The following is a 72,089-nucleotide window of genomic DNA, read 5'->3' on the forward strand; positions in this document are numbered from 1 at the left end:
ACTAGCACGTCCAAGGTTGCAGACAACATTTTAAATATTGGAAAAAAAATTAAATGAACTTTCTTAATTTCATTTAATTTAGTGAATCATTAATATCCTTGAAAATAGGAGGTAATGATTACCAATTGCACGCATGTCTGTGACGTGATAGTTTGGTAGAAAGTGGTCAAGATGGCTATAAAGGCGTCTAGCTGAGATGGCGTTTACAAGCTATTCCAAGTGGTGTCGAACAGTTACAGAAAACACCATATTTCTTCCATCTGACACGTGATCGAAAGTGACATTTTGGGGGGGGGGGGCATCTGTTAGCCTAGGAATTCTAGATGGAGAAAAGTCAACAAAGAATGTTAATAGCCACGTTGAAAAATTCCAAGTGTTAAGAGGTCTCGACTGGAAAGACTTCGACTTATCAACCTCGTCGACCAAGTCGTTCAACGAAGCATGTTTAACAAGGTTTGGAAGAATCTCAAGAACATATCCACAAGATTAAGATCTCTCTCTCTCTCTCTCTCTCTCTCTCTCTCTCTCTTCAAAACATGTCCAAAATCTCGAAAAGGATATTCGACAAGATGGTTGGATTCGATAAGATCACTAGCTATCCAGGACTTAATATATTTTCTAAGTCTAAGAGTCAGCTAAGTGAATTAATGTTCCGACAAGTGCCAGGGAACTGAATCAGGTGATCTGGAAGGTAGTTGGGAAGTTTGAAACAGTTATCAAATAAAAGTTATCAACATGATACGTAGCTCCTCAACAGTTGTATCCTTGAAGATGCGTGGAAGCAAGTTAGAGCATGAAGACCTAAGTAGTAGGATACATGTCAAATCTTTAGGGTTTAACCGTCGTTGACAATTATATTTGTAATAGTATATAATGCAGACTTCTGCATTGTAGTCGAGGTCCCAAATCCTCACCGATTCTCTATAGAACTAGAGTACCCAAGTCATCGAGCAAAATAGTTTGTGAAATATGTGAGTCTGTGTCCATCCCTTTTTACATTCTACAAATCTTTTACATTAAAGTATTTACATTAAATACTACTTGTTTCATTTACTTTGTGTATTGTCTATTACCTTTACCCAAAGTTTATTGTATGTTTCCCGTTATTTATTATTCAAGCATTATAAACCCAAAATAAATACACTTTTTTCATTAATATTTTTTTGCACAATATGTTTCGAGATTTTTCAAATTAATCTCTTAAGTGAACTAAATATTTGTTAAAAATACCAATAAACACTACCTTAAAGATAAAAAAACAATAGGATGTAAATGAACTTTTGCAGTAAAATGCAAGGTCGGGAAAAGATACAAAGTTAAATTAGTAGCAAAAATATTTACTCAAACTCATGATATAGATTATCGGGAGACTTTATTCTATAAATACTCAAGTTGAGGTAAGATTGTTATTTTAGTAGTGCATATTGATGACATTATTATGACATGAGATGATGTTAAAGAGACCAATGACCTATAGAGAGGATTTCAGGTTGAGTTTGACATCAAGGACCTTAAAAAATTAAAACACCATCTCGAGATAGCATTTGCAATTGATTTTGTACAATGACTGGTGTAACAAAATTAAGTTGTTAGTGTTTCATGAATAAATATTGACCTGATAATGTTTGGCCTCCTTGCCATTTCAAATATTTTTTGTGTAGACGCCATAACTTTCCGTTGTCATAAAGAAGCCCTAAAAAGAAAATGTAGTGTTTATAACTTTAGTACTTATGCATAATGAGATTGAGATATTAAAAGTTAAAATTAAAATGAGCACGTTGGAACATGATTACGTACTTGAATTTAATATAAAACAATTCTAACACAATTAAACAATGTTTGTTGAATTTGAAACTTCCACCAAATTAGTGGACCATTACTAATAAAGCACTGATTAATGGGTAGATGAAAGAAAGAGGGAAAAGGCCACACATAGATTTAACTAAACTACTCAATTTGCATTGTTACTTTTTTATGATGTCATTTTGCATTTTTTTTTTAGTGAAATAGAAAATAAATAGCAGCCTCATGATGACCAAGTGAAAAGTTTTCCCGCTTATAAGTAGTAGATGTCACAAATGAGTAAAGATGGTGTACTTACAAGATTAACATTCCAACGCTTAGGTCAATAAAATAAGAGATGAAACTTACAAGTGTATTACAAATATATGAATAAGTAATACTTCAATGTGGCAGAATCACATTTATTTAAAATGATGGTTAAAACCGTCATATGTGGATACATCAAAGATGTGTGATATCATTGGATATGAATATCAAAGATTGAGATAAATGCAAGACCATGCTTTACTATTAGCGTCCATTTGTTTGTCAGCTGAATGAACGCCTATAATTAAATATGACCTCTGAATTTGGTCGATCTTATTGTGTCGTTAACCAACCCAGAACACAATATTTACAATACAACATTTACGACTAAACTTGCTAAATCAACTGCAAAAAATATAATATTATAATTTGATGGAAAAGTGGCATTTTGTTATGCATTTGTATAATGTTTTGACTTCGCTTCCTACAAATTACACAAGACAAAGTGCTCACTTTTGATATCTTGGCACTAATGAAATATGCTTTTGAAGTACTAGGTTTATACTTTATGGCTTTGTGCTTGCTCACGCATGCGCAGATTCAACCTTTTCTTGTTTTTGTTTTCTTAGGTTCATGTGAGTTAATCATATTTGAAGCATACAACACCAATGTGAAGGAAATATTCTCTTAACCATGAGACATCATAATGCACTAGTGGCAATGTTAATGTACTCCACTATTACCAGAAAAATATTGTGTCGCATGTTACCTCCAAATGTTGTAAAAGTTTTATTGCTGACAGCAACAATGAAAGTATATATAATAGATCGTTCAGTTATTGAGATGTTATGTAAAGTGAGATTATAATATAGATATGATTTAATGTGTATAAAAAACTTGTATTAAGAACCAAAACAACTCATCCATATAATGAAACATAGTAGAAGAGATAACTTAAAATTGATATAATATCAACAGAAATTAAAGTTGCAAACCAAAACACACTTATTTCATGACTTACAATTCAATTCAATTCAACCTGAGTTGAACTTGAGTATAGATTTTCTATTAGTATTATACTACTCATGTTTTTCTACATAGCCTAAAAGCTAATAAGCTAAAACTTAACCAATAACAAAACAAAATTAGATCATCTCCAGCTGCTACACTGGTGCTCCAGCCGCACAATCGTTATACCTGAAAATCTATTAGTATTGCGGCTGCAGAACCATTATATAATGGTTCTGCAGCCGCAGTACTAACAAACTGATTAGCTTTTACTCAGTTCTTCCGATTCAATGTCAATGTAGTGTGGCTTGTGAACTTCACCTTCATCACAATCATCATCATCAACTCCAACAGTAGCCCAACCACATTCAAAAGCAGCATCCAAAAAATAGAGCATGGAAACAAGTGCAAAGCAAGAAAACACCATAGGAATAGGTCCAAAGATCCACATGAAAAGAGGAAAGGAGAAGTAAAAAGCCCTTAAACCAAGTGACCAGAAATAGCTTCCACGGTTAACAGTGTTAGCAACATACTCAGCTTTTAGCTTCTGTTGCCTAAGATTTGATGACAGTTTCTTGAATGGAACATTGATGAGTATGCTTGCATGACTATAGTATCTTATCGATTGAACATTCAACAAGAAAGCTAGCAAGAAACAAACCAATATTGAGAAAAATTTTATCGACAAAACTAGCTCAGTCCTATCACCAAACACCACAGCTACAACACCTCTTTCTTCATTTTTACTACTCATCAACACAGCAATAAGAGAACTCAGCATAATTGCTGTTGAAGCCAAAAGTGTTGATGCCATTATGTTGTTTCTCAATGATTGCACTGCCAAAACTCCATTCTTTGATACATCCTAACAAAACAAAAATCATTTTCATTAGCAAAATTGATTAGATATAGATAAACATGATTGTATGATCATAAAATCAAAGTAAGGCAATTCAGGTTTTAAATAGCGACGATCTAAAAGCATTCACGATTTCGGTTGATACATGTGTTGTTCATCCTGGTATGTACCTCCATCATGGCTTGAACCCATAGGCGGCGATTGATTGAATTGACACCAATGACAGTTTTTGTGGGGTGTTTGACGATTTGGTAGAGAAGCCATAAATGGTATGCGATCATTATAATGAGACCTGTAGGGACTAGTATGACATCAAGGATTTTCCTTTCCATTTTATTGAAAGGATGAATGGGAATTGGAAATATACAGAAAATGGATTCTGAGATTGAATCTGGTTTTTGTTACGTGGAAAGGTTGAAAAGATGGATGATAGCAGAAAGTGTAAGTGCTGCACGGGTGTTGGTTTGTTTGTTTGGTAATTGAAATGAGTAATTACTAACTAACTATGTTTCCACATAACATGGGGGGTTTTATAATGAGTTGTGACATTTTGATAGGCTGGTTTCGTAACAAAATTTTGCACTTCTCCTCTTGTGGCTTATGGGGCCAGCCATGCTTCCTTTACCTCCTCAATTGTCTTTCAATCCTATTTTCTGATCACGGAACGAGAGATCGGTAGTATGGAAGGAGTGAGTTCTTCCGATATTATCGTATGAGTTTTCAGTGCGGGAGAGTGAGGTGAGTCTACAAATTAAGTTAGCACCGATCCTACCTTTTATGACACACGAAAGAGTGTGGTTATAATCGCCACGTTTGATCTAACGTGATTTACAAGGAGCCATTCGATCAGATATGACACCGATGGATGCGTGAATAACTTGAACCAGGTGTTCGGCTTTCTGATGAGGTTCCACATGTTTCTTATCCTTTCGTAATGATACTTCTTTCGTGATAATACTTTGGGTTGAGCTCTTGTAATTGGATCTATTTTACTGGGGTTTTGATGACCCTGAACAGTTGCGCCCATGTTCTTGTCTTCATAGGTGGAATGAGGATTACATTAGAGGATCCGACCTTCAGGTCGTTCTTCTTTGTTGCTTTGAGTTGTATGGGTAGGTCTTCACCTTGGAGGTAAGCATAGGGATTCGTCGAATTGGAATAGGTGACCTCAAGAACATGCTCATTAAATGCTTGGCTTATCAACCAATGCGTTTCGCAAAGTTGACCTTACACGTGGCCCTAGGTTTGGAGGTAGAAGTGACATTTTTACAGTACTCGAGTATCATGGGGAATCGAGGTTTAACCATGACCATTGGTTGTGATAGTGAACTTCCCTTGATTTTTGCATAACTTGAGACCCAAAATCCTACCGATCGATCTTTGTGCAAGGATGTCGCGATGACATCGACACGAGTAATTGATGAAGGTGCATAAGTGAAATATGTTGACAATATTAATTTGGATACATAGTTGGTCTTCAAAAAGCCTTAAAGTTGGGAGTCGGACTCGGAGGGGAAGGGGGGTAGGCCACGGGGAAGGCTCGTCATCGACCTTGGTGAATCTTTCCTCGATGTTTTTAGCTCGTCCTAGACCTTGAACAGCTAAGGAGCTTCACACTTTTATTTCTAAAGTGGATTTTGCGTACTTCTTGAGCAAGGTTGAAGTTGTTCGATAGGAATAGATGACAAAAATGTCATACCAGATGCTCAAAACCTCTACCCTGTTGAATTTCAAATTGAGTAAGGGTGAAGTTTTTACGTCTGAATGACTTTGGAAGGGGTAAGGGATGCTTGAGTATCCCCATCTATTAACTGAGAGAGTGCATGCATTGACTCAAGGGATAAGAGGGAGGGATGTCGCGTTGACATCAATTCAAAAGGAGTTATTTGACACTCAACCCGCCCTTGTCAATCTGTGGGTGTGCTTACGTGTGTGTGTGCTCGTTCTGGGCCAGTCATATTGACCTGACCACCACAAAGGGACCTCACTCCTTCTAGAGCCTCCTCGGCTCACAAGAATTATCATTTTGGTGATCAGAAAGGATCTTAAATGCAAGTGCATCCAACAGCTCCCCTCAATTCACTCCTAACAAATAAAAATTTCGTTATTTCTCCCCTCAGCGCTCCTATGCAAAGATCGTATTTCGATTCAATCAAGCATTATCTCAATTCTTTTTCCTCGAATTTCTAGATCTCTAGATTTTGCGGCTCAAAGTGATGGTTGGATCTAAAGCTACTCAATCTGTCATAGCACACGAAGCCGTCGATGCACGTGAAGCTCCCATTTCTGCTCTAGCAGCAAACAATCAACCATCTTCACCTTCTTTGAAAGGCATCGTAAATATTGGAACGAAGATTCCATTACATTCAAATTTGATCCAAGATCAACAAACAACTAGATTTATTTAAGTTTCTCCGATCAATCTATCTATTCAACCTTCAGTTCTACAACCAGAAGCCTTGCCCGACCTCCAAGTGTTACAAGAAAACCTCGGAGTACAAGGTGCAAATGAACTGCTGAACAATTTGTAGAACACCGTTCAACATCAAAACTTGAACGCACTTGATAGAAGGCTAAAATGCCTTGAAGAAAGCCTCCATAAGCTCCACCTTACAAAAACATTGTCTAAAAGGTTCTATCAAAGAGGATTCATACCACCGTCCCGGAGCCGTCCACGACAAAGAATGAAAAAGCTCCCAGATCTAGAGATCAACATTAGATAAGGAAGTATCAGACTCCTCTCTAGATCCTCGGGAGGGGCCGAGGTAGTCACGCCCATTCCCCGGCTCAAGCCGAAAATCAACCAAGAAAGGTGCAGTTGAAACATCTGTTTTATCTTATCATTTTAGTAAGCATGATCCCGGAATCCATGGTGAAGCCATCCAAGCTGGGAAAATATGATGGGAAGAGAAACCCCGACGAGCATGTGAAGCTCGTCAGTGCCCGACTAAACTACTTCAGCATACGCATCTAAGTGCAAGTTGTTTACATTAACTCTTATCGGACCATCCAAGTTGTGGTTCAACGGCCTACCAAATCGAAGAATTACATCCTGGATGGATTTCTGTGAGCGGTATTCTGCATAATTCATAGTCCAAAAAATACGAACAGCGAATGAGGCCACCCCAAGTGGGGTCGTTCAGGTAAAGAAGGAAAGCTTACTATCTTACATAGATCAGTTGACACAAGTTATTGTCGAAGTTGAGGGAGCTAGAAACAACCATCAGTGTTGGATATCCGAGAATGGACTCTTGAGGGACCATCCTTTCAAGTCGAAAATAGGGAGGAAGAAAGTGAATACCTTTCAATAGTTTCTCACCATGGCGGAGTCGTACATGTTCATAGAGGAGAACCTGAGAACGCATTTTGACAATCTTGTATCATTCAAAAATCCACTCTTGTCGTGCATCCGGGAAGGACTCTCACGTGCGTCTAAAAAACCTGATCGGCATCGAGATGAATCTGACCTGGGCATGCATGGAAGGTACGACAATTACATCTCGTGACTATTTCTCAGGAGAAAATCTATTAGGATTTCTCTTACACTGAGTTTTGGAAGGCAAGAATTTAACATCCTTACCCATTCTGAGAGATGTCTCGCATGGATAAATCAAAGTACTACCCCTTCCATAGGAGTCACGATCATTACACTAATGATTGCATTAATATAAAAGATGCCATCGAGGGACTAATTAAAAAGAGTTGAATAATTGAATACGTCAATTGAGGTAAAAGAGATATGGAGGGGTCACCTAGAGGAAAATTCCCCTCGAAGACTACAGATGTTGGGACCAGCAGCGAAAGAAAAGAAGCTAGAAAGGGAAAACACTCATACATCACCACCATCATTGGAGGCGCGCCCTAAAAGTATCTTCCCTCTAAGTGGACTATGAAGAGGAAGATCACTGAAATGAAGGTTGTTCACAGAAAGGATTTCATCATATCGGCAAAGGTTTATGACTGGCCAATCCCGGGGTTTAGGGACTCTAAGATGATCAACAAAATCTTCTCTTGGTAATCACTGTAACACGCCTTTTATACCCCAAAATATTTAACATAAAATCAGAGAATAAGCATGCATATAATTCAAAAGGGCGTCACATCGAAGTTTTCAAAAACTAAAAGCTTTTAAAAACCGACAGGATTTATCCAGAATACACAACACACCTGGTCATTTCAGACAACACCTAACATTTAATCATAACTCATCAAGGATATGCATTCACAGCGGAAAATACTAAAATACTCATGTATTCTATTAAATGATTCATGTCCCATACCATGATCATAACTCAATAACACTCTCAATATAAAATAAACCATAATCAGAATAATTGGCTTAAAGCCTCTCAAACAACAAGTAGCCAAATAAACAGGTTCACAAGTTGTAACATAATACATAACCAAATAGAAACATGAGTTCAACACGCCTAGTCTACCCAGTGTTACATGACCAGAGCATTGACTCGCTACTTAATCATCAAACAAACTCGGAAGCTCTCCGACTAAATCTTGTACGAACTACTAATCGCCAAAACCTGCATGTCGCCAAACGAGGGCAACATTAAAACAGAAGGGTGAGAATACGAATCATTATGAAGAAAGTATAATAAGATATAATGATTCAATCAACAGTTATAGGAATTCATCACATTTATATAACCATGTAAATAATACTAACCAACATTTATTTCACATGTTACAAGCATACATCAAAACTCAAAGAGTATAATATTAAATTTCAATACTATATTCCCAAATAATACACATAACTATAATTATCACATAATCATATATTTTACCAAGTCATGTGTCCAACCATCACCAAATTCAATTATCACATCTCATGTACACATAACAATCACATAAATGCTTATATTCAAACATCACATAACCTCAATGTGACTCAATGCAAAACATGTGACTCAATGCATGTGGTATCCAATGTGGACCCAAAGTTCCACCGCTTCCGATTCATATAGAATCTAGCCACGCTTCAGATCCGGACAAGATCGAAGCCACCAAATGTAAACATATAGTTTACCGCTTTCCGAATTCACTCTAGAATCCAAGCCGCTTCCGATCCGGACAAGATCAAAGCCACTACGTATGTTTCCAATTAAGGATCAACGTAATCTACGTCTATTTCCATTCAAGGATCACCGTCTAATACCATGTGAACCCACAGTTTCACCGCTTCCACAATAAAGCTGACTATGCCATGAATGAATGTACAATTACCAATCAATTATGCAATTAAGATCATCTCTACCATCTTAACATTCTGCATATCATAATAATTCAACTTGATGAATTATCCACCAATTGTACACAACATTCACAACACATACATATCATTCACATATAAAAGGCCAATTAATCAATTACGATTCACAAAATCCAATTAACACTAGTAAATCATATTATCTCATGTTAATTCATATTGCCAACAAAATATAAGAATATACTTCCAAACTAAGTATCAATTCATTAGTATTTGGCCAAAAATACAATTACGGTTAAATTCTCAAGATATCGTACTTTACCGACAAAACCGAATAATTGATCTAATTCCAAATTTATTCTAATCAATTAAACTTATTGAAATTAATTCAACTATTAAGTAAATCAACCAATTAATAATTACACTACATTAGTTCCAATTTACTATTTCATTTTCTATTACAAAACCAACATTTTAATATAAGAATATTCAAATCCACACAATTTCGGTCGGTTCGTAAAATATCACAATTTCAACAAAATAACATCACCATATTAATCTACTAATTAAACTTAGCTACCACGTAAATTTTCATTAAATTCCGGACAACTAATTTTACTGCTAAATTCGACTATTTCGATCAAACGGGACTGTTTTGCATTTCATTTTATTTTATAACGGTCACTTGTTTCATAGTCTCAATATCCTCCTATTTATATTATTTTCACCTCATAATGTTTATCCCTATTATATATTACCATCATTGTATATATGTATCCTAATTAATAGTAACTAATATGAAATTGAATAACAAGTACAAATGTGAAATAGAAACAAAACAAGTTACAACATAGAAATCATAAAAACGAAAAAACATCATGGATTAAAAGGGAGTTAAAACAAGTGGGACCCATGACCCTTATTGGCACCGGCCGTCTCTCACGTGACACGGGCGTCACAAGCTGCTTCAATTCATTTTCATTCCATTTCCAGATTTTATCAAACACACAGCAATATTAGTAATAGTTAACATTAGATTTTCTTTAATCAAACAACAACAGCAACAAATAACCAAGAACAGCATCTCAAATTCACAATATTCATGACAGATTCTAGATTTCCAGCAACAAAACTTAATCATGTTAATCTACCCATTGACCCAATTATACTAACCCATAATAATAAGGATTCTCCCTCTTACCACTTTGATTCTTCAAACCCTAGCTCTCACTTGTTCCCCTTTTGCTCCTCTTCTCCACCTTCTATTCTCTTCTTTAAAATTCAACAAATGAAATGATAATGTTATGTCTACTCTCCTCAACCCTTACTATCTTATGTTATATTGGGCTTAAAAATAACACCCTCTATTTACTTCTAACTCTAATAAATAGGCCCAATTAAATATAATCTCTTAATATCTCTATTTAGTTCAATAAAATAAATAAACATCAATACACACAAAGTTAATTAATTCAATTAATTATTATATCTCATAACAATTAAATAATTATTTAACACACCAAGTAAAATAAAATAAAATAATAAAATAAATACGGATAAAATCCTCCAATAACTCAATGTCTTATATTTTCGGTCTAATCTTAATTACTAGGAAAATTCCCAAAACGCTAAATATTAACTCATTAATATTTCTAATACTAAAAATATTAAAATTTTCGATTAAATATTGATCCTCTATCCCGAACTAATACCGACTAAATCGTCCCAAAACGCAAGAATTTCAATAAACATTAGAAATGACTAAATTAAGCAAATAATTATTAAAAACACCAAATATTATAATTACTAATATAATTAATAAAAATAAATAAAAATCGGGATGTTACAATCACCGTGACATTCGGGCACTTTTACGTCTCTCGGATCCTAATTGATGGTAGTAACTCCTACAATATCATGTACCCGAATTTATTAAAAAAGATGGGCCTCAATAGAGACATCCTACGACCATATGAGGGCTCTTACCTCTAAGCGTTCAATGGAACAACCACCCTTACTTGAGGATATGTGGAGCTGATGACTCTGTAGGCAAGGAGAAGAACATCTAAATGGTAAATTCATAATTCCTTGTTGTCCTTTGCAGAAGCATATACAATTGCATCTAGGGAAGATATTTTGCAGCCACGTTGAACGTCAACACCTCCCTGGTGCATTTGAAGCTAAATTATCACGATCTACAAGGAGAATAGATCACCATCAACGTTGACCTCAAAGGAAAAAAATAATATATCAAGCCATTGAGAAAGATCAAGGAGAAGGCGTGGTCATGGAGATCAATGTAGCTTCTCTCACTGGGAAACTCAGCAGGATGGGCATCCGTCCTCCAAAAAATGGCAAGACCAGACATGTATATGAAGTCAAGACTCTCCATTTATTTTGTTTTGATGAAGACAAAGTAATAATCAAATGATCATGGCAAAAGTATGAAAAAAGCCTCAAGTGCATTTAATCAAATCAAGTACTCAAAATTCATCATGTGTGAAAGCTAGCATCAAAGAATTCAAGAATAGCATTGATCTTGATTTATTGAGGTATAAGCATGCAATTTATATTGATAACTTAGTGCTCAATATTCTCCTAAATATTTACTTCCATACATGGTCTTTTTGGTTAAAATATCAATCTTTTCCTAAATTTCAAATCAAAGTTGTTTGCGTCAGGAAACAGATTTCCTGTATTTGGAAACAGATTTCCTAAACTGGAAACAGATTCCCTGTTTTTGGAAACAGATTTTCTGAATTGTTTTTTAACATGGAAATCGATTTCCTATATGGGTAAATCGATTTCCAATGTCAGTTTTTGAATTTCTAGACACAACGCTTTAGGGAAACTGATTTCCTATAATGGTAAATCAATTTCCAGCGTACCAGAGTCAAAAAAATAGTATGTTTCAAATCTGAACGTGAACCTTTTTATGTCCATCAAACTTTGCACCTTTTCATTGAATCATACTCATTCCTGGGGGTGTTAAGACACTATATATACTCTATATTTTCATATTTGAATCTCACCTATTTCATTACAATTTACCACCTTTTTGTCATATATTTTCATACAAGTGTTTCATACTTGAACTTTCATTGAAACTTTTTCCGCACATTGTTTCATACCAATTCAGAAAAGTTTCTCAGTCATACATAAACACTTGAGCACTATTATATCATTGTAAATTGTCTTGCTTGAAAGAGAAGATCAATCCTAGTGATTGATATATATTCATCAACATTACTACTCAAATATATTTGGTTATTATTGACTTGCTATCCAAGATTGTTAGAAGCAAGGGTTTTTGATTAGTGAGAGGATTGTTCTCATAATCAAGTTAGTAAATCCAAGAGGATTGTTCTTGGTGGTTGAAATCTTGTTGTCCAGGATTGTTGGAAACGAGTGAGTCATTAAGGGAGGATTATTCTCTTAGTGTATTTAGTGAAAATCCAAGAGGATTTTTCTTGGTGTTTGGTTTGTCTTGTACAAGTCACAAACAATAGTAAAATCTCTTTCATGTTGAAAGGGGACTGCAGTACTCTCGGACTGTGAGGGGAACCAGTATACATCATTGTGTTCTTTACTTTTCCGCATTTATCGCCTTCATCACAAATCTGAACCAGATAAGAAAGAAACACATTTCCAAACTCATGCACCAAAACCAGAAAAATAAGAACAAGTATTCTAAAATTGGATAAATTTTCAAAGTCCTAATTCACCCTCTCTCTTAGGCGCACTCAATATACTTACAATGGAGAACGAGGAGAATAAGTGGCGGGTAACCCGCCTTGTTATGTTTCCCCTTCTTCCCATCCATGATTAACTTTTGTGATTGTATCATCGTCTTCCGTTATGTATTGAAATATCTTTCCAGGATCAATGAAATATGATATTTTATTAAGTCTACATGTAGTACAAAAAAAGCAACAAAAGTAAGGGGATCGAACAAAAGCAAGGGGGCGACAGGCCCACTTCTGCAGAGAAACGATCTTTCCATCTTTAACAACTTTGATCCGATCCGATTTTCTCCCTGGATATAGTTAGAGGGCGATGGAAGTGTTCCATTTGCTGTAGAGCATTCTCAAACGACGATGAAACTACCTTGAGGGTAGTGCTCATACAGTCCACCAACAGCTGAGTCATCAAAGCATTTTGAGGATGCAAAGACTCTAACTCTTTTTAAGTTTATGATAAATTCCTTCGAATAGAAGTCAGAGTCTGATTCTTCTTCACTACGGTCTTCACTAGATGATTCAACTAGTTGGAAAGAGAATCGACAAGATTCAGGGGAAGCTCATCGCAGTAAAAGAGGTAGAAGTTGCATATATTTCATGCAAGTACTTATCCCGCTGAAGCTTCAAGCTTTGGATGCTTTTTTCTAGCCATTGTTTCTTAGCACGATACTAGTTAGACCAAAGAGCTTCTCAACGACTGGTTCCACCTAGAACAAAAGTAGCATAAACATGTAATGCATATCGAGCTAGAGTTGCCAATTCTTCCCCAAAATAGGCGGAGGTAGATTAGCAATGTAAGAACAGTCCTCGTCCGCGGGAGTGGTTTGGTGACCTCCGACAAAACGGGAGCTAGACTCCGTCAATAGCGAACATGCATTCAGACCCGAGATACTCAGCAAAGTCGACAAAATCTCCACAACGTCACTCTCGACCAATTGTATGCTCTGTCTTATCATTCAAACTCATATGTAATACAATCATTTTTTAATTGTGATTAGATAAATGGATTAATTTTAAATAATCTTTTTTTAAATATTCAGTGTCAATAATCTTTTTAAAATGAGAGTAATTTAGATCATTTTACCAATTGATCCACTTTTACAATGAAAAAAAAAAACTAAATCCTCTAAATAAAAAAATTATAAACATTTTAAATAAAACTTGCAATGCTATTCCATTGAAATAATATTTTAAAATTTATAAAAGTACTTTAAAACATAGTCGTTTAATAACAATAAATCTATATTAATTTTAAATTTTCTAAATTAATATTAAAAAAAAAATTAAACACTTTAATAACGATAAAACCCTTTTTTAATAACAAGATTTGTAATGAACAAGTATGTTTGCATGACAAGATATCATAAAAGAAGTATACAAACTCTGCAACTTTTCAAATTAAGGGGTCATACAATTGAAACACCTATATATCAGTCTTATTGAAAACCTGTAATCAGAACGGTTTTTGAAGGCGGAATACCGCACATGATCTTAAATTTTTTCACAGTTAACTTGTAGTTTAATAAAGCCTCAACTTATGGTTTAATAAGGCCTCATAAAATGTTTATAATAGTTACACAATAATCAGATAGAATCTCTATTTATTTTTCTATGATTAAACTATGACTAATCTACACATGATCTTTAAAAAAATTGAGACGTCTCTGCTTGTAACAAGCATAAAACCAATCCTATTGAAAATTTGCAAGAAGCATGACCAGTAGCTAGATAGATACTACTCCTATATTCCTCTCAAGAATATAAACTGTTTCTGCTTGTTTGAAAGATGCAATCACGTTCTTCCTTAGAACAACAAGTTCTTTTTCTATTCCAACTAAACATAACAAAATATCAAATAAGCTATAGAAATTCTTAGTTCTTTGCAGAATAATCTATAAAAGTCTTAATAGCACATAAATAGATATAATCTCTGCATATAATAGCAAATAAAAATACACAAAAGTCTAGATCCAAAATTATAAGTTAATAATTACCGACTATCCTTTGATTGCAATGTTAGTGACTTCTTAAAGCTTTCAACAAGAGCATCATGTATGCCATATGCCTTGTGAAATGGACTTCCATTCGCTTCCGGACTCCGGTTACAATTCAGTGTCATTTGAGTTGTTAATTTCAAATAGCTGGCGCATAGCGCTAGATACTTAAAATAGAAGATTTAACCTCCACTTCTATTTATACCTGACATCTTTATATATTTCTTTAATGATAAAAATGTCTTTGCTATATATATATATATATATATATATATATATATATATATATATATATATATATATATATATATATATATATATATATATATATATATATATATATATATATATGTATAATAAAAAAAATCAAATTCAAAATTTATGATAGTTTTTTTTTTTTTGATAAGCAATGGAATCTATTAACAGCACCAGAAGTGCAATAGTAACAACATTACAAGGAGATTACAAGGAGGGGCGGAGCCAAGGCCCAGCTAGCCCGGGCAGGTGCCCAGGCTCAACCTCTATTTTCTTTGTACTCCCTCCAATTTAATAGTCAATTTTTAGATAAAATCAGAGGCAAAATTGGTAAAAATAGGATATAAAAATTAAAACAGATAAATAATTAATGGTGTAAAGTTTTTGCCTAGGCTGCCTAAAATTTCTGGCTCCGCCACAAGGAATCTGCAGCCTAGACAATCATACAAAATTACATGAGTTCACAACTACAACTAAGCATTACAGTGACATAGATAATAATGGATAATTATACCAGTCATAAAATGAGCATTCTACCCTCATGGTGGTGGATGGCCATAGGGAGTAAAATTTATGATAGTTAAAACGAATTTTCCGTACCATTTTTTCACATTTTTCAAAAAAATTGCGTTTTTACCGGAAATTATGGAAAAATCCAACATATTCTAGAAAATATATTGCACTTTTACCAGAAATACCAGAATTGTCGATGAAGAAATATCGGTAATTATAAAAATAAAAACTAAAAATATACCGGCAATTTTTAAAATTTTCAGTTAGCAACTAAAACTTCCGAAAATTTTGCTTATACTCATAATTTCTGGTAGTGTAGAATAATGTTTTACTTGTGTGGTTCAGAACCGGCCGGATCTTCTACAAATTTCTATATAGATTTTACACAATTCCTGACGCTGTATGTTTTTTGTGTAACAATTTCAAAATTTAAAAGTTTTTCCAACTCTATGATATTGATGCATGAATCACAATTAGATTTTACATGATATTAATTGCAGAATTGGCGGAATATCTAATTATAAGAGTTTAAATCAAAGTGTATTTCAATGGTACATGAATAACAATTTATGCTTTGAAGATATATTTAAGTGGTAACTCTGCTTCAAAGGTGCTACTCGGGTTTTATTAATTTCAAGGCCGGGTTTTAGCATTTCTTGTGCTTATTCATTCCGTTTGCATGGTTTGGGTGAAAGGTGACTATGAATATCTTACTGGATACTAAAAGCTGATTTCGCATTGAGTTGAAAGGTGAAGATATTCGGAGCTGTATCTGTTAGATGGATAAACAGCTTTCTGGCTATTTTACATCAGTGTGGTTTGGTTGATGTGCTAGCAGTTTGATTCTTCTTCTGCTGTCTGGCTTGGGTACTGTGATATTTACTCAGTTTGGTAGGTGCGATTGGAGGAAATTGTGAAGTCGGCAATAATTTGCGCTGGTTACCTGTCATGTCTGCACTTATGAAGAGCAGTAGGCTTTGGTTCTGATGCAACTGGCATTACAATATTGATTAATTCAGAGAGGCGTCATATCGGTTTAGGTGTTGTTGCAGCCAATTTTTGCGAGTTGCGTTCTTGTTCAGATTTTGGTTGGTCTAGTGCAGTGCAGGTGAATGCTTTGGAAACAGGTAAGAAAGGGAATGTCCTGTTTTGTAGGCAGACAAATGCAGTGATCTTCATGAGAGCAGTCAGAGTCATGGTCCTGCGTGTTGTAATGTAAATCTTGGGTACAGCCTAATGCAATGTAAACACTTTGAGGACAGTCCAACCACACTGTTTATTAAAATACACAGTTCAAAGGGGGCGCATGATAATGCGAATTAGAGAATAAAAACGGGAATATGATAAACAAGAGATGCGTACGAAAGCGAAATCGAGGCCTTTGAATGCTTGGGTTGCAGTTCGAAACTCTTCACCCCTCCCCAAGAATTGTTCTCTGTGGAGATTAAACATCAAACATATCGGAATCGGATATTTCCCACAAGCTAAGTACTCCCTAACCAAATGAGCCGCATCCTTTTTGAGACTTAAATGTAACATTTAATATATTTGAAATTTTAGCACAAAATTTTGTATGGAGATCAGCAGGATCCTAGGAATATAAAACTGTTCAAGTTTATAACAAAAGTGAAGCATTTGACTATTTTCTGCAGTAACTCTGATACTCAGCAGTATGAGAAAAATAAAAGTTTCTTTTGAAAAGTGATATATAAGAATAACCAACACTGTTTGAAATTGGTATAAATGCTAAAGTTACATTGCATCACTTCCTAAAGATTCGAGAAAATTAAAGTGAAGAAATAAAAGAAACTAGCTGCACACTCAAAAGTAAAAAATATACTACAATGGCTTTGCAATTCTAAAATCAAACAAAAGTGCAAATTTCCACATTTCACAAGCCTCTTCACTCATGGTTAAAGTTGTGTAACTATACCGTATGCTAGTAAAACCACAATGCATATCTATCTTCTGTAAGAGGGTAAGCACAGAACTAGCATAGATAAAATTAATATTATGATTATAAATAAAGATTTAAATTAAACTTCCCGAATGATGGGCAATTTGGGATTGAATACAGACGTATCACTTGAAGCTGAGAAGGTTGAGAGGCCTTTGATGATGGCCAAGTATTCAGTGCTCCAAAAGTTCAATCTTTGCGAGATGATTATTCATACGATGAGTATCGTCAGCTGATAATCGATCCCCAACCATAAGTTTGTACTGCTCAAATTTTGCTTTTTCGCACTTTAACGCAGCAGTTTTAGAAGCCTGTAAATTTCCTGAACCGAAGTACAATTTCATATCAAGATTTATATGTCAAATCAAACTAATATGCAGAACTGCATCATGGATTCCAGTTAATTGGAAAATAACAAAATGTGCTGCAATCTATATCTAAATGTTACAAAACACAGTCCAATCATGCAGTATTTGTTCTTACCAGACAAATCAAGCAAATTAAACACCACTGGAAAATTTCCAATACTTCTGACCAATGTAATAGAAGCCCATACTTTTTCATGCTCCTCTCTGGAAGCTCTAATTATGCACACATTAGTGATTGGATTCACATACTTAACTGCACAGAGAGACTCAAAAGTGAATATAATCAAATATGAGTAATAGAATTTAAATTATCAGCAGCATGCTACTCACCTTGAAATGATCCGAGTGATGCAGCCAAACCACACTCCCCAAAATTCACCAAAATACTATCTTTTATAGCATTAGAGACATTAAACTGAGTAATTATAATAGAATCACCCGATGCTTGGTCTCTATTAGGGTTCATAAAAACTTCCATCACCATGTACCTGTTTTTGAACACCATCGCTCTTTTTCTAAACCCTAAAACAGAGTTTCAAAATCTCAGAATACAAATCAATAGGGTTTATTGATGATTATTAATTTCACAGCAGATTATAGAATGGACATAGGATAAACACTTTTCTGAATCAGAATCGCACAACCTAGAGAGAGAGGAGGAGAGAGGAGAAGTTTAGGGTGTGGAGGATCTACTGTAAGCTTGTGCACCGATTCAATCTAACGGTGTAAATTTATTTTAGCTGAGATCACCATTGATTAAGATGGAGGCAACTATTGAAGTAAGAAACCCTAGAAATTAAGAGATCAATTTCGGGTTATGGGCTATTGGCACGTTAAGCCCAACTCGAGGCCCATTGTATAGGTCGACACGTGTCCATCTCGGATAGGAAGGCAGAAAAAGAGAGCAACAAGAATTAAAATTAAAAAAAAAAAAAAACGTACCACGTTCTTATCCGGTTTTATTTTTTTTTTAAACAAATTTAAAATTGAATGATTATCTTAAACACACATTGAGAGCGTGAGATTTTGTTGCGGAACACGTGCTCCAAAATAAAAAAAAGAGATCTATAAAGATTTGTTTGGTAAGAAGATGAAGAAAGACGTTACTACTATTTTTTTCCATAAAGTTAAGATTTTTATTATTATTATTATTATTATTATTATTATTATTATTATTATTATATAAAAACAAAAATTATGAAAATGTGAATTTTTTTAATATTTACACGTCCATATAATTTCGTCATTTTATTTATATTTAACATATGTAATACTAATAGTGTAATACATATTTAAAATATCATAATTTTTTCAATTAAGGTATTTTAAAATGGCGATGGAACGAGGCGAGGGCGGTCACGCCAATCGATGCCCCACCACCGGAACATGCAACCGCACGATCGGAATGACATACGTTTGAAGATGAAAAGGAATTGGAAAACAACACTGTGGAAGCAAGGAAATCTACTGTGGAGGAATGGATGAAAGACAAAACCATATAAGCGACGAAGTCCGTACCCAAGAAGACGACACAGAAAAGCTATGGGTGGATGTGCTGAGTGGAAACAGAAACCCTGCTAATGGAATGGTTATGGAATCCGTCGCGCCAAAGCTTGTTAATCGAGAAGTCAAAGTGGAAATTAAAGATACAAATGTTGTCAAACAGTATATGATTAAGACTTGAATTTTATGAAATTGTCAAATATGTTCTATTACGATGAAGGTTATTTCTTACTGAAGTTTCATTCATTCAAAGACAAGGATGAGGCCTTATACCATCTGAAACATGCCTATGTTGTTGAGGGAGTGAAAACCGGATTTTAGTCTGAATAGGGACATGTTGCACACACTTCCAATCTGGATTAATCTGCCGCATATACCATTGCACTTATAGGGAGCTCGAAGCCATAGCAAGATAGGTAGTGTTATAGGGAAACCTCTGGTCACTGATGAATGTATTGGAAATATATTCAGGGTATCCTATGCTAGGATATTGGTAGAAGTGGATATTACAAAAGAGTTGGCTAAGGATATCAACATAAAAGATAGTGAAGGGAATAAAATGATACAAGTGATAGAGTATGAACGGAAACCGATGTTCTGTGAAAAATGTCAAAAGGTTAGGCATCAGTGTGGAAAAGAGGTGAAACAAAAAAGTTTGAAGTAATGGCAACCTAAATCAAAGCCTAGTATGAAGCTGATTAGAGGCGAAAACCAGTGGAGGATAAAGTTCAACCTGAAGCTACTGAAGGAGGAGGAGAATGGACTAGGGTGAACAAAAAGTGGAAGGAAAAGGACAAAGGTATCAAAATGGAGAACCACACACCACAAGTCTATTGTAGTAATGGATTTTAATCACTATGAAATTTGAATGGTCCCTTAGAGATCCATGATACATAAACATGATTATTGCATGGGATGTAAGGGGGCTAAATAAGTCAGGAAAGACTAAGGAGATGAGCTCCCAAACCTTAACCTTGATATAGTGGTGATTATTGAAACTAGAGTCAAGAGTGACAAGGTTGAAGGTGTTAGAAATAAGTTGAATCTGAAGGGAAGATACATTGACAACTATTCTAAGCATGAGAATGGCAAGATTTGGTTGAGATGGGATGACATAAAAGTTGACATCAAGCATGACAAAAAAACACATCTCAGATGATACATTGTAGGGGTGTATGACATACATGGGCAATTCTTACACTGGTTCACTACCATTTATGCTTGATAGGAGATTTTAACAATGTTTTTAAAGCCCAAAATAGAGTGGGAGGCAAGCTGGTTCATGAGACATAATATATGGATATGACAAATTTGATGGAGAAAACAAGGTCATTTGAGATGGATAACTTAGGGACTACTACACTTGGTCCAACAAACAGGTGGAAAGAGTCATTTATTTCAGGATTGACAGCGTCCTTAGCAATGTTGAGTGGTTATAACTTAATCAGGATACAACTCTGCAGATTATGGAACCTAATGTTTATGATCATGCCTTGCTATGTCTTAAAGGACAGCACAAGGAAGCTAAAATTCAACATTCTAAGTTTAAGTTCCTGAACTGCGTGACTGATGTGGAGGGATTTGATGATAAGGTATCCACTAGTTGGCAGGAACCTATATCCAGTAGGCCTGTGTATGTGATGTGGGAGAAACTTAGAAGACTGCAACCAACTGTGAGGAAACTGAGCAGGCCTTTGACAGGTATAAAAATCACTCTTGACAAAGCTAGAGAAAACCTCAAGCACCCATAAAGGAGACTAACTCAAGACAAACTGAATATTCACCTGGTTATGGAGGTTGAGAATTTCCCTTAGGAGGTTATTAAATGAAATGATATGGAAGAGCAAATCCTTAGACAAAAGGCTAAGATTGATTGGTTAAGGCTTGGAGATGGCAATAACTCCTACTTCCATGCTTCCATCAAAGCCAAGTAGAAACAAAGTGAACTTAAAACTATTTGTAAGGAGGATGGAACTATGATTACAAATCTTGCACATGTTGTGAATAAAGTCTTGTCCATGTATGGTACCCTCATGGGGAAAATGATACCAATATGGAGGGAATTAATATTGTTGTCATGAGAGAAGGCCCTCAAATCACTACAGAGCATAACAACTTTTTGGTAGCACCTGTTAATGAAGAGGATATCATGAGAGCTATGCAAAGTATTAGTGATCTTAAGGCACCTGGGATTGATGGTTATGGGGAAAATTTCTTTCATATAAGAAAAGGCAGTGTTATGTCAATTATAAAACTAACCTTATCTTCTCATAAGTAGCCACTTGGCTTCCCTCAAAATTGTCCATGTTGTTACAAAAAATCTTCCTTTCGTTTTGTCGTGTTTTCATTGTCTTTCATTGCCATTTCAAACTTCCCATTTCAGCTTCCCACTGTCATATGAAACTGTTTCTCTCTATATTCAATAATCAAACTGATCGAACTGTATAAGTTTTGAAACCGTTTGTATTTCATATTCAATAATGGAAAAATACTTGCCCACCCATAACTCTTTTAACCGTCCCAATAATCATAAATACACTACATATTGTCACATCTTTATCGACCTAAATCCTTTCACATCGATGTTTATCTTCTTCCCATCCCATCGATTTCACATGGCCAGACCTGTGGAGAAAATTTACGACATCAATGACAAAAAAGAGTTGTGAAAGGTGGTTCTCAGGGTTCATCATAAATGGAAGGTTATGTCTAACAACAAAGAGCACTTCAAGATGATCTTCATAGGCAAATCTGTAATTTACGTCACTTATCTATTAATTTCGTACCATATCCTTTGGTTTTTCTATGTTTTGTTAATTCAACCGTTTTGTTTTGTATGTTTTCAACAGGGGTGGGGATATACATGTTGTTGTCCCGACAACACATATGTCTGTATTCTATGATAAATTGGAATTGGACCATACTTACACGGTGTCCAACTTTAAGGTGCAACTTAATGTTTTGGCCTTAAAACCTTCGACACACAAATTTATGGTCAAGCTTACCGGAGGAACGTCTGTTGGGGATGATAAAAAACATGAAATACTGCCCAAACCACTGACATTTACAAGCTTTTCTGATATCATCACCGGCAGCTTTAAGAAAGATGTGCTGATAGGTGGCAAAACTATTATCATGTATTCTGGTTGTTTTGTTTACACCTCTATATTGGATATGTTGTTTTACTCTTATGCCGATGTTGTGTTTTATCCACTCTTATGTTGATGTTGTGTTTTTTCCAGGCATCATTGGAATGGTTGAGAGTATTGGATATTCACAGACGCAGTCGGGTGGCAAAAAGTAACAGGTTGATATGGTACTGAGGGACCACATGTTTGTATATTTGCTCCAAACGCCACAGTTATTTGAATTATTTGAATGCATATTCACTTCATATTTTAAAACATTATAATGTACTCTCTGTGTAATTATGTCCATATCAAATTTTAGAGAAGACATGTGAAGTGGCATATCGTATTGCTTTGTCGCTGTTGCTTGCTAACCTTCAAGATGTATTTCATGTGTCTCAATTAAGGAGATACATTTCGGATCTTTCTCATGCGATCTAAGTGGATGATGCACAGGTGAGAGATAACTTGACTATTGAGACATCACCCATGTGGATAGAGGATCGAGAGGTGAAATAGTTGTGCGGTAAGGAGATAGCCTTGGTGAAGGTGGTGTGGGGAGGACCAGCTGATAAGAGTATGATTTGGGAATGTGAAGATCACATGAGGGATTCTTATCCAACTCTGTTTCCTTCAGGTAAAAATTGTATTGTTTTGATGAATTGTGATGAATAATTGTGAATTTTGATGTTTTGATGATTCTTATTGAGGGTTAGAGGTATGTGTCATTGGGTTGAGAGGGTAGTAACTTGGATTAAGTGGTATGTTAATTTAATTAATTAAATAGATTTTAATTAGTAATAATACTATTGGGGTTAAATAATTAAAATTAGTTATTTGTATAGTAATTATTAGTTATAATATGAATAAAATAGAATAGTAAAATAGAATAGAGATTTAAAGGGCATGTTCGTATTTGGTAGATAATAAGTTAAGGGCAAAGTTGGTAATGCATAGAAAGGGTCCTTTATAAGGAGAGAATAGGATTAGAGTGGTAGTTTTTGCAATTGTACGAGAAAATGGAAATGATCGTGAGAAAGAGGCAAAGAGACTAGGGCTTGAGGTTGGAGAAGAACACTAGGACCTTTGGGAGCACTTTTGCCAGAGAAAACATAAGGTAAAGGTGGATTATCATGGTTGATTGGAAAATAGATATGAGGTAAGGGTAAGTTAGGCCATTGATTGAATGGACTATGGTTGATATAATTTGAATGTTGTTATGTTGCATGTTTGATGTTGTTTGTGTGTGTAAATTGATGTTGTAATGGTTTATTTTCCCCTAGATTCATGTGCCATGCGATATGATATGTTTTGTGGTTGTTGGGGGTCAAAACTAAGGGTTTGAGGTCTGTTAAGAGATCACACAAAATCGTGTGAAAAATGTGTTTTTCTGGGCTCCATAAGGCTGTTACAGGGGACCGTAATAGCCCTATGAATTTTTGTATTAGAAACGTGAAAAAGTCAAATTATGGACTGGGTGCATTACGGGCCGTAATGGCCGTTACAGGGGGCCGTAACAGCTCTCGAGTTTTTGTACTACGAAATTGTTCTGATCATAACTTTTGATCCATATGTCCGAATGACGTCTCGTTTGAAGTGTTAGAAATATAATACACTGAACTTTAACATGATGGAGATAGGTGAATTGTTTGAGTGTTATTCCTATGTAAATTATGCATGTGAAGTTGATTGCTCATATATTGTTTTTAACTATGACATGCTTTGACGTTTTACCTCATAACTTTCAAACTGTAAGTCCAAATCGAGAAACATTCGAAGCATTGGGAAAATGAAGTGCTAAACTATAATATGATAGAATAATATGTGATATGTGATGCATTATTTGTATGCGTACGTGTTTATGGAATTTAATTAATATATGTTGCTATACTATGATGTTATATTTTACTGATGAATATGATGTTGCTATGAAGTGTTATGAAGTTGATACGACGTTGTTATGATGTAATTTATGTGATACATGACGATGTTTGAGTGATGTGCATGTTTAATGTGTTACATGCTATGTGAAGATAACTTTATGTTAAGTATATGAATGATGATGCAATTTGACTAGCCGTGGTCGCAATTATATAATGAAGTTGTCTTGCATCATGCATTCATAGCATATTAGGACGGTGGTCCGCTATTTTGTGTGTATCGTGTATTTATGATAAGTTAGGACTCTGGTCCGGTGATGATTTGGTGGAACTTCAGTCTGGTGATGACTTATGGAACTTCGGTCCAGTGTTGGCATCAATCCCATTATGTGGACTGAGTGCGTTTTTGTGATGTTATTTGGTTTCAAGTGGGAATCGATCCTACTGGTGGAGATCTTTGGAGGTAGATGAATCGATCATCGGTGAGGTTTTGGTACCACATGCATTGAGTCGATGTCTTGCATTACATCTACGTGATAACTTGATGATAATTTTGTGATGAATTGTGATGTTTTGATATATGTTGTTATGTGTTGACATGATGGTTTATGAAATGAATGGATATATGGTATTTGATAAATAGGGTGTGAGTATGTTGTGTGTGTATATATATATATATGTGTGTGTGTGTGTGTGTGTTTGTGTGTGTGTGTGTTGGAACATGTTGATATGTTGTTTTATATGCTGCTATTTCCTTAATGTCAATCTTAATTGATTATGATGACTCGCCCCTTATGTTTGAATGTTGCCTCTACGTGGGTAGCATGCAGATACTCATGAGTAGCTTGCTGAAGTAAGTGGATGGATATCCGTTGAAGTACTTCCGCTTTGTGTCGTTTATTTTAGTAGGGTCTTGCTCTGATAATGTAACATCGAGACGAGAACCTTTCTATGTTGGTTGTTTTGCTGATTTATTTTGTTGGACTTATGTGTTATGTTGTTGAGAGTAGAATATTATGACTTTATCTTTTATGATTGGTTTGAGTTAAAAAGGATTTTATAAGACCATTGAGATGTTTTAACTATTGTTGGTTTTATGTTTTGAAATGTATTCCGATGCGTTTTTGTTCAGATGTCTTTGGATGCCGTGTATCATCCCAAGTATAAAAATGTAAAATTTAAAATCTTTCGGCAACCCGTGTTACGGAGCAGGAATTATTTGTGTGTTTATGATTATATGATGTGTGACACCCTTGAAGGTGATGTTTGTTGATTTATTACTTAAATATGTATGTTTGGTAGAAGAGTGTTACAGTTTGCAAGTTGTTGCAGCGCTAGGGTTTGCTCGTCATCCATGCAATATAAAGTATTTTGCTTTAGGGGTAACATCGGCATGCAGTGGTGGGCAGAGTCTATGCCATGGTAACTGTGAAGTGCTGTTTGCTTGGGGTGTGAGAACTCTTATGACCTCCCTTCAAGAGGAAAAGAGGTGCCTCGTTGCGTCGAATTCCTTGAAGCGCCCTTTTAACTTGCTTGATAATGGTCTCTGTTCATGGTTTAACGCATTAAACGATGTTTGCTACTGTATTTGGTTATTGTGTTTGTTCGTGGTAATGAGTGTCTGTTGATTCAATGTGTGTTGGTTTGCTATAGTTAGCAATCATTGAATCAATGTGTATTTGTTTGTTGTAGTTAGCAATCGTTGAACCAGTCTGTATTTTTTCCCCGTGGTGGGATCTGGACCCGTCAAGGCATGATTGCACCTTTGTTACGTGCTCCGAGTTACAGAGGTATCACTCGTATTGAGGTGGATGTCTCCAGGCTCCATCGCTTAACGCCTTTGAATTGGCTAGATTTGCGGGGAAGGTTACACATCTACATTGAGAATAAGGCTCCTTGAACGTGAAATTCATCTTAAAAGACTGACTCACGCCTTCCTGAAGGGAACACACAGTAGACTTTGTGGTTGCAACATTTAATAATTAGGATATCAACTATAAAAATCGTGTAACAACTTTACTAATTATCTAACTAATAAAAGAAGATGTAAGGATACAATGTCCTCTTTTCTATCGCATTTCCTTCAGTTAGTTTGGGCGTTAGTGTAGTCGGCCCCGTCTTTGTCTGCCTAACAAGGCGATGATCCACTATGGAGTGTGGGTCTTTGTAACTATCTAGCACTATGGGACAATCACTTTTGTTGAAAACGTAGTTTGCCTTACGTGGTACCTTCTGTCAAATAGGGTCACATTCTCCCCATTATCTTTATCTGATAACCTCCTTATGGATCAGCGACGCCAGGTGAGCGATTGAATATAAATGCTTACTGGAGGTGCCCTTGATGAAACATTGCTTCCCTGTTATCGAGGTTTGAGGAGCCATTTACCTATGTGTACTCAATGAATTAATGTTGTCATATATGTCCGGCCATGGAGATATGGTAGCTTGGTTACCCCGACCTGGGGGGGTTGGTGCTTAGAGGATGTTTCCTATGAGTTATCTCGTATGGGCTACTACATAGGAGGAAACTACTATGATCGTCGGGCGTCTCATAAGTGTAGTTTGTTCAATGTGTTTGTTCTTCTAACGTACTTGCGTTCAGACACCTCCATCTCTTAATGTCGTGCTTAACAACCATATGGAAGAGGAGTCTTACCAGTAGAACGCCACTAAAAACAACTGCGTGCCTGATCTAAGTGATGATGAGAAGGTGTAGCAGAATCAGAATGCTCAACACTTCGTGCCATGACGATGTGTAATACCATCCATAGTGATTACTGTTTCAACTATTAATAGTTTTGTGCTAGAAGTTCGTTTCACTTTGCTGCGACTACGTAACTTTAGTCGCAATACGAGTTTCATCACGATCTATCTGATCTGGCCTGAGATGGTATTTGGTTATTAATCGAAGATTCTCCGCTATCTAGAGGAGGTGCTATAGTAACAAATCTACATCAACAACAACAACTATGAACTCGTCGTATCTTCGAAGTTTCCACGGTAATTATCACACTAACGACAAATAATAGAGGTAATACGAGATCAGGCGGTTAATCAGGAATCTTCAATATGATTTTGAAGACAAGTACTCCCATTCTCTGGTAATTCTGGCATATATATGGATTTGGAACCAAGATTGTTCGCTAATCTTACTTCGTGGAGTTTTCGCGGGAGTTAGAAGTTTGCAACTTGATGAATCGAAGTTAAGATAATGATCAATTAAATTGAGTATGAAAAACTTTTGTATTCAATTGTGATTGTTCTTTATTTGGTTATTTGTGAACTGGTAAATTAAAGAGCGAATGTGAAATCGTGGAAAACACGGGAATCAAAAGTCAATTCCCACATATAACACTATGTTCCGTCATGGAACCAGAATTAGGTGTTGATCTCCAGTACGGCGTCATGGGATGGACCTGTAAAGGTAGCACTCCAACGCCAAAGTCAGTTCGAGATTCAAGATGAGTATAATGAAAAATGGAGATAAGAAAATGTATCTTGTTTTCCATGTGAACTAACTTTTATATCTTAGATAAAATAGGGTGAATTTGAGATGAATGATCTTAATTATTTGAACCTTTGGTCGACTCAAAATAAATGCTATCATATTTTAAAATTATTTAAAATAATTTGAAATTTTAAAAATATGTATTATAAATTATTAACAATTCAAAGTATAAAATATGAACCGCAAAATATTTATAAAAAAAATAAATCCTACAATATTTTTTAAATCTTCAAAACTCTTTAATTACTAATTACTTTTTAAAAATATTTATTTAATCTTCAAAACTCTTTAATTACTAATTACTAATTCTACTAATTAATTATAAATTTTTTATTTTCCTAAGTCATTCAATTGATATATTTTTTTTTTGATAAGCTTGTTCAATTGATATTATATATAAGAACAAATGTAACATCTATATTAAAGGTTGTCTAAATGATAATTTATGATAGATTAACATGATAAAAAGTTATATCAACGGTACCAAAATTAATATCTAAATTATTTCTAATATTAGAGAATAAAAAAAAATTAATTCTTTAATAATTCTTTCATAGTATTATTAAATACTTTACTTAACTATTTCACTACAACTACCTTCAACCACTACCATTAATACAAATCTATTTTAGTTTTTCTTTACAATCATTATTAATTTTTTATTTTTCAATAATATTTTTCATAAATTATTTCATCCAAAACGATAATATTTTTTTTTAAGACAATTAATTATTTCCGTAAAAAGTGTATTTTGTTTAACTTCAAACTAGTAACAAACCCGTGCGTTCGCACGGGTTCTGGTACGGGACGCGCATTTGATTCACATATATATATTTTAATAGAAAAAAATTAAATTAAAAGTAATTAACATTTTGTGGAAAAAAATAAGAACAATTAACATTAAATTGTGTCTAAAAAAATAAGGAACAAAATTGAAATCACCAAAATTAAATTGTGTCTAAATAGCCTTTTGTAACTTCACGTTCCGTTAATAATCAATATTTTGATCAGTAACTTCATGCTCCCATTAATATTTAATATTTTGCTCAGTAACTTCGTTCCCGTTAATTTCAAAATATTTTGATCAGTGACTTCATATTTCCGTTAATATTCAATATTTTGATCAATAACTTCGTCTTCATATTAATATTAAATATTTTAGTCAGTAACTTCAAGTTCACGTTAATATTCAATATTGTGATCAGTAACTTCATGTTCCCGTTAATATTTAATATTGTGATCAGTAACTTCATGTTCCCGTTAATATTCAATATTTGAATCAGTAACTTCCGGTTCCCGTTAATATTTAATATTCTGATCAGTAACTTCATGTTCCCGTTAATATTCACTATTCTGATCAGTAACTTCATGTTCCCGTTAATATTCAATATTTTAATCAGTAACTTCAAGTTTCCGTTAATATTCAATATTGTGATCAGTAACTTCATGTCCCTGTTAATAAAAAATATTTTAATCAGTAACTTAGGTTCCCGTTAATATTCAATATTGTGATCGGTAACTTCATGTTCCCGTTAATATTCAATATTATGATAAGTAACTTCATGTTCCCGTTAATATTCAATATATATATTGTGATAAGTAACTTCATGTTCTTGTTAATAAAAAAATATTTTAATCAGTAACTTCAGGTTTCCGTTAATATTCAATATTGTTCAGTTAGACGAATTTGGATACATAATTTATTTTAAATAAAAATGTTAAAAAAATAGAAAAAAGTTAGATAATTAATTGATTATTTCGTATATAAAAATATTTAGATCAATAATAGATTTTCTCCCATATACCATTTATCGTATATAAAAATATTTAGATCAATAATAGATTTTCTTCCCCGTATACAAGCCTCATTTTTGTTTAGGTATCATTTACAAAAATATTTGAATCAATAGTAAATTTCGTATATAAAAATATTTAGGTCAATAGTAAATTATTTTCCCGTATACCATTATAGAATAAAAACATTTGGATCATAAATACCATTTTTCGTAAATAATAGATTTTTTTCCATATACAAATATTATTTTTGTTTATGTGTCATTTACAAAAATATTTGTATCAATATCACATTTTCCTATATAAAAATATTTAGAAAATAATAGATTTTTTGGCCTATTCCATATTTTGGATAAAAAATATTTGAATCATAAATAACATTTTTCGTAAATAAAAATATTTAGATCAATAATAGATTTTTTTCTCATATACAAACTTCATTTTTGTTTAGGTATCATTTACAAAAATATTTGGATCAATAGTAAATTTCGTATATAAAAATATTTAGATCAATAGTAGATTTTTTTTTTCTGTATATCATTTTTAAATAAAAAATATTTAGATCATAAATACCAATTTTCGTAAGTAATATAATTTTTCTGTATACAAATATTATTTTTATTTAGGTATCATTTACAAAAATATTTGGATCAATATTAAATTTTCGTATATAAAAATATTTAGATCAATAATAGATTTTTTAAATAAATTTTTCCTGTATATCATTTTTGACTAAAAAATATTTCGATCATGAATATCATTTTTCGTATATGAAAAATATATATCAATAATAAAATATTTTTTGTGGAAGAAAGAAGTGAGAAAGTGATGAAAGATAAAAAAAATAGAGAATGGAGAGAGATTTGATAAGTTTAATAAAATATAAGAGTTGTATTATTTTAATAATAAAATTAAGAACTTTTTGGTGCAAAGACCAAAAAACCACAATTTTAATATGGTGGCAAAAAGCTAAATAAGGGTGTTTTTGACTTTTCCAGAACCATTAATTTTCTTATATTATAGATTAGGGGTGATCGCGGTGCGGTTTGGGCGGTTTTGACGAAAAAAATCATCCGAACCGCAAGAGAAAAAATCGTGCGGTTTGGTTTGGTTTGGTTGGCTTTTAAAAAAAATCCGAACCAAACCAAACCAACCTAATGCGATTTGGTTCGGTGCGGTTGGTTCGGTTTTTTAGAAATATTTTATTGAACCATTCATATACATATAGATGATAACATAACTTTGTATTTAGACATTCATACACTATCAAATAACAACAAAACCCGTCATATTTTGACAATAACTTTCTATTTAATATGTAAAAATTAAATTAGACAAAAGTGGAATAATAAACATAAAATAATAGTATAAAATAATATAAAAATTATTAGAATGAAACAAAAAAAAAGAAGATACGAGAGATTAGTGAATGTGAAAAAGAAAAAACAAAAGAGTTGAGAGATTAGAGAAGAAGATGTGCCATAAAAACGAAACTGAAATAGGGAACATTTGCATAAAAATGAGAAGGTGAAAAAGAAAAAATATAAGAGAGTAAAGATTATAGAAAAAGAGGGAAGATGTATGTGGCAAAGAAGAAGCGATAATGCTATTAGAGATTTGAGAAGATCGGGACTAAAATCATGTGTAAGGATGAGAAAATTGTTCGTAATCATAAGGTTAAGGTATTATAGATTTAAGTTTGGGTTGGATGCGAGTTAAGTAAAAGTTAGGTTGTAACATAATGCGGTTTGATTCGGTTTGGTTCGGTTTATAAAATACAAACCGCAAACCAAATCGAACCATGCGGTTTTGTTAAAAGATGACCCAAACTAATCCGAACCAAATGCGATTTTTTGCGATTTCGATTTGGTTTGGTTTGGTTTGCGGTTTTCTATTGGGTTGGTTTGGTTTTGATCACCCCTATTATAGATAGATGAAACTTACGATGAGATGAGAGAATCATTTAATTATTAATATTAATATTCAATACAAAAAGAAATAAGAAAGCGACAGGTTGAGATAGAACTTTGGAGTTGGATCCGATAGTTAATCCAAACTTAATGGAAACACTGACACCTTACACAACCCGACCCGAAATCACCTCATTCCGCATTTGGATCAAGTTTACCCGAAATTTAACACGCATTTAGTTTTGTCCTATATTAGTACATGCCCCACCCACAAGTCCACAGTGTCCGTAAGTGGATTACTTTCTATAAATACCCGGTCCCATTCTTCTTCCTTCCTTGCTAATTTCCATTTTGTTAGTTCCATTTAGGCGCAGAGAGAGAGAAGAGAGAGAGTGTTGAGATTTTTTCTTATTAATTTCTGTTTATTTGTTAGGTGTTTTTTCTCTCTCATTTTTGTAGGTATATTGTGGAAGAAGACTTTTAGCTTGACTTTGTTCAAAACCATGTGAGTTCATTTTCTTCTTTTGATTAGTTTGTTATGTATAATTCTATTTTTATATTCATAATTTTCCTGAATAAATTTTTTTAATGTATTTTTTTAAATTTTTTATCAAAAATAATTAATTATGAAATAATTTGTGTTAATTATGTTGTTTTGTTGTTAATCATAATCATGCACTGGTTTAGATCTAGTGGATATATGTTTTTGTTTCTTCATGATATAAAGTAGGGTTTGTTTTATTAGCATGAGAGAGAAAGGATGGTGATAAAAATATGCAGATATTTTATATGTCCTTTGTGATTAGATATTGTTGAGAATCCATTTGGATTTCTCTCATTTGATTAAATATTGTTTATTCTATGTTAGGTTTTTTCTTTTTCATATTGTTTTTATATCAATGGATTGAGATCTAAATTTATGGAATAATTAGGTATAGATAAGTATGTGATTAGTTTATTGTTAGAAGGAAATTAAAGTGGAATTAGTGTATGAGTTAAGTAATTAGACAGAATCAGATGAGTTTCTGTTGAGTTTGACTGAATTCTGTGTTGTTGTGGTGAGCCCTGCAGACGATTCAGGGAAGGCGGTGAAGTTGGAGAGAGTTAGATTGAAATCTTAGAAGTTTCGAATCGGATCGAAGAAATGGAGGTATATGGAAATTCTATGGTTGCAGCTCCTTCAAATGTTATTTATCTGTCAAGTATTTTGGGCCATGATGGTCCGAGTTCTGTTCACAAATGCGACTGGAAATGCCAGAACGAACGCGTTTGCGGAAACATGTTTCGCTGCAGGCTCACAGGGCTGACACACATCTGTGATAAAAACTGTAACCAGAGAATTCTGTATGATAACCATAGCTCCCTTTGTATAGCAAGTCGTCAGATTTTTCCCCTGACTCCAACCGAGGAACAAGCTGTGAGAGGCGTTCGAAGGAAGCTTGACGCGGCAGAGAGTTCGCCTGTTGAGAACATTGGTTGTAAGCGTAGGCGGGATGCACAGTTCCATCCTTCTCCTTTTGAGAGATCTTTCTCTGCTGTTAGTCCTATCTGCAGCCAAGTTGGAGACGGCATGGATACAAACTAGAGATATCGAGATTGATATAACTGAAGGAGATCTTTATCGTTTTTTTGTCCTTTTTTTTTTACTTTATTACTGATGAGTATCCATAACTGAACTTGAGAACAATTATGAATCGCCGATTGGTGGACATGATGTGTCCCCATTCGCCGTAGGACGTCTTTTATGTTTCTACTTTCTAGTAATAATGTAATGCAGTATTTAAAGTAGCTTGACTGTTGAATGGAGGTTTGAGCAGGCTGTGTAAACAGTTATGAGACTTGAATTGAAATTCGTTTCTTGCTAACTTACCGAGAATCTGACTGTTATAGCTTATCACAGGATGTATTTCTGCATTCTATGATGCTTTAATTTAATAGGAACCTGTTTGATGTAATTATTAGCTATTAGCAATGTTTCTCATTTTCATGTATCTGTAATCACGAAGCATCCATATTCTAGTATTAGAGTGGTGCACTTGGGTACAGAAAAAAGTATCAATCTTGTTCCTGCTGATAGCGCAGGTTCTATGAGGTTCTTCATATTCAAGATTTTGGAATCTTATGAAGGCTGGTTTACTAACTTTTTCTCTGTTACAGGCTCAAGGGAGATGATACGAATTTTCATTCAAACTTGTTTTGATTGAATTTCTGTTATTATTTGTGGTTAGAAATTGATGTGTGAGTTGAATGTAAATTGTGCAGGTTTTGAAGCATATGTGCTAGGAAGGTGCCTTTGAAATATTTGTGTTGCATTACTGAATGATTTCTTATGATATTAATTTTCTCTATGTTATAATGACATAAAATACTGATAAATATTTCATTTTCTTGATGTAGGTACATGAATTGGAAGTTTAGTTTGTGTCTCTTTCTCTGTCTTTCTCGAAGTTTGAAGAATGGAGTTCTGAAGAGCTAAAAGGCTATTTCGACGCTACAAGATGTCAAAAGAATTGAGGAAGGAGCAGTTATGACACTATATGGAAGGCTGATAATGTAGGTAGCACTAATCTTTAATATTCATTCTCATTGAAATTTCAGACCACATATTGTTTGATTTCTCCATTACATATTGATCTATTTCTTGTAGAATGTGAGGTGAAATTGAGCAAATACAGAGTTGCTATCACCAAGAAGTCTATTATCACTGTCACCAAAAACATCTGTATAATGTGTTCAAGGATTGAAAGCAGGGCCGCCTTTGAGAGGGTGCTAGATGGACTACAACACATGGTCTCAAATTTATCACAGTTAAATTGTGGTTAAATACAAACTCATAACAGGTTTGTTAGAGTTAAACCATGACTAAACAGGGCCCCTACTTATTTTGTCACGGTTAAACCATGATTAACTTATACAAAACCTCCAAAAATTTAAGACGGAGCCTATTTTTGAATTGAAGGATTGAATGTAACTTATCTGAATTGCCTCGTTCATGGCATCAACTGAATTTCATACTTCTGTTACATTCTTGTAAACTTGTGAAGCTAGAAGATTGTAAATATCATCTTTTTTCCAATGTTGATGTCTCTACTTCATTCCTTGTTTCTTGTAAGTATCCCATCAATGAAATTCAGAACTGTTAATTTTCATGTAATGCAGCTATTCTAATGTTGGATATTCTGTTTTGTTTTCCCTTTTAATGCCAATTTCCTTTGCCAAACAATGATATAAAATTAGGTAAGTTTAATTAAAATGTGCCAAGAAGGTTCAATTTTCTTTTATTATTAGTATATTGCATAGTGGGTGTTAAAGCCAAAAAATTGAATACGAAATTCTAACAGCTTTGTTCCAGAAGTTTATGAAGTGGGGGCTAGTGTTCCAACGGGAAGAATTGATAATAAATTAAGTGAAGTCATACTCAAATTTTTCTATTGAAAAGTTATTCTTTACTACCTCACATAATTAAAGTTCAACAGTTGGTATATGTCAATGATTTAAAGTCACTACTAAGATGTCAAAGGTAGTGGTTTGAATAATAATAACTGGTTGGAAAACATGAAAATTAAGGTGGAAAATCACGGTGGAACAGATGCTACACATACCAGTTTTTCAAAATCACGGTGAAAGAGACCTTAAATGCGTGTATGCGGTGGTCCACCGTCTTACAAAACAAAGGCAGGAGGGAAATATTATGCATATAATGCACACACAAGTTTCCATATAGCTAGTCAATATTTTTCTATCTATGAGGAATAATAGGTCACTTCTTTATAGGATAATCCTACGCAACTTGCCATCTTAATGCAATCTCGAATCCCCTTTCTTTACTAGATTCTTCTTGTCGTAGATTTTCTTTCATAGAGATTTCCTTATTTTGTAGATTTTCATTTTTCCATTGAAATAGAAAAGGCAAAGAATTGCTTCTAAGATAGGCTATCCAGTATCCACAATAAAAAGAAATACTAAACCTATAAAGCTAGTCTTGCGGCTAAGAATTTCATCAAAGCAAAGTAACGTTTTGGTTTTTTTAATACCAAAGAAACTCTCAATTCATCATAGCATACATAGCACACAAACACTTTATATTACAAATATGAGAAACATTATAAATCTATTATTTCTACCTCATATATTGTCAATCTGTTCTATTTTTATTTTTATTTCTTTCCTCAAGGATAATGCCAAGAGTTGTACCTTGGAAACTCCAAAGTTTCTTTTTTGTTCTTTCCACTTTGTTGTCTTGCACTTTCTCTAGCATATTCACCATAACAAACAATTGTCCTTATACTATATGGCCCGGCACGCTTGCCGGCGCAGGAACGCCGCCACTTCCAACGACCGGTTTCCAGCTTGACTCAGGTCAAGCTGTGAAACTAACGAGTGTTCCTGGTTGGTCAGGTCGGATATGGGCGAGGACCGGTTGCACATTTGATGCAACGGGAATCGGGAAATGTCAAACGGGTGATTGTGGTGGAAGGCTTGAATGCGATGGGAATGGGGCAGCTCCACCAACTTCACTCTTTGAGATTACACTTGGACAAGGTGACCAACAAGATTACTATGATGTTAGCATGGTTGATGGCTACAATTTGCCATTACTTGTTCTACCAAGAGGTGTATATGGTAAAAGTGCCTGTAATTCCACAGGTTGTGTGACTGATCTTAACATAGGTATGAGTTCTAAATTAACAAGGCCATTAATTACATAACATGGTTGCGCGACTAACTCTCTGTAGCATAGCACCGACACCTCTGAAAAAAGACATGTCCGTGTCGGACACCGACACCAACACGACACGGACACTTGTGATTACGTTCAATTTATTTATTTTTTAAGATTATTACAGGTGTCAACGTATCAGTGTCGGTGTCGTGTCCGGTGTCAGTGACTGATATACTTTTTTGATTGAAAAATCTCAATTTTTGTATAGGCTGTCCAAAAGAACTTCAAGTAGTTGATGGTGATGGATACCAAGGTAGTGTAATTGGTTGTAAGAGTGCCTGTGAAGCCTTTGGATCAGATCAGTACTGCTGCAGTGGACAATTTGCTAATCCAACAATATGCCAACCTTCCTATTATTCTACAATTTTCAAGAAGGCTTGTCCAAGAGCTTATAGCTATGCATTTGATGATGGAAGCAGCACTTTCACCTGCAAAGCTTATGAATATGACATTGTGTTCTGTCCTACCAGCACCAAGTATATGTTTATTTTCTCCCTCAAATATTTTCACGAGTTTTCCATTTTCTTTCAATTTATGCTGCCCCGTGTATCAAATATTCTCAAACAAAAAACCTATGAACCACAGACACTCCTAAGACTAGACGTGTCCCCGCTGTTCAACACACGTAAACTCATCTATGGTTATAATGGAAGTTTTTTCTAAAATGATTCTAACTTTTTTAACATTTTGAATTGCAACAGGATAAACAAACCAAATGGTGTATTTCCTCCACCACCACCGCCTTCAATTGGATTTCCTTACGAGAAGGTTCAGCAAGACAGTTCTTCTTCAAGTATTATTATCTCGCCGTTTCAACTGACAATGTTTCTCCTAGTTGTCACAATCTCTATGTTTATTGAAAAGACTTGGCCACTGATTTGAAGTAATGCTAGTAGAGAATCACACAAGTTTTTCTCGGAAAGTTAGATAGAAACATGTAAAAGGTCTAAAAAAGATGGAAATGATACGCAGCGAAAATGAATCACGAAGAATCTAAGGAAATAATTTCAAGTTACCCTTGTAAATCCTCCAATAAAAAAACTTTGGAATAAATTAAGAAAATAGTAAGTTATTTGCAATGTACCTGGGGTTAGATAAACTCAAATTAGTCTTTCTGTCAAATATTATATATCTTCAAATCCGTCAGGCTCCAAAGGATTAGACATCTACATGAACCAAGATGATTTAGGCCATGTTTGGCTAAATAGTTTAACCAAGAGCATATAACAGAAGGCTTGACAATATAAATACTCGTGTATAAATTATTTCTATGACAAAAGATAAACTATTTCATGTATTTTATGAGTTGTTTTCATAAACTATAATAGGGACATATGGAGTTTATGAAAATAAACTTAATTAAATTTAAATTAATATGTTGGTGATCAAATGCGTGAATAAGTAACCTTTGTATATTAGTAAGTAGTATCATGCTGTTTAAGACATGCATTTCTAATGCAAATTTGAAAAAAACACGTGTATGTCAAATATTTAGTTTGAGCAAATGCTAACACAAACCTGATAATTTCAAAACCATATATGGTAGTCAACTATTGAGAAATAAAAAACGTGATCATAGGAAGGCTTAGCCTTTCTATGGTTATTTGGTGTTTCAAATACCTAAATGAAGGAAAGAAAGACTGCGTATGCTATTATTCTTTTAATTACATGTAGGAAAAAAAGTACTTTTATATATTTCAAAGTTGTAATTTAGATCTGAGAATAAAATAGTTTAAATTGAAAAAAATGTCAATCTAAATGAGCTTATTAAATGAGTCTCATTCTAATAAAATAAAATAGCTATAAATGTTATTATTTTTAACACCCCCTTTAAGTTAGTAGATGAATATAAATCATTTCAAATTTGCAAATAGAATCGTTCTGTTGGTAGATTAATTATTTGTTAATAGATCTGTCAACTTATGCCTAAAAAGTATGTAAACGGTTGTTATCAGTCTAATATCTAACTTTTCTTCAAAGAATTGTTGGTCAATTTTAATGTGTTTTGCTCTATCATGTTGAACTAGATTATATGCAATAATGGTGGCCTGTTTATTGTCAAAAAAACAACTTCATATGGCCTTCACACTATCTCTTCAAAGCTTCCTGTTACTTTTTTGATTGGCTGCAACAACACGGGTAGTACAAGATATTTTGGATAAAGAAGCAACTCGTGGGACACGATGCTCCAACACGTGTGCAACATCTAGCTTTTGTCAGCAGGCCAATGTTTGTTTGTTTTTTGAGCGAGATTTTGGTTGTTTTCAAAAAGATTGGTTGCTATCTTTTATCAATTTATTATATAGATTCGTTTGAAAGATTTAATAAGATCAAGTTCAATTATATGGATATTTAAATTTGAATAAAAACAAATCAAATATTTTTGGGGGAGGTTGTTTGAAAAACAAATTAAAACAGAATCCCCTTCAAATATGCTGATCTCAAATTAAATGCCAATTGGAGAAAAGCCAGCTGATGTATTGCTATTTAAGAAGATTCAAGCCTAATGTTTGAAGTGTGCGCAAGAGTTGAAGATCATTGTGTTAGGGTTTTATTTTGAGTTATTTTGTGTGTTGTTATTTGAACATCTCTCTAGCGCTTAAGTTACATATCTAAAGACATAGAGGTTGGTTTGTTAGTTGAATTGTAATTCAACAATTCTTAATCTGTTTTATGTATTAATCATTAGGGTTAGTGATTGAGAGAAAGCAAAGGGATTCCATATTTAGGGGGAGTCCTAAATAGAAAGACACGTGCAGTATTAGGAAAAAGGCATTGAACAAGGGTTGTTCATCTAAGACTAATTTTACTAAAACTATTGAAAGTGAATTTCCTTTTTGGATTGGAAGACCCTTAGACGTAGGTGACGTTGCACCGAATTGGGTTACCAATTCTCTTGTGTTCTTTATTGGTTTATAATTTATCATTCTGTTTTCTATTATCTATCAATTCTGGTTTAAGATGTTGAACATATTGTATTAGACATCGTGTCAAACATCATTCTCTGTGCTAGAACAAAATTTTAATTGGTATTAGAGCAGACACCCTGTTTTGTTTGGGAAAGCTCCAGGGAAAGTATATTTTGTTCACATGGAAAATACTATGGATGGGGATCTGTCAATAAACCAACTGTCTTGGATGATACCAACTCTGATTATTTGAAATATATAATGGTTTCCTTTTTAAAATCCATGGACAATAAAACATGGGAGGCTGTTATAAAAGATTGGAAACACCCTGGGATTACCTCTCAATATGGGACATCTATCTTAAAGCCTGAAGCTGATTGGATTAACGCTGAAGATGATGAAGCTCTTGGAAAATTTCAAGGCTTTGAATGTTATTTTCAACGGTGTGGGTAAGAACGTGTTTAGATTGACCAAGACATGTAGAAAAGCCAAATAAGCATGGGAGATTCTCAAAACTGCACATGAAAGCACATCCAAAGTTTGTATGTCAAGGATGTAATTCCTTACAACAAAGTTTGAGAATCTGAAAAATGAATGAAGATGAATCCATCTCTAACTTCAACATCAGACTGCGTGACATTGTCGATACTTCTATTGCTTTAGGAGAGAAGATTTATGAAGAAAAGATGGCCATAAAAATCCTCAAATCACTACCTAAGAAGTTTGATATGAAGGTTACAACTATTGAAGAAGCGCAAAACCCAAGCAGCGTCAAAGTTGATAAATTTATTGGTTCTCCACAAATCTTTGAGATGACTATCAATGATAGGTTTGAAAGGAAGATAAAAAGTATATCCTTTTTATCTAACATTAAAGAGGATGAAGCTCAAGGTAAAAGTGAAGAAAGTCTATCAGGTGCTATAACTCTTCCTGGTATAAATTTTAACAAATATTTGGAGAAAATGGATAGAAGATGGAGGATAGATGTCCAAGACAAAGTGTCACACATTGATCCCCAACGCAAAAGCAAAGATGAATACAAATCTAACAAAGACAAAGGATCTCAATGTTATGAATGTGAAAGATTTGGTCACATTAAAGCTGAATGTCCTACTTTTTTAAAGAAGTAGAAGAAAGGTATGTCAATCACTGGGTCTAATTCCGATGATGAGCGTGAAGAAGAAACAACTAATAAGGTGATGGCTTTCACTAGAAAATATGATTCTGGTAGTGATTCTAGTAATGAAGAAATCACTGATGAAGAGTTAGTAAAAACATACAAGCTCTTGTACACTCAGTGGAAGGAAGCCTGCATGGTAGGAGAGAAACATAAGACGACTATAAGTGCTCTCTTACAAGAAAAATAGAAACTTGCTTCAACCATCACTGGTCTAGAAGAAGAAGAAGTTACTCTATTGAACTCCAAGCTTGAAAATATGACAAAATCTGTATGTATGTTGAACAAAAGTTCTAATATGCTAGATGAAATATTGGAAGTTGGTAAATGTCTAGGAATATGAAGGGAATATGGTTTGAATACAAATTTATGGACAAAGTAATCAAAGTTCCCACTAAGAATTTTGTTCCCCCTGATAAGAAGACCGAATTTCTAATGTTAGACCATATGTCACAAAATTAGGTTAGACATGTGTATCTTCACAACAAAGGCAACACAAGCTCATCATAGAGATGTCACTACTGGAAGATATGGTTATATAAAGCCCTACTATTATATATTGTATGGATATCCTCAATCCTATAGTGAACCAAGGTTTAACAGAAAAAAGAGGCAAGTGGTAGATATAAAGCCCTATTGTATAAAGCACTAGTGTAACCAAAGAAACTCAGTACGAGCTTCGGAAAGGAAGAAAATCTAATGTTAAATAATTTCATGTATTTGGTAGCAAGTGCTACATCTTTATAAATTGTGAGCAAATAAGAAAGATGGATTTAAAGAGTGATGAATGGATATTCTTAAGTTATTCCACCAATAGCAGAGCATACATGGTATATAAAAAATGTACCAAGACAATGATGGAGTCAATAAATGTTTTTATTGATGATACTCCTAAAGATAAACAAGAAGATGAAGATGAATATGATGTATCTCTTCAACAGACTGATGTCCCAGTAGATATCCCACACAAGGAGTCTAACATTTAGTCTGAAAATCCAAAGTTTGAAAATCCTCAAAAGGGATTCATTGATTTTAGTTTTCCAAATTATATGGACAAGTTAAAGAAAGAACTTTATGGATTAAAACAGGCTCCAAGAGCTTGGTATGAAAGATTAACTAAGTTCTTGATCAACAATGAATATAATAGAGGTGGAATAGATAAAAATCTATTTGTGAAGAATGATAGAGGAAAACTCGTGATAGCCCAGATTTATGTTGATGACATAGTCTTTGGTGAGATGTTAAACCAGATGGTGGAGCATTTTGTCCAACAAATGCAGTATGAATTTGAGATGATTCTTGTAGGAGAACTCACTTACTTTCTCGGTCTTCAAGTAAAACAAATGTAAAATAACATTTTTGTATCTCAAAGCAAGTATGCAAAGAGTATAGTGAAGAAATTTGGTCTTGACAAGGCTAGCCATAAAAGAACTACAAGTGCAACTCATGTGAAGTTATCAAAATATGAAAATGGAGTTGATGAAGATGAAAGTCTCTACAAAAGTATGATATGAAGTCTATTATACCTCGCAACAAGCAAACCTGACATCACTTTTGTTGTAGGATCTTGTGATAAATACCAATGGCTAAACCCAAGTCAAGTCACCTCACTCAAGTGAAAAGAATAATCAAATACATTAATCGGGACTTGTGACTATGGTATTCTCTATTCTCATGATATAAATTTAATACTAGTAGGGTATTGTGCTGCTGATTGGGCTGAAAGTTTAAATGATAAAAAAAACACATTTGGTGGATGTTTCATTCTTGGCAATAATTTAATCTCTTAATTCAACAAGAAGCAAAATTGTGTCTCATTATCTACTGCGAAGGTTAAGTACATTACTCAGGGAGAATTTGCTCTCAATTGCTCTAAATGAAGCCAATGTTGAAGGAGTACAATGTCAAATAAGATGTCATGAAATTATTCTGTGACAACTTAAGTGCTATTAATATTTCAAAGAATCATGTCCAATACAGTAGACCATCTGTTGGAACATCTATGAATGGGAAAAAGTTTGTAACAAAGATGAAGTTATTGAAGAGAAAGCTTGTTAAAACAAGTGATTCTAACTCAGATGCTGATGAAGAATAGGTTACTTTCATAGAATCGAGTGGTTGGTCGGGACAGCAAGCCTGAAGATTGATTATTCTAGGTGTTTTTATTTTAGTATGTCAAGCCTTTATTTATGGACAAAATATAATCTTTAACTTGATGTGTTTTCGCACTATATCAATCTTGGATATGTTATTTCTCTGGTTTTCTTCTTCTGTGCCTTTGCTAAATCATGTCAAAACGGGGGAAAATATGTATGTGTGTGTCTGATTTGATCTGTTCTCTATGTGTGTGTGAGCTCTGGCGTTTGATTTGATCTTTGGTCGGTGTGAGCTTTGATCTAATTTCTATGTTAGCAACCACATTGCATGATCTCTGATTTGTGCTACTTCTGTTGTTGTGTATGTTCTTTTGGGGTGTGCTGTGCCCAACTTGTGATTTTTTTTGAAGATTTACTCATGCACATCTTGTAAGTTTTGTATGAGTTAGATTATGGAGAATCACAATAGTCAGAAGTTGATTCCTAGAGACGACATCAATGTTCTGGACTAGAAGTAGAGTTGATCGAAATAGTGGAATCACAGTTTGTTACGGTGGTTTGTAGTTTCTGATATGGTGGAGACATGGTTGACCAACAATGTTAGCAGACCAACATAAGTTAGTAAGAGAGTGAAATTAAAGTTTGAATGTGAATTTTTTTGAATATTTGTGAAGTGACACATTTTCCTCTTTATATAGGGGAATGGTTGGTAACTGCACACGTGCATAATGACATGGAATGCGATCAATCGTTGAATTGATTTGAGAGATTAACATGGCATTTTCGTGAAGAATACTCTACGAAATGAGAGAAAAATGATCCACCGACCACCTATCCCTCGTGCGACAACGTCTTACATCGTAACTAGATCTTCGACCTTTAGATCTTACGACCAAATATAATCAAATATAGTAAAAAAAAAAAAAGGGGTGTGTTTGTTTCGGTGCTAAAAAAAAGATTCCTGAGAATTTGAGGCTGAAAATAATTATTCCTTTGTTTGGTAGATGAGAAAGAAAACAATGTCTTAGAATAAATAATACCAAAAAATGTAAGTTATTCATGAAATTTTAACTATTTATTCCCATATCAAAGGGTGAGAATTACATATTCCCATAAAAATAAAAAATAACCAACTCTAACTACCCATTTTCATATTATTTTAATATATTATTTTATATTTTTAAAATAAAATTCAAATATATTTCAATAAACCTTAATTATTTATCAAACAAATGGATAGAAATAAAACTTCTGGCATTACTATTCTAAGGAATAACATTCATAGAATTGTAACTAGTCAGAGACCCGTGCTTCCGCACGGGTGATTTTTTTTCTGGTGTAGTATTTTTGTAATGATATGAATAATATAAATAAAAGGAATTATAAGCAATATGCATAATTAAAAGGAATTGTTTTACTTGAATAGAGTTAGAGTTTTATTGATTGCTCTATTATACTCCCAATTCTTTGAAAACCTAATATCCATAGGAATCGTTTTGAAATTTGAAAATAAATGCTTTAGTTTTCAAATAAAAGTCATTATTGTTTAAAATAAAATAGGCATTGTATTGAAAGTGGCCCTTAAGATTAAACATTATTATCTTATTCATGTGCTAATTTTGTGTGTAATAAAGAACCATATAAAAAAGGACATGTGAGTTGGAGAAAAAAATAAAATTTTAACAAATGCAAATGTAAAATTTTAAATATAAATGAAAAATATGAAATAATTTACTTAATTGTAAATTTAACAATAATTATATAGAAAACAATGATCCACAAAAAAATGTTTAAGATAGGTTAAGAACACAATAGCAAAATTGGGTCAGGTAGTTTAATAATTGACGGTCCAACAACAATTAAAAGAAAATGATATAGATCACTATGGTTTAATTATAAATGAAAAATGATCATATAAATTCAATTATATTAAATAATCATATAAAAAATACTATAAGATGGAGATAATAAAAATGAAATATTAACATTTAAAAATAAAAATTATCTCTCAATTAATAGTAATTGTTGATTAAAATAAAATAGCTACTATGTTGATAATGACCCGTGAAATAAAAAAATAATTTGATGCGATATAAAATATATTTAAAAACAAATGTAAAATAAACAATAATCATGGAAATTTAATTGTATTAAATAATGATAAAAAATCGTGAGATGGAGAAAAAAATAAAAATAAAGATATTATCTCTCAAATAAAGACAATGATTGATTAAAATAAAATAGACATTATGTTGATAGTGACCCGTGAGATAATAAATAAATAAATAAATAGAGAAAAAAATTAAAATGAAAGTAAGAAAGTGTGAAAAAATGTGAGAGAAATTTGAAATTTTAATTAAGATAGAGAAAATGTGTAATGATCGATTAAAAAAAATAAATATTGAGTTGATAGTGGCCCGTGAAATAATTAAATATTTTTGGGAATAATAATTAATTGATCGATTATTAATATTTTTTGCGATAATAGATAAATGTTGAAAAATTAAAATAAAAGTATGGAAAAATGAAATGCGAAAGAAATTTGAAATTTTTCGTAAGATTAAAATTTAAAAATAGATTATTAATTAATATTTTTTGTGATAATAAATAAATTAAGAAAAATTAAAATGAAAGTAAGAAAGTGTGGGAAAATGAAATGTAAAAGAAATTTAAATATGACTTCCATCATCCATGGCTTACATGTGATGTCATCATTCATGCAATAAAGTTGTAGGGAAAATGTTATTTAATTCGGACCAATGAAAAGCTAACACTTGGGGCATCCATTCAATAAAGTTGAAAGAGTGAATACTTAATTTGTTAGTTACAAAAATGACCTTTTATTAGTGCAAATAAATTTTGGTGAAAGGGTAATTTAGGCAATTTGGTCAATCTATTATTAATGAATAGATAGTAGAATAGTAGATAGTAGATAGTAGATAATAAATAAATAAATAAATAGAGAAAAAAATTAAAATGAAAGTAAGAAAGTGTGAAAAAATGTGAGAGAAATTTGAAATTTTAATTAAGAGAGAGAAAATGTGTAATGATCGATTAAAAAAAATTAAATATTGAGTTGATAGTGGCCCGTGAAATAATTAAATATTTTTGGGAATAATAATTAAATGACCGATTATTAATATTTTTTGCGATAATAGATAAATGTTGAAAAATTAAAATGAAAGTATGGAAAAATGAAGTGCGAAAGAAATTTGAAATTTTTAGTAAGATTAAAATTTAAAAATAGATTATTAATTAATATTTTTGTGATAATAAATAAATTAAGAAAAATTAAAATGAAAGTAAGAAAGTGTGGGAAAATGAAATGTAAAAGAAATTTAAATATGACTTCCATCATCCATGGCTTACATGTGATGTCATCATTCATGCAATAAAGTTGTAGGGAAAATGTTATTTAATTCGGACCAATGAAAAGCTAACACTTGGGGCATCCATTCAATAAAGTTGAAAGAGTGAATACTTAATTTGTTAGTTACAAAAATGACCTTTTATTAGTGCAAATAAATTTTGGTGAAAGGGTAATTTAGACAATTTGGTCAATCTATTATTAATGAATAGATAGTAGATTTAAATTTATCAAACAAACAAACACAGCCAAAGAGTTTTTATATTTGATGGACTAAAATATTAGGACAAGCTAACTAATTTCACTTTATTTAATATTATTATCTATTCTTAAAATATACCTCAACGAAATAATAGAAATATCATTTTAAAAAATGTAAATATTCTTTTGACTACAATATAAAAATAAAATTAATCATTTTTTATAAATATATAAGTAAATGTGAGATTCAACTTCCATATCAGCTTACACAACCCAATCACTTCATGACACCAACTACAATTCTTTATTTTTTTAATCAAACAAACATAAAGCAAAAACAAAAAACACCAATCATAGAGCTCTATCAATAAATTTGGCAGAGTAGGAGGAGAACATGAAGAAAAAAAAAAACCTTCTTCACAACAGTTTCTGAAATTATCAACACTTATCAATCCATGAAAAAAAATAAAAATTCATAAACCTTTAACTACCACTTGCAATTTGCATTATCTCTTTCTCAAACAGATCAATTAAAATATAGTTCTTCTACTTTACAATATTCTCTAGTATTATTAAACTACATTATCATCAAATAATGTATAATTAGGATTTACAAAGAGAGAAAACGCTACGGCACTGTTTGTTTCTACGCAACCTTCAACAATTCAATCACCCCTCCCTTCTAATGCTACCATGCCCATCACCCTTTTTTCATTCTAGATTCTTCTATCACGTAAGTTCTTCCTTTCCCCTCTTTCTACTCATTCATTGTTACTACCCATGTGATAAAAATTCGGTCTTTATGACCGGATCTTCATCATTATGATTATTGATTTTTTTGGAAATTAATTGTTTGAATCAGTTTTTTTTATGGTTATTTGAAACCCCTTTTGATCTATTTGATGGGGAGGGTTGAATCTGCATTGTAGTTGAAATTTGATAGTTGGAATGTTTTGTTACTATATAAACATGGTTGATGATTGTTTTTGTTTTTGTGGTTTATCAGAGTGATCTATGCTTGGTGAAGAGGTGTTAGTGTTAGTTGCTTTGAGCTGTGTATGATCTGTTCTTTATCTCATGTGTTTTCGGAATTCGGTATTTGATAGAGATTACTAGTTTGAAAAGTATAGTGTTCTTTGTTGGAGAAGAGATTGATTGATTTTGATTAAATAGGGATTTGGTTAATCAGGATGGATTTCCAGAATAATCTGCAGCCTGAATTGGGGAAATTGGAACAGATTGTTTATCAGTTTCTTTTGAAGTCTTTACACATAATTTTGGAGTCGAGGGTACCGTTGTTACGCCAACATGATAGAAGTGGTGACCTATCGGCGGTTTCTCGTGCGAGGAGGAGTGACAAATGGTTTAATTTCGCCTTAGGTGATCGACCGTCTGCTCTTGATAACTTGAACTTCTGGCATAGGAATTTGATGGATCCGATGATAATTGATATTATACTAGTTCATGAAGAGAATGGTTGTTCGATTGAGACGGTAGTAGAGAGGTGGAATGTTCAATATGAATGTCCGAGAAATTTGGCTCCTCAAACTAGTGATAATACTCTCTCTTTCAAGAAAACGTATCAGAAGTCGATTATACTGTTTCGTACTCTTTATTCTCAAATGCGGCATTTCCCGGCTCATAAGATTTTTAAGCAGCTAAGTGCGTCGAATCGGACTTGTAATTTTGATATTGTTTATAAGGTTTCTTCCTTTAGTGATCCGTTTTCTAGGGAAGAAGGAGCGATGATGGGAGAATATATTTTCACGCCCGTTGACGCGCTTCCGGGTCGCCTTAACGTATCTGTGACTTACCGTACTACATTATCTGATTTCAACCTCGAGTGTTCAGCAGCTTTACCGACAAAAATAATTACCGATTATGTTGGAAGTCCGAATACCGATCCTTTGAGGTATTTCCCTTCTTCAGGAAAGGGTGTTCACGCGCCTCCGTCTTCAATGCCACTCGATCGTCCTCATAGCTGGACGCCTGGATTTCATAAAGCAGCGCCTTTTGTGCAGAATCATCAGTATGTTGGACCATCACTGGTGCATCATGGCTCTCTCAAGCCATATAATTTTCCGTCTTCACCTATTGATAATTTCAATACCAGATATCATAACAATCGGATGCAAAGCCAGTCAAGGTCTCCGAGTTACGATGAGTATCCTCTTTCTCCTCCATTCTCATCCTCACCGTCTCCATCACCACCTATTCATATTGGCAACACAATGCATACCCGTATGCGCTCTGAAACCGCTCCTGTCACTATACCTCATCCAATAATCGGCAGAAGCTCTAGAAATCTTTCTCCTAATTTTTCAGATCCCAATAGAAACTCCCTGCCACCTTTATCTCCTAGAAGGAACGATGCATCGTCACATGAGTCTCCATCTGGAATCAGGTCTTTCAGGAGAGTAGAATCTCTAAAGATTGGTCAAAGGGTAACCTTGGTCCTTCACTTCCACTCCTTATGTTAAAATCAAATGTAGTTTATCAGCTTGATATAAGCCTTTTCATTTGCTTTGTAGATTGTCAGAGACAGCAAGGATGATTCAGGGCGATTCTCAGGGTTGTTATCGTCAAGTGACTCACCACGTGTTGGAGTTTCTACAACCTCAAGTAGATTATCTTCTCAGGATGACTTGGACGATGGTGACTTCTCGTGTCCTTTTGATGTTGATGATGTTGACCCTCCAGATGTTCTGTCAAGGTACTTTGATACACTTCACCATTCACAACTAAAGTTATCCTGCAATATTTTCCATATATTCTAACAATCAAAATTATTTTACAAACACAACTTATGACACACTCACAAGATGTTTCCAGCTTATTTCTATAAGCTCTTCAAGTTGGCTTAGCCTTATAGAACAGTTTATTAAAAGGGTAGATCATACATTATTCTCATTCCTCCTCAATTGTTATTTCTCTTTCCTTGTTTTTGATTTTATTCATATAGCCACAATGTGGATGGAAAAAGTGCTTTGGGATCGCCTTCGTCATCATTACCATCAGGGAGAAAATCACAAGATGCTGCTGTTGGTGTTCTTGTGCAAATGCTTAGAACAGCGCCTCCTTTGCGTCAAGATTCAAGTTGCTATTCATCGCATTCCCTGAAAGCTGAACTCGACGGAGGAGTTGCTGCTGATTCTGGATTCTTCATCCCTCGAAAGACAACTGACGCACTCGAAGAGCTCAGGAGTTATAGAGAAATGAGAGACCTTCTTCTTTCTAAGAGCGGCGCTCGGATCCTGAAATGAAATGAAACTTAAGCATATGCTCAAGTGTATAGACTTGAGTTAGTTGATGATAATTTAAGAATGGTACTAATTACTCAAGTTATATAGAACAAGCACATTGATGGGGTTTTGTACATATATTGACTTATATGATTGGTTAGAAACACCAAAGTTATAATTTTATCATGATTAAAATACTTCTAATTTTAAAGACATTATTCTTACAGTTTGAAATGAAGAATCTACTTTCCCTTTGTTCATGACAATGGCAATGGTGGGAAGAAAAAAGGAAAATTTTATAAGTATTTTGGAAGAAAGGTTGTTGAATTTATTTGTAAAGATGCACACATGCTTCTGTTGGAATGTAGTGTTTTAATTTGAAACTAGAAATTAGATGGAGTTTGAAAGAAGTATATTTGCTCTTGGTAATATATGGTAATATTTGTTGTTGGTAATATCTTTTGAAGATTATCTATGGGATTGCTCCTTCACATTCTTAGTAGTGAACAACCACCCTTGTAAAACTCAAAATTGTCTTTTTTGAATTTGAAAATATACTTTTGTACGCACTTAAAAATTAAAATACACCACATTCCTTTGTTAAATGAGCCACCTATCTCTTTTTGTTAGAAATTAGTTTGGACTTGTATCTTTGTAAATTTGATATTTTTAAGTTTGTTATAAATTTGATATTTTTAAGAAACCTTATATTTGGCCATTTATATTAAGTGCACATAATTGTTTATTGAATTAAACTATACACTCATGTAATTCAATTAAAATGTGATATATTAATTTAATTAAAATTAATAATCAAACTTCATTTTTGATAAATTACAAACTATAATATAAATATTATTAAAATACAATTAAAAGTGAATTACTGAGTATATCTGACCACCCGAATACGCCAACATATATGTTACACATCAACAACATGATCTACCATAACATGCTCATCTTGATGAGCTGACTTAAGTGACTCTCCCTCAGCATCTAATGTCATATGAGGCCGTGACACTCTAAAAAACTATTGAATGTAGTTGTATGCAGCACTTCATGGATGGGGAGCGAACACACTCCGTGCTTCCAATAGTACTAGATGATTATAAAAATCATCAAACCAGATGATTATAGAAATCATCAAACATCACGTTAGCATCCCTATAGACGATAATGCGAGGAACATACATTGCGGGGTCTCTTGGAATACCCAATCGAAACTCGAACTGGAGCATGACTCACTCAAGCATAAGGGTGTGCATGGTTGGTTATTTTCAAAAACCAAACCATAACCATTTTAAAACCATTTAAATGGTTTGGATTTATAACCATAACCACATTTTAATCAAAACTGGTTATAAATTTGGTTATGATCATATAACCAGTTTTTTTAAAAAATCCACTTTTAAAAATTATTTTTTTCCGAAAATATTTTTTTTCAAAAAAAAATTAATATTTTGAAAATTAAAATATTTGGATTTGGATAATAACCGGATTATAACCGAATCCAAAATAATTTAACCGGTTAATAACCATTTAACTATATCCGGATTATATGAATGGATATCCAAACCATTAATAACTAAACCGGTTAATAACCATTCAATTATATCCGGATATTTAAAAGTGGTTTAGGTTTGGTTATGGATTTGGACATCAAAACCGGATATTTTGCACACCCCTACTCAAGCAGATGTGGATAAATCAGGCGTGGCCCAAAAGCCAACCATCATGAGTAGAAGACTACCATACAAGTCCCGTCTGATCGTGATCTTCGTACGGTGTGTAGTTTATATCATCTGCTCCGATGCAATAAAAAACACTTGGAATGACTCGATCGCCTGATTTTCTATGAGCGTGATGAAAAAACAAGCACTTGGCCAAGCCTTATTGTATTCATCCTCGTATGACCATAAATGACTGTGATTACTTATCGTAGTTTGTGAGTAAGTTGTTGGTTAATGAAGCCGGTATTGTGTTGACAGTCGATTTCATGAGCCGTTTTCAAAATCTAAATTTAGTGATTGTCAATTCATGTATCATTTTTTTTTCACAATTTGGTTTCACGTCATAAATGATTCGCTAGATTGTAGACGTGATGTATGGATGTCTCTCCAATTCTTTCTAACATGTTTTAATATTTTGTTTTTTAGTCAGGCTCTTATGTCCCGAGCCTCTTGTATTACTCTTTTATTTTATTGGATTTCTAGTTGGAAAAAAAATGCCAACATACCGTTTTAATTATTTTTTAAAATTGGTGAATTTTTATCTACCTAACTCAAAAAGTTGGGTAAAGTTACCTTCAATGTAAAATATCTTGGAAACAACAAAAAATATACTATTTAATAATTAATTAAATAAGATAAAACTAAATGATGCAATGTGATTGGTGAAATATACACTACACAACTTTTTGAAATGAGTAGAGAAGTTGTCCCTTTAAAATTTAATACTATCAACTCTATAATAATTAAGGAAAAAATTTAGTTATTGCTTTCTTTTTTGTTTATAGCGGTGACGGAGGGTTTTAGTTGACAGCCGCCGTTAACATTTGAAATGTAAAAAGCTTTCCGCCATTAACATTCAACATCAAATTGCATCATCCTCTCTTCCATTTTGATGAACATGGATGATTCTTCCACTTGTCCCTTCTGTCTTCTATCCCTTCCATCCTCTCAACTCCAATGGTATTATTCATTCATCTTTTTCTACTATTCTTTCACAATTTCATAATACTCTAATAACACTGCTTCAATTTCAGGCACGCCAATACCCACTTCGAAGACGACGATTTTCATTATCCTCCGGTAACCCTTTTTCTCCCTCATTCAAACCCACCTAGCTTTTCCCTTTCTCTTTCAAATTAACCTATAAAAATTGAATCTTTTCCCCTTTTTAGAAGTGGTTTGCTTTGTGGATGATTTTGTGATCAATTTCTGCAATCAATTAGACTCCAATAGTTGATTATATTTTATTTAACTCCTTTTTTGTTGAAATAAGTTTACAAATTTATGTTCTAAAATTGGCCATTTTTCACATTGGGCATTTTCTACTCAGCTTATTGTTAATGTTGTGTTCTATTATTTCATATGCAGACTAAAAAAGCAGTTAGTGGTGAATTACATTTTGATACAAATTTTGGAGTTGGTGGTGATGGTGGCGGGATTGGTAGAGACAATGGGGTATGGACGATGGATGAAAAAATCTCTCACTTGGTTGATTTACAGATAAAGGGCGAGTTTCACAATGTGAACGGTGGTTTGATGAACTTGTTGAGGAGCTGTTTGGAATCTGAAGGTGGAAATTCGAGAAGCATTTTGTCGGGTTATGTTGATCATTTCCAAAGTCTTCAGTCGGAGGATGTTGGATGGGGTTGCGGTTGGCGTAACATTCAAATGCTTAGCTCACATTTATTGGCAGAAAAACGAGAAGCGAAAGATGTGTTGTTTGGTTGTTCAGGGTTTGTTCCTGATATTCCGTCGCTCCAAAGATGGGTTGAGATTGCTTGGGAAAGAGGTTTTGATGAACCTGGCTCTCAACAATACAATCATTCTATCTATGGTTCTAAAAAATGGATAGGAGCTACTGAATGTGCCACACTTTTGCGTTCTTTTGGTCTCCGAGCAAGGATGGTTGACTTTGGTCCTAAGGAATCTGAATCTCTTTATCTATCTGTCCCTGGTTCAAGTGTTGGTGAACCCGAGCTAGTGATAGTTGGTGACGGAAAGAAGAGGAAAGCACCTAATTTTTGTGGACCAATGGATAGATATCTGTCTCATTGTCGTGGTGGTGTTTCTCAAGCAAGTTGCAGCACAAATGCAGAGTCTTGTTCTTCTCTTAATGTCACTAATGATAAAGAAAGAGGTGATGAATGTGCGAACAAAAGTGGTGCAAAACAAAATAAAGCCCATCAAGTTCTGATGGACTTTGTGTGGAATTATTTTTCTAATAAAAACTCAATTCATTTTGGTTATAAGCGTGTTGTTTTTAGCGAGAAAACGTGAGTGAGGATTCATTTTTGATATACTAGTTCATGTTCTAACCAAACAAATGATATTTTATTGTGGTGTTTGAAGTTTTGAAAGTTTCGTTTGACAGGCCCTTGTATTTTCAACATGATGGACACTCAAGAACAATAGTTGGAATCCAAGTCAAACATCAAAGAAATGGAATTCTGCATTATAATCTCCTAGTTCTTGATCCTGGTCATGTAATATATTTGTGTGTTATCGTCTGTTTTCCTAATTGTAGTATTTAAATGACTGTGTTTAATTACTAGGTTTAGATTTATGTTAAAATTGACTTATTCGAGCTTTTGCACTTACCTGACATAAACACTTGTGAGACTATTTGATGGAACTTGTGAGATTATTTGAGAGAACTTGTGAAAACAACTTCTTACATGTCCATAAGCAGTTTTCTGTTTATTTCCTTAAGCTTTTTTCTTATAGAAATAGATTATACATAAACACTTATATGATAAGCACCAATGTTGTGAGTGCATAATTATGATGTTTATAAACAGAGCCGAGATATGTTTTCTTCTTCTATATGTTATCATGTGTTTATGTATGTATGTCTGTATGTGTGCTGTGTTCTGGAACATGCATGTTGTGCAGCAATGATGGCATACATAGTTTCTAATGCTGTGACTTATTATTATAGAGAACGGCTGCTATAGAAAGATCTCTAAGAGAGAAAGATGGATGGCAGAGATTCATAAAAAGAGGAGTGCACACACTTAGGAAGCAACAATACCAGGTTTCACTTCTTTTTTACAAACACTTGCAACGCCTCACCCGCACCTTTGAAAGACGAGGCTTGATGTTCTTTTTTCTATTTCAGCTGTGTTATGTTGATCCTGGAATTGCCAGTGAAGAGGAGATGAAAAAACTCAAGACAATGGATAGTGTCTTCATTCAACTTTAATCAAAGGTTTTTGCTGCATCAAAGTACCATTATATGAAGCTTAGTTATGAAACATTTCTGAAGGGAGATAATGATCAGATCCAATTCAGTATTCATACTTCATACTACTTGTATGGGATGGAAGGAATCTGCAAATTGCACAACTAATGAAACCATAGGGACAGTTGTTTATGGTTCTTCAATTTCTGTAAGATTGTTGCCGTCAACTGGCTTAAGTTTCGGCCTGTTTCTACTTGTTGCAATAGAACTCTCATCAAAATGGTAATCGTATAATTGATATGCTACTCCTTGTGCTTTTTATGGTCAAGAGCATGAAATGATTTCCATCCTGTTTCCTTGATGTGATTTGGTTACTGCAATTGTGTCGAAAAATCAATGTAATTGATGATTTTCTATTTTAGAATCAATTAACTCATTGGAAAGACTTAGCTGAGTGTCTTGTGAGTATAATAATCTCTTAGTTATCATTTTATCATAATGTTTTTAATTAATATAAAAATAAGAGTAAGCCTCAATTTATTCTTTGAAATGTAATTTGCATCTGCTACTTAATTTTTAAAATATAGAAATATAACAGGACTACTTTTTGCGCATATTTAATATGTGCATTAAGCCCTAAGTAATAAGGTTGTTGCCATATGGCAGCATATTAATAGTTTGATTTATTTGACGGGTTAAAATAAATAAAAGGCAGAGTACAGAGACAGTGCAGGTTGAAGTTAGAAAATCCATTTTCAATTATTTTCTGACAGAAAAGGATGGATATATTTTGTCTGCTAGTTTAGTGATTGAGGTTAAGCAATAAAATCTAAACAATAACTTGGTATCTAAAACAATAACTTTGCAGCTACTATACTTACTGCTCATTATACTTACTGTATAACATATATCTACTCTGGTATTACATAAGTATTTTAGTGAGCCAACCATTTGTTATATAATGTGTCATCTACCTCTTCTTCACTTGCACATTCATCCACCCTAGTGTTTGTCTTCAAAGGATTTGTGACTACTTTACACTTAGTCATCTCAAATCTTTTAAGTAGTTCCTTCACATATTTTGTTGAAGCATGAACATTCCTTCTTTGCTCTTCACAAATTCCATGCCAAGAAAGTATGATGGCCTGCCTAGACATGTCATCTCAAACTCCTCCTTAATTTGAGCCTTTAGCCTCTCTAAAGCACATGAATGGCTGTCTGTAAGAAGCATATCATCGAAATATATGCAAATCACCATGATGTCTTCTTCCATTGATTCTTGCACGTATACACCATTCTCCACGATACATTTCTTGAACCCCAAGTTAACAAGGAATTGATCAATCTTGGAGTTTGTTTCAAACCATACAATTCCATGTGTAACTTACCATTTGTTCCTTTCTTTTTATCACAAAATTTAGAGGTTGAGTTACATATACAACTCCTTCTAGAGGACCAATTAAGAAAGAAGATTTTACATCGAAATAACGCAGAGACCATTCTCTACTACTAGATATTGCTACCAAAATCTTACATTTTCACGCCTTGCCACAGAAGCAAAGACCTCATTATAGTCTAAGCCATGTTTGTGCATGAACCCCTTGCCACAGATCTTGCTTTGTGTTGTTAAATTGAGCCATCTAAAATAAGCTTAGTCTTGTACACCCATCTCACACTAATAGTTTTCTTGTTCTCAAATAGAGATACCAATTTCCAAGTTTGATTCCTCTGAATTGACCTAAGATATTCTCTCATAGATTCCTTTCACACCTTGCTCTCCATTACTTTTCAATGGCTAGTTGGTTCTGCATTAGCCAAAAGGGCAAAATGTATTAAGCCTTATTCATTGCTAATTGCACTACTAGGTAATACTTCACAGTTCTCCAATCTTCTAAGTACTTGTCTTCTCCTTTGTGGTGTCTCATGAGCATGCAATTCAGTTTGTCCATTGTGTTGTGGTGTATAGGGTGAGGTTACTTCATGCTTTATGTCTTCATTGTTGTAGTGTGCTACAAACTCCTTTGATGTATATTCTCCACCTTCATCTGTCCTCGAAATCTTAATTGTTTTGTCATTTTCTTTCTCAATTATGATTTTGAACTTCGTGAAGGCTTCAAAAGCTTATCTTTTGATACTGATGGTATTAAGCCAAAACATCCTTGTGTGTTCATCCATAAAGGTGATGAAATATCTACTATCTCCCAAGGATGGTACCTCAAAAGGACAACATATATTATAGTGTAACACTTCAAGGGCATCTCTTGATCTCTTAGGCACTTCTGAAGCAAAAGATTATCTGCTTTGCTTGCTTCTCAAATAGATCTCATAGGTCATATTCTTTGAGCTCGGTCTAAGCAAACCATGCATCAGGTTCTTAGAGCTTAAATCACCTAAACTTCTAAAGTTTAGATGTTCATACCTTGTATGCCACAACAATTCTGGCTCATAAATACTTGATAGACTTACTTTCTTTCTAGGTTGAATGGTGCACTTGAAAGTTATATTTTTAGACAACTGAGACTTTAGGATCAACCTTTTCTTTTTATTAAACAGTTGAATTGCATCACCAATCATAGTGGCTAAGAAGTCTTTCTCCATTAATTTTCCTATACTCAAAAGTTTACACCTCATTCTTGATACAAAGCGTACTTTTAAATTAAGGCATTCCTTCCATCATTCCTTTTGATAACTATGTCACCAATATCTTCTACAACAAGTTAAGTGTTGTTAGCAAGTTTGACACTAGCCTTCTTGTTTGCATCCAAGTTGATCAATCATTCCTTATGTCCTATCATGTGATTGGAGCATCCTAAATCTAGATATCATTGTTCATATTCTATGGCCTGAAGCATCTTTTCTCCATCTCTGTCCCGAATGGTAATACTTTTAGGAAGATCTCTAGTGATGTCCATTTCAACTAGGTGTTGAAGCGGTAGAGCGGCAAGCAACAAAAGATTTGGAAATATTTATCCGGGAATTATCGTGTCCACAGAGATTGGTTGAGAAAAACTGTCGTTCGACTATCTCGCATAAAATGTAATCTGAAAAACTAACCAAGCAAATTAACAAACACAAGGAAAATAAATTTAGAAACAAGAGATTAATTATAAGACTCAATACAAAATAAACTATTGCAATGCTTGCAATATCTAAACAACAATCCCCGGCAACGGCGCCATTTTGTTAAAAGAGTATTGTGGTGTAGTTTTCGTTTATATCGTATCCACAAGGATTATTGCGATATCACCGCCGTTCTATAGCCTATTTTGTCTTGAATTAATGTTACTTTAGTTTTGGGTTTGCAAAAGATCATTCAACAATATTAGTAGCAAAGAGTAAATTAATGAAAGTTCTAAGTTAAAGAAAATGTATCAAGATTTGATTTCATCGACCTAAACTTGTATGTCTTCCTATAAATATATGTATATGAACTTGTTAACGATCAATATAATTACGTATCGACGTCTATATCGTCCGTGTCCGCAACGATATAGCTGGATTTACCGTATTGTTTAACCGACGATTTCTCCACCGTTTAAACAATACAAATAACGTTTTAAAACCGATACTAAGTAAACATCAAACGCTAAATTCATGTCTGCAACTTATAGTTTGATGGATGATAAAGTTAGGTCTAGATACAAACATTGATGTCTCAAACACTTATACCATAGAAAAGCTTTAATAAACAAACTAAACCATCTATATTGATCATAACTTGTTCATACATAATATATTCACAAGTAAACATACAAAAGGCTAGGAAGATTACATCTTATCTTGATACAAAAGAGATTTAGCTATCCATGAAAATGGTAGCTTGCTCAAGAAGTAAAGGATGAAGATCAACAAGCATCTACGGTGATTAATCGACGATCAAGGCTTCGATTATCCAATTCTTCACTTGCTACAGTAGAATATGTTCTTTTAGGTCTCAAGATTATATGTCCATTCCAAAATATCACTTCTGGCCCTTAAACAAGAAAACATAATTGCGCAGACCGCGCTTAGCGCGGTGAAGCCGGCTAAGCACGCTAACCCAAAATAGCTAAACCGTCCAACCGCGCTAAGCGGACTCCAGACCGGGCTTAGCGCAGAAGTTTCTGCAAGACTTCCTTTTTTTCTTCAAAACCGCGCTTAGCGCGCCTATACCGTGCTTAGCGCGGTACCTTTTTCCAGCAATCCTTGGCTTTTGGTCTTGGAACATCTTCAATACATTTTTCCATGGTCCAAGCTTCCATTTATCTAGCAAAAACTATAAAATCCACACAAATTGCAAAGATAAGGACTATATGACAATAATATAAATATAAGAATATATATATACCAAATGATAATAAAATACTCATACTAACCACAAAAGACTTGAAAGTTACCAAAAATTACTCAAGATATTAACACAATTTGGTAACTAACACTAGGATACGGGCATAAGATACTCTGAGGCGGTTGGCTGTGCACTCATCAGTAACTATTGGATTTCCAAGGGCACTCCCAATCTTGTTCAAGCTCACCTCACTCCATAGGTAGATTGGTAATTGAGGTAGCTTAACCCAGATAGGTAGGGTGCGAAGAAGATCATCTTTCAAATTAAAATCCGGTCTCCATTCACGTATCAGAAGCGACATGCTTCTAATAGTGCAAGGTCCTTTCATTAGCACATCATCACGTTCTCTAAATGTTTTGATTCGAAGGATGAATTAACCTCTTCATGGTAGTACATGTCAGGGAGCTGCACAAAATTCCAATTCGTTATCATGAAATTCTTGACTGCATTCATACTTAGTTCTCCACCCAGTTCATATAGAACAAGCGACGGTTGCCAAAATTTGAGTTCTGAAATGATGTCTTCAACATCAATCTCCACCTCAATCTCCCCATTGATAATTTTTGGCGCAATGAACTTCATAGGTCTTCCTTTAGTTGGATTTCTGTTATCATTTAGGACATCCACCCAGAATTTCTTCGATTTTTCAGATTTGGGAATTGGGGTTTCAATAGGCTTTGGGATATCTTCAATAATCTCTGCATCTTTCTTACTAGAACTTATTTGGCTGCTTTGGTTACTCTTGTGTTCAGTGGTCTCTATCGTCTTCGCTGTCTCTATTGTCTTCACTGGAATATTGCTCGGTGTAGGCACAGGATCCGGTGGCAGCGACACCGTCTTTTTCGAACGTCCACGCCGCATCTCCAATTTCTATTATTAATGATTACTTTTCTACAAACTTATAACTATTTTTTATAAATTTATAATCTTTTTTATAAGCTAATTTAAATAGTATAAAGCTTTTTATTTTAATTTTATCCATGTTATCCTAATTAACTAATTAGAATATCAATTATATATATATATATATATATATATATATATATATATATATATATATATATATATATATATATATATATATATATATATATATATATATATAAATATAATATATAATATAAGTTAGTTTACCCATTAATTTTATTGAATGATACAAATATTAACTTGGAAAATATAAACTTGTTAAAAATTAATTTATCAATTATTTACTTTTTTCCAACAAAACCTATAAATATTATAAAAACTTAGAAAAATACACATTTCCAAATATAATATTAAAAAATTTCATTCTACTTTCCTTTTCACTCTTATTTCATTTATTTTCAAATTTTAGAATGTAGAATATGATTAAATAATTATCAAAATTACATTATTTTAAGGTTTTGTTATCCAATTTAGGATGAGAGGTTGAAAAGACTTCTAAAAACAAGTTTTTAAAAAAACTAGTAACAAAGCCGTGCATACGCACGGGTTCTGGTTTGATACACGCATTTGTTTATATAATATATTTATTTTAAATAGAAAGTTAATATATAAGAATATTTAAATTAATATTATATTTTTTCCCGTATACCATTCTTGAATCATAAATAGCATCTTTTCTATGTTAAAATATTTAGATCAATAAATTTTTTCCCCGTATACAAATTTTATTTATGTTTATGTATCATTTACAAAAAAATTTGGATTAATAATAAATTTTCCTGTATAAAAATATTTAAATCAATAATAAATTTTTTTCCGTATACCATTTTTAAATCAAAATTGTGTGGATCATAAAACTAGCTCGAAAAGCTCCACTACATCAATCAATCTTTAAAGACCGCCATCATGTTCAACCTTAGCTCGAAAAGCTCCACTGCATCAATCAATCATAACAACACAAATCAACAAAATATCAACCCAAATGTCAGATAATATCATAACCAACAGTTCATCTACTTTAATCCTGTAAAAAAAATACAAAACCCTCTATATTTTGTAGTTTATCAGACCCATATCTTGTAGTTGATAAAATCCGAACCCTAAATCAAAGTTTAAAATATTTCAAACACTAGATCTGCACAAAAATTTTGATTCAAAAATGAAAATATTTAGATCAATAATAAATTTTTTTCCGTATACCATTTTTGAATCAAAATTTTGTCAATCAATTAAGAGAAATACTTCTATGACATTCAATTATACAATTACATCGTATTTTATACTATGAATATAAATTCATCATCTTTTAAATAATTTTTGAGATGTGCTATGCTTACACTGATTTTCCTACACCGTATGACATTTACATCGTATAAATACAATTATTTAGTGCAACATAGGTTCCAAAGTGAGGTAAATAATCAATAAAAAACTAGTGTGATACCTGTGCGTTCGCACGGATACTCGTTGTTTCCGCGCATTTGGATTGAAGAAAATAAAAGATTAAATTTGAGTTAAAATGGGAAAAGTTATAAAATACTAATATTAAAAAAATTGAATATTGAAAATAAAAAGTAATTAAGAAAATTAAATTTATATTGTTTTAGATTGAATAATACAACTAAGGATGCATTTCAGAAGAAATGTATAGGTTCCATTGACCTAACACTCTGATAGGCTCTATCTTAAATGGCCCAGCTACAAACTTCTTCCTTCTACATTCACCTAACAGTAAGTATCAAACACACATTGGTGGTGGAATAGAATAGCCAAATGTTTACTAATCTTGAAGAAAAAGAAAAATACCTTGAAGATTTGTCTCCTCCAACCCTTCTTCTTTGTTTCACCAACTATCCAAACCAGTTCATGATTCCACGCTAAAGGATTTCTTTGATACCTACCCACGCCAGAATATTCATGTTTTCAATTTAAAACAATAGAAACAACTTTTATTATTTTTCCTGTTTAATGTATAAAACTTTGAAGATAGGATACAAAGTGCCATTTTTGTAATTAAAACAGAAAATAAAATAACCAAGCAGGCCATAGATGTCACTGCACGAAAGCCCTTACTTTCTCATTCACATCAATACGCCTAATCAATATGCATTCATCCCAATCATAAAAGCAGATGAAATCATTTGAGCACATTTCCAACTCAGTACCACCAAGTATTCGGTCTGCTAAACAAGTTGGGCGGATACTCTTCTTTTCCTGAAATACGAAAAACATCTTGACTTTAATTAGAATTTCCTAGAGAAAACTTATTAAAGTAAGCACACATCTAAAGCAATAATATAATTTTATTTTGAGAACCATGTCAGGTTTCTATTTAGGAAAGTCAATTGCCAACATGATTATTTTTATTTGATCCTTCCATAAATAGTAAATCAATAAATGGACCCATTTTGCTTGCACTTTAAAGAAACATTAAGGATTAGTTGGTTGTTACCTTCATTTTCATCTTCAATCACAAAATGGATAAAATAGGAGTATTTCGAAGTGAACTTCAAACCTGGAAAGTTTTGCTGAAAATTTTAATCTTAGTACTTTGTCTTACAGCATACTCTCCATCCGAAGACCAAACAATTTCTAGAGCTGAACCAAATGACCTATTTCTCCATGCCAAGGCAGTATATATAATATATTCACCAGCTATATCATTAATCAGTACCCTGGAGGCATTATGTTCAACCTTAGCTCGAAAAGCTCCGCTGCATCAATCAATCTTTAAAGACCGCCATGATGTTCAACCTTAACTCGAAAAGCTCCACTGCATCAATCAATCATAACAATAAAAATCAACAAAATACCAACCCAAATGTCAGATAATATCATAACCAACAGTTCATCTACTTTAATCCTGTAAAAAAAATATACAAAACCCTCTATATTTTGTAGTTTATCAGACCCCATATCTTGTAGTTGATAAAATCCGAACCCTAAATCAAAGTTTAAAATATTTCAAACACCAGATCTGCACAAAAACATGATGAAAAATAAAACTTTGTTAAAAAATAGGGTAGACCCTGGAGCCATTATGTTCAACCTTAACTTGAAAACCTCCGCTGCATCAATCAATCTTTAAATACCGCCATCATGTTCAACCTTAGCTCGAAAAGCTCCAGTGCATCAATCAATCATAACAACACAAATCAACAAAATACCAACCCAAATGTCAGATAATATCATAACCAACAGTTCATCTACTTTAATCCTGTAAAAAAAATACAAAACCCTCTATATTTTGTAGTTTATCAGACCTATATCTTGTAGTTGATAAAATCCGAACCCTAAATCAAAGTTTAAAATATTTCAAACACCAGATCTACACAAAAACATGATGAAAAATACAACTTTGTTAAAAAATAGGGTAGAAAAAATGGGTAAACTGGTTTCATGAAATAAACATCGGATGAACATAAAACAAGTAAGATGTTTGTGGAAAAAATGGAGGAAAATCAACATGAAATCAACGACTTGCATCAAGTTCGTAACATTATCCATTTACCTGGTGTGAAAAATGGCGGAATCTTGATCAAATAAGAAGCAGAAGGACCGCAGAGAGTGAGATTTTTTTTTGAAGTAGATCTGGAGAGATGTGGTAGCAGGGGAGCAACCTTTTTCAAAAAGTAGGGTTTTCAGATGGAAGAGAAAATGGTTTTACGTGTTTCAATTGGTTTCCAAGTAAATACCCTTTTGTTTGGAATAAATCAGTCAAAGACATTATTTGTCCCAAAAATATTAATTTAGACTAAGATAACCAAATGGTATTTTCGTGAAATCCAGAACAGTAAATTTTTTTATATTATAGATGGATGAGTATATATTTTTAGTATATAGTACGGTGTACATGTATGATTAAGTGTAATGAAAACATTTCTCATAATTTTTATCTCACTTTAAAACCAATGCAATAATGAATCGGTTGTATATATACGGTGTAAATTGTATATTGGGTAGAAAATTGATGTCAACATAACATAACTCATTGATTAAATGTGGTTGTCAAATTTTTTTACAAAATTGATACTTAAACACCTAAATGGCTGTCCCAAAATGTGTCACTTGTTATTTTTGAGGTGTATTAATGTATTTTTGAAATACGTAAAAGTGTATAAGATAAAAAAAAAATTAAGAGAGATAGACACAATAGAGGTGTTCGCGGTGCAGTTTGAGCAATTTTGATTTAAAAAGTCATTCGAACCGCAAGAGAAAAAAGTTTGTGGTTCGGTTTGGTTCCTTTAGATTTTGGAAATAAAACCAAAGCAAACGAATGCGGTTTAAGTTGATTCGATATTTTACCAAAAAAATTATTAAGCTATACGTACACATATAGATGACTACATAGTTTTGTATTTAGTCATTTATACGTTATCAAATAACAACAAAATTCATCATATTTGGACAATAACTTTTCATTTAATATACAAAAAAAAAATTAAAGAAAAGTAGAATAAAAAAAATAAAATAGTAATATAAAATAATATAAAAAAAATTATAATGAATTAAAAAAATAGAAGAGTGAAAGATTAGAGAAGATCGAAAAAAAAAGAAGCAGAAGAGATGAGAGATCTGAAAAGAAGATATGTGCATTAAAAACGTAATTGAAAGAGAGAATAATAGAATAAAAATAAGAAGATGGAAAAGAAAGGACATAAGAGGTGAGATATTAGAGAAGAAGATGCGAGATGTACATGAAAAAAAATATGAGAATAAGACGCGATAATGTTATAAGAGATTTGAGAAGACTTAAATTTAAACCTTAAGTGTGAGAAAAAGAAAATTATTCGTAATCTTTTTTTTTTTCTTTCGCACCGGTTCTGACTTACACAGTAGATCGACTAATCCGGCTCGTATCACAGAGGCACGTGCACTGGCCAAACGTACGTTGAATTATTCGTAATCTTAAGTAATACTAAAATATAAAATATAATAGGTTTAAGTTTGAGTTGAATCTCACTTAAGTAAAATTTGAATTGTAACATAATACGATTTGGTTCGATTCCATTCAATTTGTAAAATACAAACCGCAAACTAAACAACACAAAATAACTCGAACACATTTGAATTAAATACGATTTTTTATAATTTTGATTTAATTTTATTCGGTTAACAATTTTCTAATAGATCAGTAAACTCCCCTGTACTATTAGTATTGGATTTCAAAAATTTGGTGTATGAAATAACATAGCTATGCTTTTTTAAATGAATGAATATTTCGTTCCAATAATTTTACATGACTTTATTAGATGATAATACAGTTGGCATCCTAGTATTTTTCTTCCACAAGACAACTAACTTTCAACCACCACACGATAATGTTATGAGAGATTTGGGAAGACTTAAATTTAAATCTTAAGTGTGAATAAAAGAAAATTATTCGTAATCTTAAGTAATACTAAAATATAATAGGTTTGAGTTTGAGCTGAATCTAAGTTAAATAAAGTTTGAATTGTAACATAATACAGTTTGGTTCGGTTCGATTTAGTTTGTAAAATATAAACCGTAAACTAAACCGCGCAAAATGACTCAAACACATTTGAGTTAAATATAATTTTTTACGATTTTAATTTAGTTTGATTAGGTTAACAATTTTCTAATAGATGGGTTTGATTTTATCACCCATACACTATTAGGAATGGATTTCAAAAATTTGGTGTATGAAATAACATAGCTATGCTTTTTTAAATGAATGAATATTTCGTTCCAATAATTTTACATGACTTTATTAGATGATAATACAGTTGGCATCCTAGTATTTTTCTTCCACAAGACAACTAACTTTCAACCACCACACGTTCCAACGCGTAGCATAATTATTTTTTCCAATTAAATATTTTTGTATATTTATTTTCTTGAACTTTTCCATACAAAAAAGAGAAGCTTCACATTTTTTTTTTCATTTTTTTTCTTCTAAAAATTAGGTGTAAATACATTTTCACATTCTAAATATGAAAAGACACATTCTTCTTTTGCAACGGCAACGAAGATTCTTTCTCTCTCTCCCATTTCATCAAAACCCCCAAATTTCCTCAATTAGGGTTCATTCCATTTCCAATTCCCAAACCCTTAAATTCCCCAAATTCCCGAAATCGTCCCTTCCCTGATCCCTCATTCTCACGGCGAGCCTCCGTAGCTCGCTCATTCGCCGGACTCATGGCGAATTTCTCCGATCGAACCGTCATTCTCACCTTCTTCGCCCTCTGCATCCTCTTCCCCATCTTCACAACCGCAGAACGAGAACACGAAGAATCATCATCCATTCTCCTGTTACCGTCGGCCACCACCGTCGAGGAACACAATATGTGTTCCGGAACAACGCCGTCATCTTGTCCGGCGAAATGCTTCCGTACGGATCCGGTTTGCGGCGCCGACGGTGTAACATACTGGTGCGGTTGCGCCGAAGCCGCGTGTGCCGGAGCGAAAGTTGCTAAATTGGGTTTCTGTGAGGTAGGGAATGGTGGATCCGCGAATTTTCCTGGTCAGGCTCTACTTTTGGTTCACATTGTGTGGCTCATCGTGTTAGGGTTTTCGGTATTGTTCGGGTTTTTTTAGTTTCGACGCCGGGGAATTTTGTAATTATGAGGATGTTGTTGTGTGTTTGTGTAATCTTCTGGGTTTGGGTTTAGGTAACATGACCATTCTTTTTCTCATTTTTTATTATTGGGGTGTTATAGGGGATTTGGGAGATGTGTATTTTTGTTTATATTGTAATTGATCCTTTGACCAATTCTTATACTTGATGTATACATTTTTTATGAGCTGAAACTACTACCAAATTTGTTGAAGAATTCAATTTATGTATTGTTGTTGGTATATTACTATACATATGAAAATCATTGGTAACCCAATTTGATCCATAGTTTTATATGTATCTATGTTGGACATGAATCTCATCTTGAGTCTCAATTCATCAGGATGAATCTTGATTCAATCTAGTAAAATATTCTTTTGCGATGTTATATTAAAGTTTCGCAAACCTCTTTGTTTTGTCATATGAATCTTGAATTCTTTTGAGATTAGCAGATGATGTATTAGCTTATAGGTTTACTATGTTGCTTGTTTTTATTGGTAAATTATTGATTCATGGTTCAGAAAAGAGGATTTTCGAATCACAATTTGAATCTCAGTTTGTTACCGATGGTATGATTCAGGACCGTCTTTGAGGGTGTGCAAGACGGGTTATCACACAGTTATGGCTCTATTTGTTATGATTAAACTTGACTAATCTACACCAAGCCTCCAAAAATTTGAAAAGGCTTTCATATGATTGTTACCTTGTTTTTGTCAATGAACATTTGTCTTTTACAGCTTGTGGTTGCTGGTGTGTGTAGATAAGAACTATAGGCAATCTTTGTCTTTTACAGCTTGGATTATGCTAAAAGTGTTAAACTCTGTCATTTAATTCCAGCCTTGTTTCATTCTTGGTATTGCATGCTTTATGTTGGTAATCCCTAGCCATAGAAAACCGTGGATAAGAGCATCTTTGCAAAGCAGAATGGATGTTAAACAAAGTATCTTTGCAATTGTGGAGACTGCCTACAACTATTTCATTAATATTGTGATTAGTGCAGAGAACTCATTCTCGGATAGAGGCGTGGAGCGGCCAAGCCCAAAGTGGGATAATTTTGATTTTTTAGAGTGGAAAGAGATAGCAGGCTGATAATTGCTCTGCTCTGCTGTCCCACTATTTATCCTATAGTGGCTGCTATAGTGTTCTACACAGCTAAGACTCTTTCCATAGCGCCCAGCCTCTGCTCTACTATAGCGCTGTTAGCTTCCGCTCTGCTATAACGGGATAACACCGATATTGGGCGCTATTGAGTACTCTGGTTTAATGTAATAGTAATAAATATATTATTTCCTAATTATTAGTATTTGTAGATCACTCTGTCTTTTGTTTTTATGATTTATGGTTATCAAAACCAAGGAAACCTCCATTGAGATTATGAAGTTCTTTCTTTGTTCAGTGAGATAAGTCTACCATGTTTTCAAAGAGAGGCTAGCTTGGATCCAAATTAGGTTCATTTTTCCAATAAAATATAATAATAGAAGAATATAGCTGATTTCTTTCCCTTTGTTTACCAGAATAACCAAATTTCATTTACAACATAACAAAACAAGAAGGGTCATCACACATCCTCCATAGAGGCTGTGAAGCTTCCAAACAAATGCTAAAACAAATACTGAAACTGAAAACACAATCACCCTTTCTACTGCACTAACCAATATTCACAAAACCTGTCTTTACACTTCCCCAAGAATAACAATGCATTACAATATTCATCTCCTATCTACACAATCACACATCAACCAAAAATCTAAAACACTTACATTTGGAAAATCAATATTTATTCATAAATCAACATCTTCCAGTAACATCATCATCACAGCTTCAAAGTGCAAGAGTAATTATTGCAAAGCCCAGTGTTGGCACTATTATAAGGAAACAAAGCTACAGGTCTAGTTTTTGGCAACTCAGGAAGAGGCTTCTCCATGTTATGAAGAAGCTCCACAACTTCTTCCATGGAAGGTCTTCCTTTATTCTCATTCAAAGTACAAAGCAAACCGACTTCCATTACACGAATCGCTTGCTCCAAATTGATCAATGATCCCATCCTCCTATCAACAAGCTTCACTTTCTCATTTGTTTCATGCAAGTTCCATGCAAAATCCAATAAGTTCCTCTCTTCTGATCTTCCTTCCTCTACTTCCTCCACCCTTGGCCTTCCACCTATCACTTCCAACACGATCACGCCAAACTCGAATACATCGGCACTATTACACACTATCGATTCAAACTGTTTTGATTCTGCTCCCATTAGAATAAATCCGAAATCTCCCAAAACAGCCCTGAAGCTAACATCCAAAAACACACTGCTGCACTTCATGTTCTTGTGAGCTAGTTGCTTAGTGTGCAAGAAACTCAATCCGTCAGCTACGTCTTTGACGACTTTGAACCGTCGCGTCCACGGAAGAACTCCGGCTCCGAATAGCCATTTATCGAGGCTTCCGTTAGGGACAAAATCATAGACGGCGATGATTTCATTGTTGTCCTGACACCAGCCTCTTATAGGAAGTAAATTCGGGTGACGAACATGGCTAATGACTTTGATTTCTTTCAACAAACGCTTCTTATCCGATCCATGCGTGCTGAGAAACTGAGCTGAGAATCTTTTCACAGCTACCTGGCTTCCATTACTACCAAGCCTACCTCTGTAGTATACTCCTCTAATATCACTTCCAAGTATCTCTATCTCACTGAATGATCTAGTAGCAGAGGAAAGTGCAGAAAAACTGAATCTGCGCGGTTTGTTAGGAGGCCTTGGCCGATGAATCTCATCTTCTATCGAAGTCTTCGATTTAGAAGCACTTTTTCTATGCTTACTGATAAAGTAAAAACCAGCTAAAACAGCTAAAGCCAATACTACAGAAGCCACAAAAATCAAAAAGCTTCGCGGAGTTTTATTCCTATTAGACTTCTCGGAAGCTTCTGTTGTTTCTGTAGTATTCTGAAGCAAGATCTTACCTTGACATGTTTCAGACGAAGGGTAGCGAAGAGAAGCTTGACTAGTCGAAGTAAAGTTCCAAGAAAGTATATTATGAATCTGTGTGTGGTTCCCCGTCGAAGCCGAGAATCCTACAAACATATACTCGTTCAGATAAGGCGAAAGATCCATAAACTCCGAGAAGATAGGCTTGCTAGGATAAACTTCATCGTTCGGAAGTCCAAGACGAACGTCCATTCTCCTTCGAGGACCGTCATAATCAATCCAAGCATGATGGACAAAACCATCTTTAAGCGAAACACCAACATCAGAAACATTGATAATTTTAGTAGATACTATACTACCTAAATTGATACCAACATGATTATCATTCGGATCACCGAATTCAGGATTCATCCGTGTATCGATCTCAACTGCAACCGCTTTATAATCGCTCTCGCAAGCATCATTAAGCATAGCAAGCCAAGGTCCCGGCCTTCCAACTGTGAACTCATCAGGTACAATAATGAAGGTAAGTCCACTTCCACCACCATTATCAGTTAAATCAGAATCACTAGTAGTTGAATTATTAAGCTGAAATGAGAAGGTGGTTTGAAAAGAAGCCGGAGTTTTGGTGATCGGATCTAACAGACGAATCGGGAAGGAATATAAACCTCTACCTGCTTGATGTCTTATACCTGTTTCTTGTGATTCATTTGGGATTTGAAGTGAACCTTTTTCATCTGAGAATCTTGCACTTCCTAGAAGCTTTACATCATGGACTAATCTAGAGTTGTTGGTGAAAGTGAAATCTTTGAAGGAGAAGTGTTTGGTTACATTGATTGGAACTTGACTAGATGAAAAAACTAGATTGAACAAGAAGTAGAATATGAGGATGAAAAAGGTTATGGAAGCCATTGTTTGAGAGAAGATAATGGAAAAAAGTTCAATAATTCAGAAGGTGGTTTAAAACTGTTGCTAATGAAAAAGTGAAGATAAGAAGGATTAAAATTAAGTGGTACTAGTAGTTAAAGAAGTTGAAAATAATAATATAATTAATGTGACTAGGCTTAAAGGACCATTTGAAATGGAAATTTGTTGATGCAGTTCATGTTTTGAATTATGAATTATTGAATATTAATTAGGGAAACAAACAAATGATAGTAGCTACAAAATAGATAACATGTAGTGTGTGTGGAGTGTGGCTAGGCAAGTTTTTGAGGTGGAAAATTGGTTTTGAGAATTCATGGTCCACACTATGTTTTTGTCTCTTAGACTATGTTTTTGTCTTTTAGGCGAAACAATATAATCATTACTAACTCACATACACAACGGGTTAGAACTCTGATAATGACGTTCAATCTATTATTATTGATTTTTGTAAGTTGCAATAGGATTTGCAGACTATTCATATTTATAATATTTTAGTGTGTGTATATTTAATATTTTAATTATATTGTTCTTGTATTAGTTTAAGGGTTTAAGTTAAAAAAAATTAATCAATTTACTTATTTTGTTTTAATAGTTATAATCAATATATTGTTAAAGAAATTATAAATTTAAAATTAGTACAAGTCTTTATAAATCATTAATGGCTTGACTTTAATTTTACCACTTTCCTCTTACAATCAATGAACATGTAGAAACAATCTTAAGAATTCATTTATTGATGAAAAAAAGTCGGTTTCAACATGTGTATATATGACATACTAGTATATAATTTACCAACTACACTACATCATAGGGTACTCTATATTTTTCATTAAAACAAAAATACTACATCAATTGATTTCCGGACTTTATTTAATTCGGACTTTTTTACTTTATGGCAAATTATTTTAGGACCAAAAAGACCAACCTTTACAATTTTATGGACCATTATTATTATTTTTCTTTATCAGATCCGTGTACGTTTTCCTATCATTAATTAATGAAAATGAAAGGAAGCAAACATGGTTTTTAAGGTATAAATAACTAGACTAAGATCTAGTGAAACGTGGTAAAGGAATATTGCAATTTATTATTATATGCACAATAATACTTTCTTAGCAAGTATTGTCTCTTATAATTGAGATAGATATATGTGTGGGAAAAAAACTAGTGCATCATCTGCCTATTATTTTTAGCGTAGAATAGACAGAAAGAGATGATAAAATGGATCCAACATGTCTGTTTTATTCGAAATTTTTCGGAATGAATTAAAGCTTTAAATTTACTTTTTAATATGCTAGTTCTGGTCCGTTCTATTTTTTTTCTAGATTTTTGCGGGCGTAAACATTTAAATAAAATTTTATAATTTTTAAACTTAAAATGTGCAACGCCTACGGTCCCGCCTTGCTCCGCACTTAATTTTTCATGCGGCGGGGCAAGGTTTAAGTCCGCACCTTCAATAAAGTCTGCCCTGCACGTTTCGTTTTTTTGCAAAACGGATCTTAACGAGGCAGACATACCTGTTTATCACCCTTAAGCATAACCACCGATATGTGTTTTCAAGTTTTAATTTGATCTGCTAGAAATTTTAAGGAGTAAGTTCCACATGTAACTTGACATAAGTTTAATTTTATTTTTGAGTTTTTCTTAAGGTTGACATGTTAACCTACTTAAAAATCTATGTCATTTGAACATGTATAAATAAGTTATTTAATTAATGTTTAAATAGACCAATGAACAAGACCAATAAAATTAAAAATTTGTTTGCATTAGCTTATCTAAACTTACTTTGTAATATAATTTGTGAGATTATTTGTTTGAGGGAACTTATGAAAACAACTTATGATATTATTCATAAGTTGTTATCAACTTATTTTCATAAGTTTATAAGATTATTAAGTTTATTTTTGTATTTAATTTGACGTTTTATAAAATTTGATCATATAAATATAATAATTCAACTCTAATTTATAATAGATTATCTTGATAAATTGAAATGGTTTTCTTTGTGGCATGCGGTCTAACCTTTTTAATTAAATATGGTTATGAAAAGTCTAGGCCTCATAGCATATGAAGGTCTTAATTTGTGCAAGATGGT

The 72,089-nt window shown here is 33.5% G+C and overlaps 8 protein-coding genes across 10 annotated transcripts; 5 read left to right on the forward strand and 3 right to left on the reverse strand.

Moving 5' to 3' along the window:
• Nucleotides 1-2,990: 2,990 nt before the first annotated feature.
• Nucleotides 2,991-4,404, reverse strand: LOC131635652 (uncharacterized). The gene is made up of 2 exons (XM_058906290.1): nt 4,087-4,404; nt 2,991-3,922 (listed from the first exon to the last, which is right to left on the reverse strand). The coding sequence occupies exons 1-2, from the start codon at nt 4,246-4,248 to the stop codon at nt 3,320-3,322; spliced, it is 765 nt and encodes a 254-aa protein (XP_058762273.1). The 5' UTR covers nt 4,249-4,404; the 3' UTR covers nt 2,991-3,319.
• A 12,945-nt stretch (nt 4,405-17,349) lies between these two features.
• Nucleotides 17,350-18,702, reverse strand: LOC131635648 (probable ribonuclease P/MRP protein subunit POP5). The gene is made up of 3 exons (XM_058906288.1): nt 18,298-18,702; nt 18,083-18,220; nt 17,350-17,921 (listed from the first exon to the last, which is right to left on the reverse strand). Exons 1-3 carry the CDS (start codon nt 18,470-18,472, stop codon nt 17,773-17,775), a joined length of 462 nt encoding a protein of 153 aa, XP_058762271.1. The 5' UTR covers nt 18,473-18,702; the 3' UTR covers nt 17,350-17,772.
• Nucleotides 18,703-32,833: 14,131 nt separating this feature from the next.
• LOC131635660 (uncharacterized) lies at nt 32,834-33,496 on the forward strand. The gene has a single exon (XM_058906300.1). The coding sequence runs from the start codon at nt 32,835-32,837 to the stop codon at nt 33,273-33,275; it is 441 nt and encodes a 146-aa protein (XP_058762283.1). The 5' UTR covers nt 32,834; the 3' UTR covers nt 33,276-33,496.
• A 1,518-nt stretch (nt 33,497-35,014) lies between these two features.
• LOC131635659 (pathogenesis-related thaumatin-like protein 3.5) lies at nt 35,015-37,789 on the forward strand. Its single transcript, XM_058906299.1, has 3 exons — nt 35,015-36,361; nt 36,622-36,889; nt 37,115-37,789. Exons 1-3 carry the CDS (start codon nt 35,869-35,871, stop codon nt 37,293-37,295), a joined length of 942 nt encoding a protein of 313 aa, XP_058762282.1. The 5' UTR covers nt 35,015-35,868; the 3' UTR covers nt 37,296-37,789.
• An 8,756-nt stretch (nt 37,790-46,545) lies between these two features.
• On the forward strand, nt 46,546-49,616 carry LOC131635647 (autophagy-related protein 13a-like). 3 transcript variants are annotated; one of them, XM_058906286.1, is made up of 4 exons: nt 46,546-46,896; nt 47,337-48,607; nt 48,695-48,876; nt 49,126-49,616. In XM_058906286.1, the coding sequence occupies exons 2-4, from the start codon at nt 47,354-47,356 to the stop codon at nt 49,424-49,426; spliced, it is 1,737 nt and encodes a 578-aa protein (XP_058762269.1). In that variant the 5' UTR covers nt 46,546-46,896; nt 47,337-47,353; the 3' UTR covers nt 49,427-49,616. The 3 variants fall into 3 exon arrangements, with proteins under 3 accessions (XP_058762269.1, XP_058762270.1, XP_058762268.1); XM_058906287.1 differs by having other exon boundaries at nt 47,353-48,607; XM_058906285.1 differs by having other exon boundaries at nt 46,548-46,896; nt 47,170-48,607.
• A 2,310-nt stretch (nt 49,617-51,926) lies between these two features.
• Nucleotides 51,927-54,783, forward strand: LOC131635649 (uncharacterized). The gene is made up of 6 exons (XM_058906289.1): nt 51,927-52,095; nt 52,170-52,215; nt 52,504-53,408; nt 53,507-53,618; nt 54,074-54,169; nt 54,254-54,783. The coding sequence occupies exons 1-6, from the start codon at nt 52,028-52,030 to the stop codon at nt 54,335-54,337; spliced, it is 1,311 nt and encodes a 436-aa protein (XP_058762272.1). The 5' UTR covers nt 51,927-52,027; the 3' UTR covers nt 54,338-54,783.
• A 10,698-nt stretch (nt 54,784-65,481) lies between these two features.
• LOC131635663 (uncharacterized) lies at nt 65,482-66,364 on the forward strand. The gene has a single exon (XM_058906302.1). The coding sequence runs from the start codon at nt 65,730-65,732 to the stop codon at nt 66,126-66,128; it is 399 nt and encodes a 132-aa protein (XP_058762285.1). The 5' UTR covers nt 65,482-65,729; the 3' UTR covers nt 66,129-66,364.
• A 1,258-nt stretch (nt 66,365-67,622) lies between these two features.
• Nucleotides 67,623-70,122, reverse strand: LOC131635661 (L-type lectin-domain containing receptor kinase VIII.1-like). Its single transcript, XM_058906301.1, has one exon. The coding sequence runs from the start codon at nt 69,977-69,979 to the stop codon at nt 67,961-67,963; it is 2,019 nt and encodes a 672-aa protein (XP_058762284.1). The 5' UTR covers nt 69,980-70,122; the 3' UTR covers nt 67,623-67,960.
• Nucleotides 70,123-72,089: the final 1,967 nt, after the last annotated feature.

The sequence above is a fragment of the Vicia villosa genome, unplaced genomic scaffold (assembly GCF_029867415.1).
Source record: "Vicia villosa cultivar HV-30 ecotype Madison, WI unplaced genomic scaffold, Vvil1.0 ctg.001530F_1_1, whole genome shotgun sequence".
Taxonomy (NCBI): domain Eukaryota; kingdom Viridiplantae; phylum Streptophyta; class Magnoliopsida; order Fabales; family Fabaceae; genus Vicia; species Vicia villosa.

Bases quoted from the DNA above. Each gene is read 5' to 3' on its own strand.
- LOC131635649 (XM_058906289.1), top strand. From the start codon at position 52,028: ATGAACATGGATGATTCTTCCACTTGTCCCTTCTGTCTTCTATCCCTT. The intron at 52,216-52,503 runs GTAACCCTTTTT...TTTCATATGCAG, and splicing joins ACGATTTTCATTATCCTCCG to ACTAAAAAAGCAGTTAGTGG. The intron at 54,170-54,253 runs GTTTCACTTCTT...TTTCTATTTCAG, and splicing joins TTAGGAAGCAACAATACCAG to CTGTGTTATGTTGATCCTGG.
- LOC131635659 (XM_058906299.1), top strand. From the start codon at position 35,869: ATGCCAAGAGTTGTACCTTGGAAACTCCAAAGTTTCTTTTTTGTTCTT. The intron at 36,362-36,621 runs GTATGAGTTCTA...ATTTTTGTATAG, and splicing joins TGTGACTGATCTTAACATAG to GCTGTCCAAAAGAACTTCAA. The intron at 36,890-37,114 runs GTATATGTTTAT...GAATTGCAACAG, and splicing joins TTCTGTCCTACCAGCACCAA to GATAAACAAACCAAATGGTG.
- LOC131635663 (XM_058906302.1), top strand. From the start codon at position 65,730: ATGGCGAATTTCTCCGATCGAACCGTCATTCTCACCTTCTTCGCCCTC.
- LOC131635652 (XM_058906290.1), bottom strand. From the start codon at position 4,248: ATGGAAAGGAAAATCCTTGATGTCATACTAGTCCCTACAGGTCTCATT. The intron at 3,923-4,086 runs GTACATACCAGG...TTGTTTTGTTAG, and splicing joins GGGTTCAAGCCATGATGGAG to GATGTATCAAAGAATGGAGT.
- LOC131635647 (XM_058906286.1), top strand. From the start codon at position 47,354: ATGGATTTCCAGAATAATCTGCAGCCTGAATTGGGGAAATTGGAACAG. The intron at 48,608-48,694 runs GTAACCTTGGTC...TTTGCTTTGTAG, and splicing joins CTCTAAAGATTGGTCAAAGG to ATTGTCAGAGACAGCAAGGA. The intron at 48,877-49,125 runs GTACTTTGATAC...TTATTCATATAG, and splicing joins CCTCCAGATGTTCTGTCAAG to CCACAATGTGGATGGAAAAA.
- LOC131635648 (XM_058906288.1), bottom strand. From the start codon at position 18,472: ATGGTGTTCAAAAACAGGTACATGGTGATGGAAGTTTTTATGAACCCT. The intron at 18,221-18,297 runs GTGAGTAGCATG...CTCTCTGTGCAG, and splicing joins ATCACTCGGATCATTTCAAG to TTAAGTATGTGAATCCAATC. The intron at 17,922-18,082 runs GTAAGAACAAAT...ACTTCGGTTCAG, and splicing joins TAATTTGCTTGATTTGTCTG to GAAATTTACAGGCTTCTAAA.
- LOC131635661 (XM_058906301.1), bottom strand. From the start codon at position 69,979: ATGGCTTCCATAACCTTTTTCATCCTCATATTCTACTTCTTGTTCAAT.
- LOC131635660 (XM_058906300.1), top strand. From the start codon at position 32,835: ATGGAGGTATATGGAAATTCTATGGTTGCAGCTCCTTCAAATGTTATT.